Genomic DNA, 60,948 nt, shown 5'->3' on the forward strand with positions numbered 1-60,948 from the left:
TCTTATGGGAAAGTACACAGTAGATCAAATCATGTCCAGAAACAGCTGGGACTGGGATTTGACCTGAGGGCGAGGGAATGAGTCAATGAGTGTGTCTGATTCATTAGTATGATGAGTTGGATCGAGAGGTAAAATAGTCATGTTTAGGCATTGGAAAATTGTAGTCAGTTGAAAGTAGTCAAAGTTACGATTTGTCATGTTCATATCCCCCATAACTAGTATATGGTTATAACAAGGCATAAGAGAAAGCAAGGCATTTTCGAAATCTGTAAAATGACCTAATTTATCAGTACTAGATAATAAGGATAATTCAAGTTGCATAAACTCTGGTCTGGAACAATACTCTTGTTTAGATGTGATTAAAACTTTTGTTTTGATACCATCTTTCACATAAACTGCTACACCCCCACAAGCTTTATTTGATCTATCATTTCGGAAGAGATTATATCCAGGTAATGCAACAAGATTTGATGGAATACTAGGCTTCAAAAATGATTCGGAAATTCCAATTATATTGAAGTCCTTAAAACGGAAGATTGCTCTGATTTCATCAATGTGACAGCTGAGGGACTGGACGTTAAGGTGAGCAGCCTTGAAAAGTTTTTTGAAAAAGTGGAGCTTATTTGATAGAAACAAACCTGTGTCATTATTACTATTATTGAAATAATCATAGAGGGCGAGCGAGCTGACGTGTCAGTGAGAGGCATCATGGAAGCAGCAGACCAACCTTGTACTGACCTCAGAACGACACATGACGGGGAAAATGGGGATGAAACTGATAAAACTTGACCTAAATGAAAAAGTCTCTTGATTCGAGTGCATTCTGTATGCCTTGACAGTTCGGCTCCCTTCACTATTTGAAAACACTAGTTCAAAAATGCACTAAACACAATAAGATGTAGATTTGATCTGTGTGGAGTTCCAGTGGTGAATGATTCGAATGGTGAATAATATGAAGATTGTGGAAGAACTGATCTAGGTAGTGGAAGATCTAGTCCAGGTGGAGGTAAAGCGAGAATGAATCCAGTAGTGGAAGAATCGAGTCCAAGTGGAGGTAGAGCGAGAAGGAATCCAGTAGGCGAAGATCGAGTCCAAGTGGAGACAGAGAGAGATGGAATCCAGTGGTGGAAAATCGAGTCCAAGTGGAGATAGAGAGAGATGGAATCCAGTAGTGGAAGATCGTGCACAAGGTGGACATAGAGTGAAATGGAATCCAGTAAAAACTGCAAAAGAGAAGAAAAAGCCAGCAGAAAAACGAAAAATCTTTGAAGAGAGTTATCACTTGAGAAATGATAAGAGATTGTGAGAGGCCATTGTGAGAGATATCAGATTGATTTTATCACCAAAGTGTTTAGAATTAACCAAACTATCATATTTGTGAGGATCGTCCCATTTTGACTAGGGGAGAGTGGGGTACAGTGGGACAGTTTTTGGTCTTGAATTTTTTATTGTATTAAAATATCAGTTTAATAGAACCAAAAATATGGTACCAGCATATGTGGAGTGGAAGTCCTACTTTCATAATTATATATTTATTTTATTAGTATAGGTACAGGTAACTATGCAAATATAAAAAAATGTAAATCCTTACAATGTGGTCAGCCTTTGGGGTACACTGGGACACTAAAATAAAAATTCAGTTTATAATGAAAAACGAATTTATTTGACACTCTTTATATCAGTTACCTTGGGAGAGTTGAGAATCTGGACAATTCAACATTAATGACATTCGTTGCATTGTTCTTCCTGTGCTACCATGTCTTGTAGGAGGAGGGAGTTTCAGTTCAACATCCCTTCCAATGCGAAGTAAGTTTTTTCTTCTTCTTCTCCTTTGACAAATTTGAACCCTGGTAATATTCTTTTCGAGTATTTAACGCAGTAATCACTGTCATCAGTTTTTACAACTATTTCTGCAGCATAATAATTGAGCGATTTCTTCCCACAAACTTTGACCAATACAAAATCACCTAGGTACCTACATCAATATAGTCCCACTGTGCCCCAGAAAAATTGTCCCACTGTGCCCCATAGGGCTGTTTCAGATTAAAAACATTATATGAAAACTATTTCTGGAAAAATGAGCAATAATAATACCTTATTCGGTTGAATACATTATAAACTTGATTTCAGCACCAAAAGTTCAGACATTAATATTTTTTTAATGTTTTATAGCAAAAATCTTAGCTTACTTTCTTTTTACTGTAGGCGTCAGAAAATTAGGTTATATTGCTCTCTCCAAAAGTACTTGCAGTAAAATGACGGGTTTCTCATCACATGATCAGAATCAGGTTTGCCAACTTATAATAAACTAGTAATTTCTCTAATATTGTTGAAAATGAAGAAAAATTCTCCATCGTCCCACTGTACTCCCCCCTACACTCTTTCTCACTATACTCACCCCACTCCCCCCTACTCTTTTCATGATTTATTCAACTTAAAAAACTTTGAACATACATTTTTCGGGGACAATATTTCACTTTTTACCCTGTAAATGTATTCGCATTAGACATACACTAGTATTATGTGTACACTAGTATAATGTATATAGGTTACAACAGACTGTTGTATTGTTTTGTGTAAGATAATAAAACTATACTCATTTCAAAGAACTTCTTTTGATGTGAGTGCAAAAAAAACATCAGCTTATAAACAATCAGCTACCACGTGCTGAGCTACCCCACTCACGTCCTTCAGTTATTTTATTTACTTACAATAATAAACAGTGTTTTAAACGTTTCAATACACATTTTTTTATCAGTAGGCCTGTAAGTATGCAGATACTCGGTTTAAACAGAGAAATGTTAGCAGTTCATTTAAACCCCGTATGAAACACATTATAATAAATGCAACCATATCTACAAGTAAACGTGGTTTACAGTTAAATGTAGTGTTATAGCATATGGCCATAGAGTGATTGATTGGCGCCTATAAAAAAACACATAAGTAGAGTAGGCTAAGTGAATTATAACCCCACTACTCTGTTATCCCTATAAATATTATTGTTAATGAAACTCTTTACAGTAAAATATAAAGATTTGGAAAGAGTTCATATTTTTTTGAATAGAAGTATGAATGGCAATAATTATTTTAATTTGAAAAAATAGAATATTAGGATCTCGGATGAGACATGAATAATTGCTCCTGATTCCAACTTCTGTATGATTCCGCTGATGCTTCTACTTTCCTGTGTGGAATTTTCATTGAGAGTCCAATCGTATAATAAATGACAAGATGAAAGTAATTGAGAAATTAATGTGTGAAGGAATAATAATAGAATACTAAGAATTTTATTTACCAAAGAGTATCTTCGAAAAATGGTCCAATTTCAAAGCAGAGGAGATTAGCACATTTTTCATAAACTGCATATTATTAGGAAAACACAGTCATTCCAAGCACTTCTATTTGATACCATATATGTCAAGAAATTTCCACGCCAAACCCCCGCCATGTGACTTCAGAAACTCGTTCAATTTCAATGTCATGGAGATGAGCATATTTTTTATAAAGTTCATGATCAGAAAATACATTTCGAGCACATTTATTTGATGCCTTGTTCTTAAGATTTGCTTCACTAGAAGCCGTGATATAGGGCTTAGACTGTTCACTACCACTCCCCTCACCAAGTAACTTCTGAAACTTGTCCAATTTTAAAGTCATGCAAATGAGCAAATTTTTCATAAACCTCATAATCAGAAAAGACATTCCGAACACATTTATTTGATACCTTGTTCTTAAGATTTGCTTTACTAGAAGTCATGATAAGGCTTACTGTTCACCACCACTCCCCCACAAATTTCCTCTTCATAAACTCGTCCAATTTCAATGTCATGGAGATGAGCACATTTTCTATCAACTGCATATTCTGAATATACATCTCAAGTACATTTATTTGATACCTTGTTCTTGAGATTTGCTCCACTAGAAGCCATGATATTAGAATATGGCTTCACTAAGCCATGAGGCTTAGACTGTTCACCATCACTCCCCCGCCCTGTAACTTCAGAAACTCGTTCAATTTCAATGTCATGGAGATGAGCATATTTTTTATAAAGTTCATGATCAGAAAATACATTTCGAGCACATTTATTTGATACCTTGTTCTTAAGATTTGCTTCACTAGAAGCCATGATCTAAAAGCTCAGACTTCACCACCACCCCCTCATCAATCAATCTCTTAAATTCTCCCGGTTTCACAGTCAAGGTGATGAGCACATTTTTAGCAATTTTTTTGGTACCACACTCAAATCATTTGTTTGAGTGGGTGGGGCTGGCATGTAGCTGGCCCCACCCACTAAATTAATGTGCTTTCTTAGGGCAAGGGAATGAGCACATTTTTTTTAAGTGCATATTATGATAGCACATTCCTTTTGTTATCATTGTGTAAGCAATCGGTTGAGTGGGTGGGGCCAGATGATGATCCAAAGTGGGCTTCACTATGTGAAGGGCTCAGTGGGCTCAACAGTTCTCGGCAACGATTAGTCCTATCTTTCCACCCACTAAATGTGCTTTTTTTAGAACAATGGAATGAGCACATTTCTTTAAATTGCATATCCTGAGAGCACATTTTTTCTGTGACATTCTTAAATGAATGCTTGAGTGGGTGGGGCTGAGCGTGAAGCTCAGGGACAAGGGAATGAGAACTTTTTTTTAAGTGCATATTCTAAGAGCACATTTTTTTGTTCTATTAACAAAAAATGTGCTCAACTGGGTGGGGCCAGCTTCACGGAGATAGACAAGCCTGCTTATATCCGATGAGCTGTTTTCAAAAGTTTTTGACACTGTGGATAATCCTGCTTTGGGATTGGTCGATATTCCGTTGTGTAATATAAAAACCGTGGAATAATTTAAATAGTATTGTTTTTGAAATCTATTGCGAGAAGAAAGCTCTTATGGGATTTATTGTAATGCTTACATTATTACATGGTCGTAGATAAAATATTGATTATCATTAACAAAAGTGAACAATAACTAATATTATATAGGATAAACTGGGAATGCTATGCTGTAGAGGTCAGTATTCGATCCTACAAGTGTGGGTGATGGATGAAGAAGAAGGTAATGCAATACATAGATAATGCTATACATTAGTAGTAAGGTAATGCAAAGAATCGGCAACGATTAGTCCTATCTTTTCACTAACATAAGTGGACCTTACTATACATTTGGTGATACAGTATCAAAAAATAATAGTCTGGGTGGAAGGGCCACCTGCGCTGAATTGCCACCTGGCTGGCCACACGTTTCAGCCAGGAAGATTTATTTTTTGTGGTTGAAATAGTATATTTTGCACCTAGGGCCGAAAATGAGACTTTTCCGGCTCGAAATCGATTTTCAAGTCCGAGGCCATAGGCCGAGGACTAGAAAAGATTGAGAGCCGGAAAAACATTTTTGCCTGTGGTGCGAATGCTATTTTTCACCACACAGAAAAATATATATGAAAATAATTGTTCATTAAGCACTTCCAAAAGCAAAAGTGGAAGGTCATAGCTCTAGCAAATCTGAGGTAATCTGAATATCAGGAAATTGTCCAAGTATTTTTATTTTTATTCTGATTTGTCGAAATAACCTAAAAGATTATGTTCAATTATGTGAGAGGTTGAGTTTATACTTTTTTATTCTTTTATATGACAATAAGATGATATTATTATAAATGTTTTAATTATTGAATAATAAACACAAATAATGAAAAGTTTTTTGATAAGCTGTTTTAGCACACTTGAAATTTGGCCAATCTGAATGTCAATGTTAACATCAACAATGCTTGTTGTCATCGACTTGGGAAGTTTAGGTTAGAAGTTCTATCCTACTCTGAAAATCAAATTTTGGATAGTTTATAATATATATCTTATATGTATTTCATTCATCCAAATAAAATGATAGTATATTATTGCAGAATACTTTATTCAATTCTAGAAGCAAAAATTATTTGTAAAAACGTTCAGCACCATGGATATTGCCCAAGTAGTTCCACCATGTTTTGTGATAAACGAAGTACTATGAGGTTTGAGGTTGGATTCTATTACACTCTGAAAATTGAATTTGAATAGTTTATAATATCTTATTTGTATTTCATTCATTCAAATAAAATGATAGTATCTTATTGCAAAATACTTTATTTAATTCTAGAAGCATAAAACTGATTCCGTTTCATAACCTATTTTGTAAACACGTTCACATCAAATCAGAATCAGCTGACTTCAAGGTTATTTTACAGCCCCAAGGGCCATAAAAATTTTACCGGCCTGGTCAGAAATAGTATATTTCGCACCTAGAGCAGAAAATGAGACTTTATATTTTTTATTCTGATTTGTCTAAATAACCTAAAATATTATTGATGGAATTAAATAGAGAATGCATTTATTCAAATGCTAATTAATATATAATTATTAGCTATTCACAGCATTTATTTGGGATTTTTGTTAATTAATAATTACTAAAAGATTATGTTCAATTATCTGGGAGGTTGAGTTTATACTTTTTTATTGTTTCAAATGACAATAAGATGATATTATTATAAATGTTTTAATTATTGAATAATGAACACAAATAATGAAAAGTTTTTTGATCACCTTTCTTAGTTCCATGTTAGCGGCTGGAAAGTACTCTTTCCGGCCTAAGCCGGAAAGAGACCTGTTCTGACGTCAGACGAGAGTCGTCTGCAAACAATGCCTTTCAGATCTATGTAGGGACCTTAGACCAGTTATAGATTAGACACGGCCCATTGTCTATTCATACTGAAAGTCGATGAAGCCAACATCTAACTGCCAAATCCGCCCACCTTGACGTCACAAAAGTTTGTTGTGTACACAGAGAAGAGATTGAATTCCAAGAGCTTGTCATTATTGTAGACCAGGCAGGTGAACGAGTGGACTTTCCCATTCTTGCTTTTGTCACACATTCACAATTCTTTGAACTGACTATGATGATGATGATGATGACTGTGACGAACCTAAGGAGAAGAATCCGTCAGATCAAGAAGTTCTAGAGGCTTTCAAAATTATCAGGCAAGGATTAAAACTGAAAAATAGTGTACCAGACATGTCCGACTGTTTGAATAGATGTGAGTCGTTTATCGAACATGATGTTTTATTCAAATGCAAAATTCAACCGATATTACTCACTTTTTCAAATATAAAACAAAAAAAAAATAGGAAATTTGAGTTATTATAGTATTTATAGTGTAGTTATTGACAAAATAACCATATTTTGCGTTACATCTAATAGTAGTGTAAAAAGTTGAAAAATATTGCTACAGAGTATGTACTTTGATTAAGATCTACTAATAGTACAAATCAAGCTTTCTGGAAATAAATTGGTGAGTTTACTTATTAGATTCTACAAATATTAAAAAACATGTTTTTTCAACAGCATAAATTTTTAATTTTTTATATTAATATTGGCCTAATAGGTACCCTACCTACGTTCGCGATGATATGTTTTATGTACTATATTCATTTATTTACTGCCGTGATACAATATTATAAGATCCATAGGATCGTGGCAGTTTTCTTGACAGAACCTCTCAATAACGAATACCTTTCAGCAGCGAATTTTTTCTCGGGATAATCGACTTCGTTATACAGAGGTTCGACTGTATTTCCATTTTCATAGTATTGCTTTTCGTAACATTAAAGGACTGATGAATTTCGAAGTATTTTCTATTCTGGTTGTGAATATAGATGTTATTATGGAATGTTGAATATTATTGTTTAACTTTGGGCTCATATATTCTATTGGTATTCATGATAAATTAAGCTTAGTAAATATATTTTGTTCATTTATAGTGGTTTTGTATAGAATGATTATTGAACTAGCATGAGTTTTTACTTTTGACTTACTGAAGGACAAAGTCGTTGTCCGTCTGTTTGTATATTCTACAATAACTTTAGAAAGAATAGATCAATCTTCTCAAATTATGAACACGTATTCTCCGAACCCTTTTACAGGTCAAGTTTGTTGGACAACAAATTGACTCACTCTTTCGTCCTTTTTCAGGATATAAAAATAACATTGAAAGTGCATTAAAAAAAAATTGTTATGATCTATCATTTGGTCAGCTGAAGAATTCTTTGCATGCAATTACTACAGTTTTTCCATTCATTCATTCGTAACATCATTTGAGGTTATTTGGGAGCAAAGTTAGTAGACTGTCTACTAACGTTGATTTGGGAGCAATCACACACACTGACATAATATGATTTTAGCTGGTTCATTATACTTTACAACTTTTGTATCAACAAAATGATACGGGTTGATATCATTATCAATTTGCGGTTTTGGCTATTTATTTTCTCTTGGAACTATGTATCGAAATCATGTATCAAACATTTAAAAAAATGATTTTGGATCCATATGAGTGTCAAAGATGTTGAAGCGACAGAGTAATATTTTTAGAGTAATTTTTCATTTCAAATAACATTCCCAATGGAAACTGCTGTCAGATTATTATTGTAAGAGAAATATTTAGCAGCTTTAGTAATTTTCATAAACTCTGTATAATCAAAAGTTGAGGGTTTCAAAGATTACAATGCAAAACAGTTCTTGAGCGAGTTCTCTGAACCACGGGGGTCACAAGTTCATACAGATAGAAAAAAGATAAATTCTTTTAACCGTATATTATCAAAATATGCTAGAATTAGAATAGTATCAGTAGTTATTAGTAATTTTTCATATAGTGATAGCTAATAGTGGGTTATAATAAATGCAAAAATAATAGACTATTTATTATTTGATATAGCCTATTACTAAATAAGTTTCATAGAATGTGTAAATTATTTATTATGCAGATTTTTATATAATTTGCATTCATCAATTCCATTGAATTGTCATTCTGGGATATATTATGTCACACACTGTCAACAAATTTATTACTTTATATTTCTTTTCTATAAAACATTATTGAAAGGAAATAAATTATGGAGGTTTCTGTTTTCTTCGTGATCTATTCATTATTTGAGTTTATGAATTTTGTACTCAGAAATAAATATGGCTGTCTAGCAAGTAGTCAAATAGAAAAAAGCATGAAATATTTTTTTCTGTATACCCAGTTTCCAGTAAGTTACAATCAATCCAGAAGATATAAAGAATAATTTTATTTGACTTCAATTTTTATTAATAGACTAATCATATGAATAGATGGTATGGTGATTTAATGATAAATTATTTGATTTGAAGTTTCACTTTGAATTGAAAAAAAGTATAACAATAATTGATGGAGCCTCAATTTAATCATTGATAAAAATTAATCTTGAAGGATCTCATTATCAGATTATTTGCCAATGTGTAATAGAATTGACTCGTTTATTTATTTATTTATGCATAATCATAGAAATAAAATAATTCCAAACTTATTATGAATTATATTGGAAAAGGAACAACAGCTTTTATGTTGATATCAGCAGCATGAGATGATACTGAGAGGGAAATTATGGAGTACTGTAGTATCACACAGAAAATATATTTTCCTTTCTCCTCTCTGAGAAGTTACTGTACTAGTGTGTGATTCACTGTATGGTGTGTGCATGTGTGCGTGTATGCGCTTCATAAAATTGAAAAGACAGCAGAGCAGAGCAGAGCAAGCCGATCATCTACTAGTAATATTGGATAATTGCCAATCGTGACTTGTTTTTATTTTGTTGAATGTGGATGTGGAATGACAATAGCGGAGCAAGGAGAGTAGGTGACAGAGTACTACAACTGTTGGAGGGGGATTTCTGAATTAGCGGGGAAGGCCTGTCGATGGTACTGATCTCTCGTAGCGAGTTGAAGAACTAACTGTTAGTCACCCATTTTACCCCCCTCCACACCCACTCAACACTGCTGGTCACCCATTAAGCGCAACATTAGATGAGTTCTCTGTCCTCTTCTCTGTGTTGTGTAGGTGTTTGTGGTGCATTGATATAGAGAATAAGATTAAGAAGAGCGAAGTCCGCTATGATGCCACTGCGCTAGTGTAGAAATTTCGGGCAAGAAGTCGGGTATTTGTATTCGCTGTGTAGAAAAAGAGCCTGTTTCAAATGATAATATTTTTTTATTGAAGCAAAAAAAAATATTCAAAGTATGGTAGTTTCATGCAGTGCTTATGGATGAACGAATCTGCATGCGCCAGATAAAAATATTTCTTTTCATACATAAGTATTTTTATATTTTCATCGGTCATGTTTCAAGCAGGCTAAGCCTAGTGCCAAATGATCGTTTCAAGGAATATTGTGCTTAGGTTGATTCATTATCATTATTTGCCAAGTAATAAAATATAAGTTTCGGTAATATTATAATAAATATTTTATTTCCATAGATCCAATATTCCATATCCATATTCCATTCCATTAATTTGTCTTATATTGTAATATTTTGTGAACTATGAAAATATTGTATGCTAAATTTGTATTATAAAAAATATTATTTGCTAAAATTGTCTATAAATTCTTCATTATTGCTATTGTTTTATTTTTCCCGTTCTTATAATATGTAGTTATTTATTATCTTGTATTAAATATAGTAGTATAGAGTATAGTGTTAGGTACCTATACTTAAGTTGCAAAACGAATGAGAAACAGTTTCATGAAATATTGTGATAATGGTTAATTTATTATTATTTGCCATCTAATAAAATATACGGTAATATTAGCGATCTATAATTTTTGTTTTATTTTTCCCGTTCTTATAATATGTAGTTATTTATTATCTTATATTAAATATAGGAGAATAGAGTATAGTTAGGTACCTATACTTAAGTTGCAAAATGAATGGAAATAGTTTCACGAAATATTGTCATAACAGTTAATTTATTATTTGCCATCTAATAAAATATACGGTAATATTAGCAATCTATAATAAATTAATGTTTTATTTTCCATATCCTAAATACATGGTAATAGGGAAATATTGTAAAAATGAGATTCATTTGCTAATAGAATGGATCAAAATCTATAGTGAGGTGGGTTCACTAAATTAGATGTTTGGTTGAGTTAAAAATAATGTTCAATGAACAAATCATTGTATCATATGGTAATGGAAATGACGAAAAGTTGAAAAAAAAATTATATTGAAATCCATCAAGTACCTATGTCGAAAGATATAACGCAATGAAAGTCGATGTTTTCCCATATAAGTCTGTCTGGGTGCCTGACTTCTTGCCCGATATTCGATGGCGACGAGAAATGAAGGAGGCAGCATCATGCTTCCAAACGCTTGAAGGTATAGCTTAGTCATCTAACTATATATATCAATGTTGTGGTGTTTAACTTACATTGTTGTTAGCTTGGTTGTGACGTCAAGATGGGCGGATTTGGCAGTTAGATGTTGGCTTCAGAGGCTAGGCTTCCCAGCGTGTCTATTCTATAAATGGTCTAAGGTAGGGACTGGAAAACAGCTGCTTCCTGTGCAGTTTGGCGAAAACAATCATTTTCGGCCTCCATATGACACACGTAAACCAGCTCATTACATCCAAGTGGGGCGAAATAGTATATTTCGCACCTAGGGCCGAAAATGAGATATTTCCGGCTCGAAATCGGTTTTTAAGTCCGAGGCCGTAGGCCGAGGACTAGAAAAGATTGAGAGCCGGAAATACATTTTTGCCCATGGTTCGAACACTATTTTTCGCCACACCAAAAAAAAACTTCCCAATATATAAGAAATTAAAAAATAAATAAAATTCAAACAGCCTATTTTGATAGTTTGAATCTTGGTTATGACAACTTTCACTGTCAATTAATTTCAATATTACTAATTAATAATTTACAATAGTGACAATATTTTTATACTATTAATATTTCGAATAATTGTTTGAATTTTTATAGCTCGCGCTTTGCGCCTGGTGCAATATCTCATGGATAGATGGATGAATAGAATTTTCATTACTATTTTGAAATAATGTGATTAAAAAATTAATATAATTGCATATTTCACAGTTTTGTCTCAAAATATATCTAAAAAATTGATTGAAATTTAAATTACGGTAACTAATATAAAAAATAGCTAATAAAAGTCGAAATTCATCGACAAAAAAAATGTCACTGACCGAGGTTCGAACCTAGATCATGTTTGTAATTCACTGAGCTTTGAGTTCTGATGTATTACGCCTTTACGCTCTCGGCCATTGCATATTCTTGATGAGAATAGAGAGGCCTGTAAGTCAGGTAACGTATGTAGGCTACTATAATATAGTGTATAGCGGCAAACTTAAAGCTGGTTTGCTGGCATTTTCACAACAAAATATTGCTCTGAAAATAGTTAAATCATAGAGAAAACATTCGAAGATTCAATCTTGAGTGGGCCTAATGTTTTCTCTATATGGTTTGATATTGAAGAAAAATTATCTAAAAGTTTTAATAATGAATTACGGAAAAATTACTAGGAATTTTTCAGTCAAGGCTGAGTTTCACCAGTAGGCTTACCTTAAACTTTAGATCTCTGCTGTATTTTCCTATTATTATTGTTGATTGTATTGCATTAAGAAGTGGAATTCGATAATAAAAAAGAAACAATTATTACTCTACCTCACTTTTAAATATTGATACAATTATTGTACTTTGATTTCAAATTCGATTCTTCACTTTTAAATACTTGCGATACGTACCTTTCTGACAATGGACAATGCAGCCAACATTATATTGTTGAGGCTATGGAGATATCATCGTATTCTATTGTTTGATATCAAAAACACAATAATAAATATTAAATTATGAAACAGTAATTCATAAAATATATTATAGACATGATACCGCGATTCACGATACATAATTATATAGATTATTACAGTCGTTATGAGATTATCTCTATGATTTTTGTGAGATCGGACACGATCAGCTGTTATTCAAGGTCATTTTACAGCCCTAGGGCCGTAAAGTTTTACCGGCCTGGTCGGAAAACAATCACTTTCGGCCTCCATATGACGCACGTAAACCAGCTCATTAAATCCAAGTGTGGCGAAAAAATAATTCATTTCAATCTTATCATGCGCTACATATAGGCAGAGACAAATCTAGGTATCTTTACTCTATAATAATAAGCTTATGCTTTATGGGCCAGCATGTGGAAGCGTAAGAAATGACTTGTCATAATTTAAAAGAAAATAACACAAAAATCTTTACTCTATGATAAAGGCCTAAATATGCGAAAGCTGAACTACTATGTTTTGTTGTAGTTCAGCCAACGGGTCTGGTAAGAATTGAAAATTTCTTATGTGTATTATTTATTACCGTGATTACCTGGCAGTAATCATATCAGTTATTCTGTAACGAATGAAATAATCTATAACTAACATATCTTTTGAATTGAAATTCTTACAAACATAAAATACCGGTAATGTAATACAAATAAGGCCAACAATTATTTTTATCACGTAGCCTACTCATACAGAAAGGCCACTTTAGAGTTGCATAAAGATAAACCCTATTATACAGTAATTATGACAGGTTAAACAGAATAATCATGACAGGGTATTAACAAATTATCAAATTCAATGGATAAGCTTTTGGGTACTTTAAATATTAAATCAACGAGACATAAAACAAATAGCTTGGTCTTTATTAATCAATAATATTTTCTGTACACGATTCACCTAGAAATATAAATTTATGTAAGTGCAAATTGCAGAGGATAAAATTAGCTGTATTAGCATTTATTGATAAGGGTGAAAACATGTCGAATGTTTATGAATCAAGTACAATCAAAAAACTTTCAGATTCAATTCATTTCTGCCCTTGTTGAATATAAGTATAATAAGGATGGGCAGTACCATATCAATCCAAATTTTAGAAATTCTGTTATTTTTTTCAATCAATTAAACTGAATCACAGCCTGAATGTTCACGTAAAGTTGATACCGTAATCAAATCTAAAAAAAAAACTAGGTATTCAAATGAGCCTCTAGTAGGCTATCTGTATCATTGTTGAGTAGGCATTGTTGGTACAGTATAAAAACTCAAATAATGGAGGTTGATTTTTGAAAACCATAAAAATTTTAAATTAATTTATATTCAATTATAGTATATTGATAAATATTTTAGTATGAATGTAATTATATCTAATTTCTTTTCATCTAGATATCTTTATACACAAATTTTGATAGACATCTAACTGTACAGTTTCATGATATCAATACAACGGTTCATTTTATACAAAAATTGGAGATTTACATTATAATAGAATAATTGAAATAATATATGCATCTAAATGAAAAGCTGATAATAAGCAAGTTTAACAAGACTAATGGGGGCGATTTCCCATCCTCACACTAAATAATCAATCCTGATGTGCATCTATCATGGGATAATATTTTTTACAAAATCATAAAAATTATCTAATTATGGGTTTAAAGAATATTATAAATTGGAAGAAATATAAAATTAGGTTACTATATGGAATACTATTGACGAAATTTTATTTTTTCTTGAATATAAAAACGACGATATATTTATTTCAATGAAATGGTAATATGAACTGATGACTGCACAAATTTGCTGGGCTTTTACAATCTCAGTTGAAATCATAAACATAATTGATCAATGCACAGATTTCTGTTTTCATACCGGTACCCTGAATTAATGAAATGTTGAAATCTAAACTCATTAATCAGATATCAGTTTAGGTTTAGAGGTACCTCTAAATGAGACAAATTATACATTTTTTCAAATGTACGGTACCTACGCCTACCGAATAGGAGGAATGATTTTCTATCTAATGGCAATGTAAATTCTTTCTAAGAAAATCAAAAATATTATTCTAAATTGCTTGAGTGGAACTACTGTTCAGTAATGATCTATGAAAACCACCTTCTGATTATATCAGAAAGGTATACAATATGTATATTGAAGTTCATTATATTTCTTTTTTGTCCACAAATAATTTGGCAACGGTGTGTTGTTGAAAAAGGATAAAGCTTTATCTGTTTTAGTTCCACTATAGAGATATTGGAATACATAAACTACAATTATAGTCATACTGTGATTTTGATTTAATAAAAAATTGTTTTGGTTCCACTATAGAGATATTGATAATATAGAGACTACAATCGTAGTTATACTGTGATTTTGATTTAATAAAAGGAAATGACTTCCAGTACCAGTCCTACATGTCGTACGCTGATGGTATCAATGTAATACGCTTGAGTTTAGGATTAGGTTTATGACAATATTTTAGAATGTTGCATTCATTTTAGAATTACGGATCAGAAATTTGATCATTGTATATTATATTGTAATCATAGAATTTTGTCAGCAAAAACGATTTAATATCAACATTAATTTTGGAATGTAATTGTTCAACATGCATTTTATTCGAAAAGATTCAAAATAAAAACACTTTTGACCAATGAACTTAATTGAAGGAGAAAGAGCTCACTCAAAAAAAAATACGGGTAACAGTATGCTTCAGATACCTTGAAATCTATTTGAACATTATTTAGCCTTCCAATAGCAAAGAACTTCCTATGCAGCAAATAACTAAATCGCTAATTTAAATAAAAAAGTATAATAAATTAAATCTAACATTTTGTTCAGATGAACAAAAACAAGTTGTTATGCTAAATTCTCTGTTCATCTAACTACGCTGGTCAAACTAGAGATATTTTAAACAACATCAATAAAAATAGTGGTCTTTCTGGAAAAATGGGATCAAATCTCAAAATGAAATTAATAACATCAGCAAGATACTCCTTCCACATTCAGTAGGCCTACTGTACGGCGGAGAAAGATTGATATTTGAAAATTACAATGTTGATATTCTAGCTGAGTATTTAAAGCCTAGCGATAATCATAGGAATCCTCATTATTTCATATCAGATCATTCAATTAATGCCAAACTACAAATATTTTTATATAAATGAAGCCTTGGGAACCGGATTACAAATGTCAATCTGGTATCAAAATGATCAATATTGAAACTTCAAATTTTCAACTACAGATTGTAAAATTTGAAGTGAATACTTGTAAAAAAGTAACTTATACATTAGTTAACCAGCATAAGAGCCCAAATAATAACCCTTCACAAAGATTCAATAGCTTTTGTCTCACTTTAACACCAAGTAGAAAGGAAATATCATCACTAGACTGAAAAACTCTTATAGAATATACTTTATTGAGAAGAAAAAGAACATTACTTTAAACAATTTAGTTTATAAAATTAGTGTTTTTTGTAGGATTATTTACACCCGGGACAAGGAACAGAAGTTTCAGCATAAAAGATAATAAATTTCATATTGAAAAATATAAAATAAAAACAAACGTAAATAAATTCTAACATCTATACCATTCGAATGTTTGTAGTAATATAAAGTATATAATATATTATACTAAATATAAATATTTTCATTGTATTATAATACACTATAACATTATAATTCTTCAACATTATAATTATTTATATAAATTTATCAAGGTGAAAATAAAAATAAAATGCATTCAATAGGAAGGTAGTAGGGCTCAAACACTCTAAAACTTTTTCAAGAAATCTGTGCATTTCATATTAAATTTGTAACGAATGAACAGTTTAATTCATGATGCAATGAACAGTTTTATTGCAAGCCTCCGAAATAAATTTAAAATCACAAAAACTTGCGAAACGCATCTATTATAGAAACATTTTCTCACACATACAAATTTACTCGGGAATTCAGAAAACAATTAATATTGAATATAAATTATATTCTATGAAGTTGGAAAGTATAACAAATATCATAGAAAGTAGGAAACCGATTTACAGTGTATGATGATGAAGATGATGATGATGATGATGATGATTATAGATGATAACGATAAAGATGATAATTAGAATAATCACAATTAAGATGATGAAGATCACACATCTGAAAAGTGAGCGCTCAATCGTCTTTCCTTTTTTACACAAATGAGGAACGCTGCTGCATTTATTCATACATTTTTTTGTTGTTTGCATATGATGTATTTTATGTTATCATATATTTATGTAGTCCAAGACTAAAAACATCTACACACAATTGTTCAGTGAGAACGAGTGATTGCACAGTCCTGCTTGCAACATCATTTGGCAGCCTTGCTCCGGTTCAGTCACTAAAAGGAGACAGCAACAGCAGCAGCAGATCCTTAGCAGCCATCTTGAACCCTCCTTCACCAACGCTCTTTCTCTTGCTGAGTATGTGTGTATCCCCCCCTAGCTACGCACGGTACATACCTGCTGGGTACACACAACAGAGAACAAAACAATAATAAAAAACCGATAACATACGAAATAAAAAATAACTAACTAATTTACTAACATGCGCACATACAAGAGTTATTTTTTCAAATCGATCAAAACTAAATTTTTAGATTATTCTTTTATTGGATTAAAAAATTGGAATTTCGTTATCCGTAATCAAAACTATTTTATTCATATTCGAAGAGCTTAGAATTACAGGAATTATAATAATAAAACTTGATGTTACCAATCCAACGTTATGTCAAATCATAGGAATATGGTAGAGAAATCGATGTAGTAATTGAGTAATACAATAGAAACTGCTCACAGTAAAACACTACTTCTTTACGAAATAAAAACTCATCGTAAAATAGCTGATATTTGGGTAGGTAACCAATAATCTATTTTACGCTTCCTGCGCATATGCATTACGTTTAAGCTCGCTACGCATGCTTGGTACGTTTTTTGCTTTAGAGCTCGGTGAAATAAAAAAATTATAAGTTTTTGTTCAAAACCAGTTGATTGAATCAATCATGATATTATTGACCGAGCGAAGTAAGATCTAAAGCTGCGTTTTCGTTTGTGTGTGAATGCCGTCGTCGACCACGACAGGGTGAGGATCAGATTGGGTAGATTCAAATTGTCTAAATAACCTAAAAGATTAAGCTAAATTATGTTTTAATGAGGGAGGTTGAGTTTATACTTTTAAATGGCAATATGTTGATACTACTAAAAATGTTTTCATTCTTGAATAATAAACACAAATAATAAAAAGTTATTTGATCAGCTGTTCTAGCACACTTGAAATTTGGACAATATGAATGTCAACAATGCTTGTCGTCGTCGACTGCGAAAATTTACGCACAAACGAAAATGCACCTTTAGATACAAGTCAACGGTTTTACATTTCTCTTCAAGTTTATTATGTTCCGCATTTACGGCGAAACGCGGCAATAGATTTTCATGAAATTTGACAGGTATGTTCTTTTTTATCTCATATCGATTTCCAGGTACACCTGACAACAATGCTCCTTGTATTGTAAAAAAAAACAAATTTTTAGCTTCAAATTGTCCTCACAGTGATATTTCACACAATGATATAATAATTATGAGATTATGTTCAAGGAGAATCAACTGTTAGATGCACTTTCAGTATTCACTAGTGGTGAGGCGCGCATAAGGACACCTCAAGGATCAAAATTTCAAACACTTATAACTTTTCACACAATGCTCGGATCTCATCGTAACTTACTACACTTCATTCTTTTTGCATCGTCAAGGAGATTCAAAATCATGCATCATAAGTCAAATTCAAAAAATCTAAAATTAATTTTTCGGGGCACCGAGCTTCGCTCCGGAGTACAAAAGCATAGAAGCAAACAAGCATCTATATAAGAGAGAGTAGGGTCCGGAAAAACGGAAATGATTTAGATCTCCAAATTTTGCACATAGATTCAAAAATATCAATCTCGTGTACCTCGAAGTCCAAATTTCAATTTTCCTTCTAGATTTTTCATAATTAATGTTCAAATTTGTTCAAATTATGGGACATACGATTTCATACGGCGATGTCACATTCAAATCATATGATAAAAAAAACAGCTGTTCTATTATTGCTTTCTACCTGATTCAACTTAACCTCAATAATATTGTTTTAATAATAATTGTATTGATAAATATTTTTAATAATAATATTGTTATTATTATTAAGATTATAATAGTATTGTTTTGATAATTATATTTTTATTTTCACAAACTCTGTATAATAATATGGTGAATGTGAAACTGCTGCATCAAAGAAATAATCTCAAAAACATCTGTTTAGAAAAAACATAGTTTTGAAACTTCGTTTTTCTGATGCAATGCATAGGCCTACATGTGGCATGGATTATTAATTTTTCAGCTAGAACAGTTTTTTGAGACAAAGTGCTCAATAAACGTATACAGTTTTATCAATGCTGTATCGGCAATATGAATACGCATGCAGTTAATATGGCTTTGAATAAAGGTGCTGATATTCTTACATAAATAAATTATTCTCATCCATTTTTATCTAATTTACAGTCCCAAAATTATTCGAGCCCTGATAGAATGATTGACTCACTGTACAGTCAGTCGAAAATTTTAATATTGAAATGAGGGGTATTTTGGCAAGCTGAACAAAAAAATAAGGTCCTATGCACCTTTCGATATTTCTTCACGTGAAAAATGAGTTTTGTGGGTTGTCAAAACTCCCCCTGAAAGAGAAACTATTCAACTTATCCTATCTTTTAGAATAACAATGATTTCTGCGTTGAATAACATGTTTCTTGCCAACAACAATCGAACTCTTTGTGAATTTAGATATGACCTACACTGTAGATTTATATAATTCTATCAATTAAATACATGGAAATTGAAGTATTTATTTAAGTCAGTTTATGGTTAGTTGATGAAATTGTTGATTAATTGTAGAGCGAACTGCACGGCGAATTGTAATGGAGGACTCTGATTGGCTGAAAAGTTCAGCGTTCCGAGTACGGTACGGAGAACAGTTAAAACAGAGGCAAGCGGCACGGTGAACGGTTCGGCGAATGTTTAACAGCTGATTTTTAACTTTATGAAACATATGCTCATGTTCGCTGAAAGGCGCGATGTTCGGCGGAATGCACGGTTTGCTGCGCGGTTCGAGGTTCGGTTCAGCTTGTGTAGTCGCACAATTAGATGATACAAGACATCTATACAGATCACAGATCAAAGCAACATAATAGTCTATACTATAATAAAGGAAAGAACTGGCTTATACATGTACGGAATAGGAAAATTATGTTTGACACATAATCACGTCTTAACTACCGGACTGATTTACTTGAAATGTTGCATATCAATTCTTAATCAACCGAGGATTCTTACAGGCCTATTTTCAATTCTTCCAGATTTCATTAAGTCAAGTTTTCAGTTTGTTGAGTTTTAAAATAGACCCTTGCGAAGCACGGGTTACCTGCTAGTAATTTATCCCCCACCTGATTATATAAGCAAGTCAGAACATTGAAAAGTCCGACGCCAATATATATTCTGTAACCAGCTTCCCATTGATTTTCGCATGCTGCCATCGCAATTTACGCGGAAGGTAGTAAAATGTTGTAATGACATTATTTTTACTTTCCTTGCCCTATTACCATAGGTAAGGAAAGTATGGCTTTCCAAAAAAATTAAGGTACCCTAATTTCAAATTTGCTATACGTTTCAAGGTCCCCTGAGTCCAAAAACATGATTTTTGGGTGTTGGTGTGTGTGTGTGTGTGTGTGTGTGTGTGTGTGTGTGTGTGTGTGTGTGTGTGTGTGTGTGTGTGTGTGTGTGTGTATGTCTGTGAACACGATAACTCCAGTCCTAATCAACCGATTGACTTGAAATTTTAAACTTAAGGTCCTTATACCATGAGAATTCGACAATAACAAATTCAATAAAATTGAAATCAAAATGGCGGAAAAAATGTCGGATAATGACTAAAAAACCATGTTTTTCACGGTTCTCGAAAACGGATCTAACGATTTTCTTCAAATTTATACCATTGATAGCTACCTATTTATAAGTCCTATCAACTGACATGAGTCTCATTTCTGGGAAAATTGCAGGAGCTTCATAATATTTTTGAGAAAAATGCCGGATAATCACTAAAAAAACATGTTTTTCATGGTTTTCTCGAAAACAGCTCTATCAATATTTTGTTCAAATTTATACCATGGATAGCTATTAATAAGTCCTATCAACTGACATGAGTCTCATTTCTGGGAAAATTGCAGGAGCTCCGTAATATTCTTGAGAAAAATGGCGGATAATTACTAAAAAAACATGTTTTTCACGATTTTCTCAAAAATGACTTGACCGATTTTTTTTTCAAATTCATACCCTGTATAGTTATCAGCTCTATCAACTGGCATGAGTCTCCTTTCTGGGAAACTAATGGGGGGTCCACCCCATCCTTGAGAAATGGACTTTGTAACCTCCTTCTCGTGCATGAGCTAGGTAGGTAGAGCAGTTCATAAAAAGAACACAGACGAGATATTTCATCTGTAGAACAGCTGTTTTGACGACTTTTAAAAAAATCATCGAATTTCACAATTTACACAAAGGAAAAAGTACTCTGAAAACAATAATAAATTATATATACACATATACAGAAGTCTGATCGTAGTTTCAAATATGTTGTCACCAATCGTCATTATGTTATTCCCCTGAATTATTCTCGTTTAAGAATGGGGCTTACAGTTCAATGAGCAAGGAAAGTTGTGTGAGTGTACCACACCAGATTTTTCAAGATTTTTGAGCGCTTTCATTTAAGACCAGACGAAGTTTCTACGATATAAATTCACGAAGATACCATATGCGGGTATTTGATCATTTTACTAATTTTGGGACTTTTTTATTTCAAACGGGCTAATGACAAAACTATCCAACAGATTTCTATGAAACTTGGTATATAGGTTCTTTTCATCGAGTAGATGCCCGGAATTGAATAAAATTTCGAAATTGCCCTTTCACCCCCCCCCCATTTAGGGCCCGAAAATTTTGAAATTTTGATTTTTTTTCCAGAAATGAAATCGATTGACTTGATAGTATTACGGTATAGGTATACAAAAATTGGAAAATATCGGATAATTAGGGGAGACTGGGGAAATTTTCAAATTATCGTGAATTTTCAAATGTTGATCAACTTTGAGTACTTGATGTGAAAAATCTGTAATGAGTTGAGATTTCGGACTACCAAAAGGGCTTGGAGACATGTTTAAGGTATAGGTACATGTTTAAGGCTATTCACATTTGAAATTTCAAATCTTTTAATGTCCGATTAATCTCTGTAGCTTTGTCTAAATAATAACAGAAAGATGAAAGTTGCCATTTTTGAATCTAGCATTTTATCGAATGTGAATGTCGCGATCCTAGCGGTTAAAAATTGAAAGTGATTCACATTTTGCACTTTACACTGTAGAGCGACACAAAAATGTGCAAAAAATGCACATTTTTAACGGCGCATGCGCTACCGTTTTAACGCGCATGCGCTTAAAAAAGATTTCTAAATATTTGTTTGTTTGTTTTTAAAGCTTCCCAGAGACTCTAATCAGAGTATAGGAATTGTCAAAAAATTATAATACATACAGTATTACAAAAAAAGAAAAAAAATTACACAAAGGAACCCTCCTACACACAAACTCTTCCGTGGTATAGAATACTCCAAGCATCAAAAAAATTTTAATTCCTTCTCAAAAACATCGACATCTTCACAATTTTTCAAGTGAGTAGGAAGCTTTCTAATAAATTTAAGGCCCATATATGTAGGTTTTTTCTCAAAAAGAGCTGTTCTGTGATACAGTGAAGCATAGTCTCCTCTATTTCTAGTATTGTATCCATGCGAATCAGCATTTCTAGTCATTGTCTTTCTTCTAACATGCATAATCACCTCATAGATATAAATAGAGGGAACGGTTAGTATGCATAATTCTTTAAAGTTGTTCCTACAGGACTCTAAAGGCATAATACCTTTGATCGCTCTAACAGCTTTTTTTTGGAGCTTGAACAACTTCTCCAAATTCTGGCACGACCCACCCCACACAATAATGGCATAGCGGATGTGTGACATTATGAGTGAGTGGTAGACTGCCATTGTGAGTTTGGTATCATTCAATCTTCTTATTTGTCGGAGTGCAAAGACTCCAGATGCAATCCTCCCACAGAGCTGATCAGTATAGAAATCCCAAGAGAGATGCTGATCCAGAGCAAACCCTAGGAATTTCACGAAATGAGGCTGGTTAACATTTTTTTCATTTATCTGTACATTAATAAGTTGATCTATCCTGGAATTAATTCTATGTTTAAATTGTAAAAAATGGGATTTTGATTTATTAATTCCTAATTTGAGTTGAGAGAGGTACTGGGCTATGACATTAATGTTCAAGAAAGATTCTATTTTCAACACACTTGCATCCTGGGAGCTGCAAATGTATGATGTGTCATCGGCATACATTTAAACTCTACCCTGGGATATAACTTTTGGCACATCATTTACATATAGCAAAAACAACAAAGGGCCAAGTATAGAGCCCTGTGGTACACCAGCCTTCACTGATACTCTATCCGATAAGTAATGAATTATCTTCCCTTTCTCTTCCCTTGTTATTTCCACACACTGAGACCTATCCAGGAGATAGGACCTGAACCATTCCAGTTCAACATCTCTCACACCCACCAACTCCAGCTTCCTTAACAAAATTGAATGGTCAACGCAATCGAAAGCTTTGCTTAGATCCAGAAAAATTCCAACAGCTTTCTCACCCTTATCCATCATATCAATTATATCCTCAAAAATGGATACAATTGCCGTCTTTGTGGATCTTTCTTTCTGAAACCCATGCTGCTCCTTGGCCAGAATTTGATTTTCAGCAAGATGTTCAACAAAGCGAAACATCATACACTTCTCAAAAACCTTACCTATAGAATTCCCAAGAGTAAGTAATAGGACTGAAATTATTTGCAACGTTTCCCTCACTGCCTTTGTGAATGGGTACTACTTTTGATTCTTTTAATTTATCAGGGAATACACCGTACTTCAAAGATTCATTTACCAAATGGGTGAATGGATCTAATAAGTTTTCTTTACAAGACTGCAACACCATAGTAGATATTCCCATCCAGACCAGTTGACTTTTTCCCTTTCAGACTATTTAATATCTTATCCATCTTCTCTCTAGTAAAAGGAGCAGCTATGAATTTATTCACAATACTTGTTCTGTCATCATAGGAGTCAGAGAAATAATGTTGTCATTTAATTGTACAGAGACATTATTCTTTATGCCAGCCTTCTGAAAAAAATTATTAAAATAGTTGGAAACTTCAAAGCCTCCTCTCAAAACCGTTCCCTCTTCTGTTACAACTTCGTCTATATAACAGTTCTCATTCCTCCGTTTCAACACACCCCTCTCTTCATTTATCACCCTCCAGACAGAAAGATTCAAATTGTTGGACTCCTGTAAAGAATCTGCTGTAAATTTACGCTTAGCCTATCCAATTTTATTCGCATAAAACTTCTTCAATCTAATATACTCTTGTTGGTGTGCATGGTCTCTACTTTGTGTGAAGCGTCTAGAGGCAGCTCATCATTAATCCATTTATTCTTGATATTTCCTCCACTTATTATAACTTTTTTAATTGGACAACAGACATTATAAAGGTAATTCAGAGTTTGTACAAAATTTGAATACTTTTTGTTGAGATCATTTCCATTATAAACTTCCTGCCACTTTTGTTTTGATAAATGCATATTTAGACAAACCAATCAATATTCAATCGTAGTACCATGAAAACAGCCACTGACAGCGAAATGAAATTTCATGTTCCTACTTTTTCGCCTCTAATGTCATCAGCCCATTGTGGCCGAGTCGATTAGCAATTTATCGCAATTTTTGAAATCTTGTAAAAAATTATCAAATTAAGTAACTTATATAGGGGTATCTAATTTCTTTATTCTTTTCAGCCCCAAATTAATAATATGATTGACTTCAAGTTTTAACCTGCTATACTGATTGATTATTCAAATTCAATGATATTGGAATACATTTCAATTACCGTATCTAAATAATTCAAATTAAACTCAAATTTAAAATAAAAGATTGGGTTATGTTTACATTTATCTGGGCCCAGGCCGTGTGTCCATCATATTGGACCCAATATTTTATGTCATCACAATGTTAGTAAGATTCCAAATAATTCGTTGAAATTTCATAGAAACATCAATTAGATGTTAAAACATTAATCAATAAGAAATTTGATGAAACATATTAAAATAAGTAAATAGTTTATTGATTTCTTGAAGAATGTCAGTCACTATAGTGTAGTCCACGATATAATGGCAGTAAAGAAAGATAGGAGAACAACGTTGCCAAGTGTCATAAATTGACTTCATTGCACTGCTAATGTAATGGCATGGCGCCCTTTTCAGAGAATCTTCGTCCATGGTTTCCAGCATTTATTTGCATTCTTGTATGAGTAAAGGAACTCATGAAACAATTTTTAAGAATGTTACTATGATCTAGAAATTGAAAGTAAACAAACACCTTTGAACCTATGATGCGCATTTCCAAAGTCTCATGGAGAATGTGAAGTCAATGGAGGGATCAGGGAGGCGGGTTTCTTATTTATATCAGAACATTTTCTTACTGAAAGCTCAACTTATAACATTTTGTTGGATTTTTTGGTACACAAATGTTAGTTTCCACACCAGAGTTCCCAATAGGGTCGGGGTGGAGGACGGGTGACGAATTCTTTTTTGGAGAGGATATTTATTTATTGATACACAGAACACAATTATTTCAATTGATTGGGGAAGGACCAACAGGCACAGCCCAAAACTGTTTCTTTCCCGAATTTTGATGTATACACTATAATACGGTAGTCCAAAAAGTAGGTTATGTTCCATACACTTTTGTACTCCAATTTTTAGACCAAACATTTGAAAACAGAAAAGTTCGAATTTAGATTAGAGGTTCGGAAGATCTTATGAGATCAACAAGAGTGCTCCTCACTGAAGTTCAGAGCTCATAATCCTAAGGCTTGTATAGAGAGGCTCATATTGCCAAGAAAGAAAGGCGGGCGCGGGCTCATTGACATAAAATGGTGTTGTGAGAGACAAATCTGAAGCATGAAGACATACTTCATGGAGAAAGAAGGTGGCGTGTATGCAGCAGTGAGAAAAACTGATAGAGGGTACACCCTACTTAATCTCTCTGAGCGAACTTGAAAACCAACAAACAGCATGAGAGTGAGATCCTGGAGCAATGGAAGTCAAAGCAGCTTCATGGAAGACATGCATTTGCCTTATCTCAGCCTGGAGTTTTAGTGATTTTTTGTGATTCATGCAGGCGTTGTGGCTTGGCACCTGAGATTATTCATATTCAGCACATCATGTCAGCATGTCAATCACTGGCAGCTACTGACTATTTAAAGCGCCACAATGCAGTAGCTGGGATCTTGCATCAGGACCTCACTTTGAAGAATAGAATCATTGATCAGAAGCTGCCCTACTACTCATACAAGTCATCCCCAGTCTTAGAGAATGAGACACATAAGTTGTACTGGGATCGATCAGTGCTGACAGACAGAACAATTGCTCATAATAGGCCAGATATCATCCTCATGAATAAGGTAGCCAAGGAAAGGGGCCGCGGAATTGGAAATATCTGGAACTCAAAATATCAATGTTAAATGTCCTATGCTTGAAAACTGTTGCTGGGTGGAACTCCGAATATTTGTCAGACAGCGGAATTGGAAATAGCCGGATCTCGAAATATGTTGCTAGGCGGAATTGGGAGTATCTGGAACTCAAATTATTTGTTTGTCAGATGGCGGAATTGGAAATATCTGGAACTCAAAATATCAGTGCCAAAGTGGGAGTACTGGTAATGTGTCTGTGATTGAGAAATGGTTCAAGTCTGACTTATTTTCTGGAATGATATGGACTAATTACCCACTTAGGGTAATTCATAGCTCATTATATATTAAAATTATATTGGTTTATAAAATAATAGTCATGTACATATTATGCAAGTTTTCAAAACTCTGTTATCTGTTTCAAACAAGCCTGACGACTGTTGATGTGTTGATGAATTTATTTTAGGTTAACTATAGAACCCTTCATTTATTTTGCGATAAATTTGTTCCATCCCACATCTACACAGTCTCGCTAATAACGATCAATATTGTGAGTTCGATATATTTCCAATTCCACATACTTCCAATTCCACCAGCTGACAAGATATTTTGAGTTCCGTCGGCCTGCACGATATTCGGAGTTGCCTGTCAACATATTCGGAGTTCCATATATTTCCAATTCCGGCTAGCTGCAAGATATTTTGAGTTCCAGATATTCCCAATTCATGCGACCCCAAGGAAACAACACTGATAGATGTTGGCATACCATGCAGCCACAACATGGACCCGTATTATAATGAAAAGGTCTCCAAGTACCTTCCTTTAGTTGCTGAGATCAAGGATGTCTGGATGCAAGTAAAGGTCACAATTGTTCCTGTCATTATCTCCACGGTTGAATTGTAACTAGAAAAGTGTCAGCAAATCTTTCTCAGATGGGAATATCAAAAAGTGAAAAATATGGAAAAAGCAGTAATTGTTCTCAGCACGGCATTTATTCTTAGATCGTTTTTGAACATTTCAGTTTAGTAATACACCACAGTCTTGCCAAAGACCGACTTCGATTGCAATAAACACTCACTTATCATGTGATGAATAAAATAATAATAATAATAATAATAATATAATAATAATAATAATAATAATAATAATAATCCTATACTATTGAACGAGCAACGTCTGATTACATGTTTATATGTTTGTATGTCATCGGATCTTGAAAACGGCTTTAACGATTCTCACGAAATTTGGAACATAGTAGGTTTATGAAATAAAAGTTTGATTGCACTAGGTCTCATCCCTAGGATAGCTGAAGGACATTAGAAGGATAATTCTTCCTTGCAAAAATAGCTGAAAATTTCGTCGCCTGTCGATAATGGAAGTGAATAGCGAGTGCGTGTGTGGGAAAATTATGCATCAGCTGTTGAACTATTGCATTCAATCAGCTGATCTCACGAGAAATATTTTCAGGCAAGAAATTAATCGACATCTATATAATAAGAGAGAATAGGGTTATTCTTCTTATTCTGTGTTTGTTCGTTTGTTCGCATCAAAACATGTCAACTCTTGTGAATTGCATACTGGAAAAACGGGAAAGATTTAAATCGCCAAATTTTGCACATAGTTTCAAAGAATTAATGTTCAAATTTCATTCATGCTACATGAAGTTCCAAACTGCATACATTGTTGTAGGCCTAAAAAGTGTTTTCCTCCACCTACTGTCTAAAGTACTAACTTTACTCCCTGGAACATAATACTAAAGTGTCACTTTTTCGCTCTCGGTAGTAAAAAACAGAAAAACTCCCTAGGGAGGAAAAGTGACTCCATTTAAATAACATGGGAGGCATCTCTATTTTAAAAACTTGCATGGTAATAGGTTAGAAGGTCTAAGCTCAGATGAGAACGCCTAATAGAGGTGTCTGTCATTGAGTCAACTGAATTCAATACCACAACCAGAAATTTGATCAACACTCATGAAATACCGGTATATGTTTGTATGATATTATATTCTTAATATTAGTAGACAATAAAAATTTATACAATTTTTAAAATATTTTATTCTATTCAAAATACCAGCTAACAAATATTCTTGATCTGCAATTCAAATCTGAACCGCGTGATCTGGAGTCAGCCATTTTTGGTAGCTGCCCAGCTGATATAATTGTTACAACTTTTGCCGATAGATAGCGCAATCGGCAGTGCCAATCAGACGACCGGTTTTTAGGTTTTAGATTTTAGGTTATGTTGTTAGGAAACATTGTCACCAATACGTAAGTTATTAGAATGATTTTATTTGCAGTTTCTATAAAAAATGAAGATGGAGGAAAAATGTTGTGTACATCACGAGCGAAAAATACTTTTTCTCCCTCAGGAAAATTGTTGCCCTCGGCTTCGCCTCGGGCTTCAAACTTTTCCCACAGGGAGAAAAAGTCGTACTTTTCACTCTAGATATACAAATAACTATTTTTATAAGGAGGTTATAAAGTTGTTGTTATAAGACATTCATTTTCTAGTGGTAGAGCACTCGGTTTCGGAGCGACAGTTTCTCGGATCGAATCCCGATTCTTTTATGCTTTTTTTATGTTCTTAATTTTTTCCCTCAAAACGTATTATTATAAATTATTTTTTGAAGGAATTTGCTTTCATTACAATTGAACTTGGATTTCATCAAATAATTATTTAATGTAAAATTTTGCCACCAGTAAAAATGAAATGGACATAGTTTTCATACTGTATCATTGAAATTCATAAGAAAATAGAACACAATAAAATTAGTAATAATTTATATACTTCAGTTATAATGTACTATCAGACACAAATTCGGAGTGAAACGAATACTGTAGGTATTTTATTTGGAATTGGGCAAACAAAAAGATGCCTGATTCAATTGAGGAGGATCTAAACTATACTAAAATTGATGTATTGAAAAAAATCAATATGATACTGGGAGATTTTCAAGTATTATGTCTTCTTCAGTTATCTATACTATAATACAGGAAAGAACTGGCTCAAGTTTATACACATAAGGAATAGGAAAATTATGTTTGACGCATCATCACAACTGAACTACTCAACTGATTAATTTGAAATTTTGCAAATAGATTCTTAATCAACCGAGGATGGTTATAGGCCTATTTTAAATTCTTCAAGATTTCATTATGTCAAGTTTTCAATTTGTCATGCTTCCAGTTGTTGTATAGAAACAGCTGAACATTTCTTTCAAAAGGGAGATTAGATGATAGGTATATGATTGGGGATCCTATTCGAATAAAAATAAGTGATTTTCTGTCGCATCAAAATTTTGGTCCGCCATCTTGGAACCGTCATTTTGAATTCAACTTCATGTTTTTAAATTGGAAGGTAGTCATATGATACATGATTTCGATACAGAATTTCAAGAGAAAATGAATAGTGAAAACCGCACCGATATCTTAAACCGTTCAAAAGTTATTCTCATTCAAAGATACTGACAAATCATCCATCTATCCATCATCTATACTATAATAATGGAAAGAGCTCGTTTATACATGTACGGGATAGGAAAATTGTAGTTGACGCATCATTACGTCTAAACTACTGGATTGATTGACTTGAAATTTTGCATAAAGATTCTTTATTCTTTAATGGACTAAATTCAGGAAGATAAGTTTTCTCCTGTTTTTCTTTCCAATACTGTAACGTTTCTGATCTGTTGAAAAAATGAATATGAATATAGTAGGAGCACAAGGAGATGGTCCGTGGTTGCCATTTTGAGAATCTATACGCAGCCACCGGCCAGGGACCTTCTGGTTGTGCGCCTATTATAGCATAGGTATAGGTAGTACGTACATAGTTGGTTTGGCGTTGGGATCACTTGCAGCAGCTGGCTGGCGCTTTTGTCTGGCCTTCCGAGTCTCCCCCCACCAATCTGCGACCCCCCGCCCCACCGGCGCCGCCCCCCGCCCCGCCTGCCCCACCCTGCTCGCTCTTCGGCAATTTCTTCGCTGCAAACCAAACAACAAATATTAGCATCCCAAATACTCACACAGCTACGATTTAATCTATATTTTTTTATTATTAAATTTATTTAATTAATTTTCATTACACAATATCAATGTCCGGGAATATTCCTATTTAATAGGTAAATTGTTAAATTAGTCTTATATAAAATATATAATAACATTATAATAGATTAAAAGTTGAAAGAACACAACGTAAATCTAAGAATATTGTTCTACACAATATTTAATATTCATGATCAAACCTAGGGAACATATCATAAGCAGCATCCTCAGCCAAAAAAGGATAGTTATCATAAAAACATGCATACATCTAATGTTTTGAAAAATTGAAATTAATAGTTCAGCATACAGTATAATTCATAATACATCACTGCAAGAGTACCTAACGTTTCTAAAATTGAATTGATGTTTGAATCGAGTAACATTCATTCAATCTCTCATTTCAGTTGTTCTCGAATGAGCTGTTTGAGAGGGTGACAGTTTCTCAAAATCTCAAAACGTCAAGTTCCCGATGCTTTCAGAAAGTCAAATGGATAAGTAGTGGAGTTAGTCAAACTCGATGGATGGCCGAATTCAGCTACGCTTCGTTTGTCCAAATTCCATCCCATTTAGCTATGATCGCTTTTGATTACAATTTGCACAAATAGCTATTTCTTAATATTGAACATCAACTAACCGGAATAAAATGAAACCATACTATTGAATGAAAAAGACTAAGAAATTGTCAAAAAACCACTGATTTATTGATAATAAAAAGACCGGTTTCGATTATTACACCATTGTCAATCTCTGATAAACTCAATAAATCAGTGGTTTTTTGACAATTTCGACTTTTTCATTCAATATGAATAATTACCACAATATCAACTTCTCAACTACACAAAAAGGGAAACCATACTATTTAGGCACCACCAGCAAAGTAATATCTATTTAATATTGTTTTGGGGAGATGGAATATCCAGAACATTGACGTATCAATACTAAGTTGGATGAAATATAATAAGGCTTTCCACTAACGATGGAACATGCATGATACACATTAAGTCATGCATTGTTGTGTCATCACAGCGAAAGGTTTCGAGTAAATTTTTTTGAGGTTAGGATTCTTATCTCCGATTTTATCGCGCCGACGACAAAACATGCATGATGAACAAAACATTTTTTCCAAGCACTTTGCTCGAAGCGTTTCGCTGTGATCACAGCTGTGATGACTCAACAATGTATGACGACTGTGTATCATGGATGTTTATCATGCATTTTCTACCGCATGCAGTTTGTGTGTTTTAGTGGTCAGCCTTGAATAGTTAGAACATTAGATATTATATGGTTACTAAGGGCTGTTTAAGGGCACAGTATAAGTTCAAGTCAAAGTTTAAACCAAATCTGGATTTTTTTTCATTTAAAATAAAATTCCGTTTGCACATTATCAGTTTAAACTCTGTATTGAGTACAATCATCTCTAATACAAGGCCCCGGCCTACGATATTGCAACGTCGCAGTGTAGGCCTAGAATCTAAAACATGATTGGTGAAATTTTTTTTAAATACCAGCTGATCTTTTTCACCAAACATGTATTAGATTATAGGCCTACGCTGCGACGTTGCAATATCGTAGGCCGGGGCCTTGTATTAGAGGTGGTTATGGTACAATACAAAGCAGGAGGTTAAAACCAAATAATTTGGATCAATTTGACATGCGTGAAGATTTGATGGGGGAACAGCTGATAGTAAATTATTTTTCGACGATTGTTTTCAAGGTTTCAAGGCTGGTTGCAGACGAACCACTATCGCATGTGGGATGTGGGAACGACCACTATTTCCGTAAACAAAGCCGTAGTGCATTCGTGTGACGTCAGCGCAGGTAGGGCTCCTACACCACAAATGCTTGTGAGCTGACGTCACACTAATGCACTACGGCTTTGTTTACGGAGATAGTGGACCGACACACCACGGAACAATACGACTAAAGCAGAGTCTTTCACACTACATTCGAGAAAACGCACATTAGTAATGTTATGTGATGTTCAGTTTGTAGATTATGTTGAGGCTATTTCATAATAGTGTTTTAGGGTTTTCATAGTCTTTTTTCTTTTAGGGCTACTTTTAATGTAAATAAAAATATAAATCTCAGTACCCTTTTAAATAATGAGATTTATATTTTTCAATCAATCAATTTTATTAGAAAAGCATTTTTACATTGTTTTATAAAAATAAAAAATAACATTTTTCATAAATCAATTAATTATTTATTACAATATTATGTAATATAATATATTAATTAATTATATATTACAATATTATGTAATATAATATATTAATTAATTATATATTACAATTATTAATGAAAATACAATTGTAATTACAATTACCGAGCTATCTAATATAACCTACAAATTTGAGGGAACACTATCACAGCGACTGCGATTGTCGTACAGAAGCTAGGGGAAGTGTTACACTCAAACCAGTGGTACCACAATCACAAGGAAAATAATCGCTTTCCACAGCGCGCAACGCCATGTGGAAGTATCAGTGCCACTGCCATACATGCCAATGTATTCCATATATCGCTGCCCCAGTTGAACAGTGCTACAACTCAAAAAAAAATCTGGTGTGGCGCACTCACACAACTTTCCTTGCCGTTATGAAAATTTATCACCTGACGCTAGTGTTCCCGCGCATCTCAAGTATACTATTCAAAGATCTAAGCCAGCTGGTGACAGGACTATAACGCTGGAGACACACGAGGTCTGCTATCTCTTCATAGTGAATCATTTAATAGAATCTACAGTTGCAAACAGTTTGCAATTGAAATAATAACATTTTCTCGAATTTCGAGCTTATTTAAAATTTTAGGTGAAAATGTTACTGAACATTAATTTTAGAGATTTTCACGCTCAATCTTTTCCATTTGGAATTTTTGTTTAAATTGAGTCTGAAGCCTGATAATTGGGAATCTAAAATCAAACTTTACCTAGATGGGGCGGAGCTCCTGAAATTTTTACAGATATGAAACTTGTGGCAGTTGATAGAGCTTAACAATGACTATTTTAGGTATGAATTTGATCAAAATCGTTGGAGCCATTTTCGATAAAATCGCGAAAAACCCTGTTTTTGACAACATTTTCGCCATTTTAGCCACCATCTTGAATTGCATTTGATCGAAATTGTTCGTGTCGGATCCTTATAGGGGAAGGACCTTAAGTTTAAAATTTCAAGTCATTCCGTTAATTGGAAGATGAGATATCGTGTACACAGACGCACATACACTCATACATATATACACACACACACACACACACACACACACACACACAGACCAAACCCCAAACGTATAGAAATTTACAAATTGGGGTACCTTCATTTTTTTCGGAAAGCAATACTTTCCTTACCTATGGTAATAAGGCAAGGAAAGTTATATCATTTTTGAGATTTCTACATCATTTTACTCAGCTTTCCTTCCTCTTTCCAGAGCTACACTCAACTAAGTCTAAGAATATTATACTTGTACATGGGAGAAATCAACATTCCTTATGCAATGCACAATTCATAGTAATAATTTGAAACATAAAATTGTCTTTTTCTCAAAACGTGGATTTTTGAGTTGTAGTAGTGTTGAACTAGGCAGGCCAGCGATATGCTGCGTTTGTGGCTGCCACATGCCACATGCGATGCGATAGTGGTTGGTCTGCACTGCAACCGGGGGGCCTAATTCCGATGTAGACGATAATATTAAGGTTATGGTGAATCATTATTTGAACGTAGAAATAACAGCTATTATGGGTGAATTTAAACAAGTTTCCAATGCGTTTGTTTGATAAAGATGACTACAACGAAATTTTTAAAGTGAGAAAAATTGGACAGAAAGAACAATTTCAATTTCTGGGATGAGGAAGAATTTTTTAGATGGTTTTGCTTGAGTAAAGCAACTGCCAGTTCAGTATTTGATTAAATAAAGGGCTTTATGGGAAATGAGACAATTTTGAACAGTGGTCTTTCATCAGAAAACATGTTTTCAATTTTTAATAACATTCACTGATATATTATGCTTTCGAGAAACGTGGAAGACCATAGTAGATTTAAACGTAACAGAATAACTTCTCTTATCTTACATTCTACAATATATTTTTTGGTGCTAACTAAATATAAATTGTATTTCATTATAATTTGAGGAATTTCTTGCTCGCTTTTCTCTGTCATTACCGTACAGCATACAGCTCCGTGGATCTTGAACGACGATAGAGCTAAATAACCTCAATATACTAATTTGTTGTAATTGTGAACAAATAATAAATTCCCTGTAGAAATCAGCCTTCTTGATATTATAAACGATGACTTTCCATTACCAACTCAACACTAAACTAGTTCCACTTAAACTGAATTAGTAAATCCACTGAGAAATCCGATTCAAGTTCAAGCTTTCAGATAACTTAAACTCGATTAGTTTAATCGAGTTTAGCAATCTATACTGTGCAAACGGTCCTTAGTTGGATGAAAGTGTTGGAATACCTATGGCGAGGAAGATGTCGTTGACGTTCATGGCAGTCTTGGCGGAGGTCTCCATGAAGAGGAGGCCGTTCTCCTCGGCGTAGGCCTGAGCCTCCTCCAGCTCGACACTGCGCTTGTTGGCCAGGTCTGCCTTGTTGCCGGCCAGCGCGATCACTATCGTTGGCGACGCCTGCCGCTGCAGCTCCTTCACCCATGTCTTTGCGCGTCCGAATGTGTCCTGCAACATTCATTATCGTCTATACAGAGTGTCTCATGAAAAATGTAACAGCCGAAGACCATAGATTCTACAAAGCATGAAATTTGCAACAAAGCATGTCCAGTGAAATTTTCTTATATCGACCTTAGTTTTCAAGGTATATAAATGTTTCTATATTTTTGAAAATAGCTATAAAACTATTAATCAAAATCTAATTCTACGGATATGGTTGGAAAGAGGAAGAAATTTTCAATAAGATGCATAATTTGTTTCTTTGTTTGACGTTTATGGACTTTTATGAGCACTCAAAGTTGGAAAAGTAAATTCGTGAGTTCAAAACCAAATTTCAAACAGTTTGAACGCTCGTAAAAATGTATGAATGTCGAACAAAGGAACAAATTATAAGGATATTATTAGAAATATAACAGCCGAAGACCATTTGTTTTCTTTCCAACCACATCCTTAGAATTAGATTTTGATTAATAGTTTTCTAGTTATTGACGTTTTTAAAAAAATATCGAAAAATCTATATATATCTCGGAAACTAAGGTTGATGTAAGAAAATTTTACTAGACATTTTTGTTGCAATTTAATTTAGAGTCTATGGTCTTCGGCTGTTACACCTTTTGTGGGACATTCTGTAAAGTTAGATTAATTCACGTTAAGTCAGTAAAAATGATAGGACGATAGTTGCCACGGCCTTCTCTAGTACATGGACAGCTGTGATTCAAATTATTCAGGTAGATCTGGTACAATATTAATTGTTGATTCTTAATCGACAAATATGTCTCAATCTTAATCGATTTTTAAAAAGTTATAAGAGCAAAAATAGAAAAAAATTGGTGGCAAATGTGTTTTTTTTTTCAAAAATGTCACACCTTCAAGAGCGTATATCTCGAAAACTATAGGAGATATGAAAAAAGTTGTAGAATGAATATTGTAGGAAATTATGTAAACTTCAATTTGTTATGTGACAGTAAAGTCCTTAGGATATATAGTTTTTGAGTTTTATGCGAGAAACCAAGAAATGGTACCTTTAAACCACTCCTACCCCCTTAGCACAGTGGGTAGGGGTGGGGACTTTTGATATGTTTATGATCTCCTTACTACCCTTAACAGAACTGCTGGTTCAAAAATTGTCTTCCCAACTTTTCCCTCTATAACCATTCCTTGACTTGACTATACTGGAAAGCCAATAGAAATAGTTCTTTTATACCGTAGTGTTTTTGTTTCAACTCAATGCAGTATTATTATTGACGATTGTTAGTATTTTTTATTGATGACTGTTATTAATATTAATCATACCAGTTAATGAAGTAGGCCTAATGTAAAGTTAGTAGACAGAAGGTTGGTCACTCATCTATAGTATTTTAGTTGAAATGCAATTGGAGTGGGGGAACTGCAGCCGTGACGTAGGCTGTAGTACAGAGTAGGCAGAATATCGCATTCTTGAAAATCATACGATGACGTATAGTCAAATTATATAACACAAACACTTTCTGACATGCAAGCTTTCTGTTTCTGCTTTACAATAATTATCAAAACATTTAAATAATACAATAATCTATCTACTAACGTTGGGCCTAGTGTACATTCTGATTATCAAGTGAGTTCTGCGTTTATTCTGAGTAATGTGCGTGATTGAAATTGTTTGATGGTAGGTTTCGAGCTTCATTTTCAGTATTTTTTCAATATAATAATCGTTTATAATGCCAGGAGAAAAGTGTGTAGTTGTTAAACTTATTAATAAGTTTATTTAATTAACCTTCTAGTAGTGACCCTAAATTTCTCAGGTGTTCGTCGTGAGCCTGGGTCCTGAAGACCCACTTTTTTCATCAATTATTTAAAGAAGAATGTTATTTTTGATTTCAACTTGTCCATAGATACTTAATATTCATGGCAAAAACATTGCAAAGAACTATTATACTATTTTACTTGTGTAAAGCAAGAATAGAGCTTAATTATAATTCAAATGTTTTTCAACTAACTATAAATTTAAATACCATTGTTAGTTTCTCGTAATATGTTTCAACTACCTTACAGTACGGTAGTGAAATGCACTCTATTTATTGATGAAATAACAACATTGAAAGTTGATTTTTTGTTCATAATTAGGATAAATAAAAATCTATATAATGTTTAAATGATGTTAATACATTCTTAGGGCAGATTTAGATTGGTTATTTTTGTGATAATGTTAGGAAACCGTTGATGGATTTGCATTGTTGTTGTTGATAAAATTACGTTAATATCATCAGAAAAATATCCTGAAATTCCCGAAGAAGTTGTTAGATCTTTCCACAAACAAAGGACCTTCATGAGGAAGAAATTTCTTAATGAGAATCTAAATAAGACACGAAAAAAAGTAAGAGAAAGTACAAAAAACTCGTTTGAAAAAGTATTTATTGAATCGGATCATGTACTCAAACAATTTGTTTTAGACTCTCAGCTGTAAATAACTAATATTGAATAGGTTTTTGATTTTGAATTCAAATTTTTCAAATAAGTGCAATATTTCTTAAGTTTTTAATTTATCGTGATACATCCTGTGATTCATTTAGAGTGTAACATCAACCTTCAAAATTTCATTATTCCTGGACCGAAAATCAAGTGACAAAGCAGTGTGTAAACCTTTTGGACAACATTAACATTTTATCAATATGACATTGGAGGAGAAATAGTACAGGCTCAGCCTAATTTCTCCTCCAATGTCATAATTGTATTATGATTATAGTGTTTTTTATACTCGCCAGTAACATTTATAGGATTTTTATTGAAAATTTGTTTTGATATTGTTTCAAAGAGGATAAAATGCTGAACATTTTGATGACATTCAATTCTATGTAGTGTGCAGAAATGTTTTCAGTTAAAAGAAAAAATATTCAACCCCTTTCACCAGTGATAGTTGAAAACGTCAAATCTTTTCAATCAATGTATGAGGAGATAACAAAATTTGCCAGTAAGGAATCTTTCAATTTCAAAGTGTTGACTGGTAATTCATTGAAAATTAATTTTTAGACAGAAAAAGATTTCAGAGAAGCAACAAAATGGTTGAATGAAGCAAAATATTCATGGTACTCGTATTAGAACAAACAAACGAGACCAATAAGAGTGATGGCCAAGAAACTGCATAGCACTTGCCAACCAGAAAGCATAGTTTCTGACCTCAAAAATAGAGGATTCAAGATACTGAATGCCGTAAATAAATTGAAATGGAAGACCAAGGAGCCACTTGACATGTTTATTATATCTTTTAGCACTGAAGAAGATGTGAAAAAAGTATATGAAATTAAACATATAATGGGATGCAAAGTGGAGATTGAGTCTTTGGTTTCTTCTAAATTAGTGCCTCAATGTAAAAAATGTCAAGGTTTTGGACACACACAAGAATATTACAACTGAGAGCCAAGATGTGTGAAGTGTGCTGGGAAGTAGGCCTACAGCACAATCAGCTGCACAAAACCCAAGGTTGGTAGGAAGTTTAGAAACACCACCTGTGTTTAGTTCCGCAGACGTTCCAATAGGTACTCAATATGAATGTTCATACTGGAGCATACTGCCAATTTATGATGACAAAAAAGTGAGTGTGATATTCGAAAAATGTCACTTGTTGCAAATCTTGAGATTTGACACTCAAAAGTAAAACTGCTGCAACAGTCGTATGGGAATGCAAGAAATAGTCGAATTATACATGAAATGAAAGATAATTCAATGCTCTACAATCTCGTAGCTATCACATATTGTTTCATCAATTGTTGGAAAGTTATAAGACTTGAAAAAGCGAAAAAATGGAAGAGTAACTGGGTTTTCGAAAATGCATCACTTTAGAACATAAATATCTGGAAGAGTATCAGATTTATCGAAAACCTCTACGAAACAAAACTTGTAGGAAACTTATTAAGCTTCATTTTCATGCAGTTGATTATGTCAATAGAACACATTGTTTCCAAGATATACGCATGTAAGTGATAAGTGGAAAATGCAACTTTCAAACCACCCTCATCCCTTCAGCACATGATGTAGGGATTGGGATTTTTTATATGCTCACCTCCAAACTAGTGTCAACAAAGCTGTGTTCCAAACATTCCCTCCAAATTTCATTGTCAACTGATCTATTGTTGCTGAACAGAAAATTTCACTCTCAACACTAAAACTGCTGCACAACTGTCGTAGGGAAATGCGTAAAATAGTAATATGCATCAAATTGAAGATAATTTGATGCTCTATCAGCTCATGATCAGCAAGAATTTTTTTCATCAATCGTTCAAAAATTATAAGGCCGAAAAGATGAAAAATTTGGAGGCGGAAATGTTTTTTTTTTTTCAAAAATTGTCTCACATTCAAGTAAAGGAAAAAACTGGTTGGTAATTTTGTAAGCTTCAATTTTGCACAGAATACAAATGTTCATAGAATGCATATTCTCCGAGATATATGCGAAAAATGAAAAAAAATGGTACTTTCAAACCACCCCCAACCCTTTAGCACAAGGGCTAGGGGTGAGGACTTTTGATATGTTAATCCTCTTACTATCCTTGAAAGAGCTGCGGAATTGAAAATTGTGTTCAAAACTTTTCCCTCTATAATCTTTCGTTGACTGGACTATATGTTTAATCTCTGAGACTCGCTTCACAACAGTCATACCTGAGATTCATAGGCTACAAATTGTATCATACTTCTCATCCCCAAAATACAGCTAGAGGTTGAAGTGCAATAATAATAATCAGAGAAGGTCTAAAGCATTATGAAAACTCACCTATTCAAACAGAAGACATACAAGTGACAACAGTAACAGTGGAAAGTAGAAAATTTCAATTTACTGTAGCAGCTATTTACAGCCCTCCCAAACACAATATAACCAATGAAGTTTATGATGGGGATGAGCTATTACAAGCTATAAATGATAGGCAATGTTCAGTAATGTCATCAAATAGACCCACATATTGGCTAACTTATTATAGGAATAAATTACCAGATTTAATAGATTTCTTCGTAATCAAGAATTTATCATTAAACTACATGGAAATAGAAGAGTGTGGAGAACTGAACTCTGATAATACTGCATTAATTCTCAATGTGGGTGAAACCATGGTGATGAAAGAATGCAATTTGAGGCTAGTTAATAGGCAAACAGACTGGACAGCATTCCACGAATTTCAGCAATTAAAAATAGATTTTGAGCAGAAATTACTAGCTGTGATCAGTTGGATTCTGAGGTCGAAAAGTTCACAAAAGACATCCAAGAAGCAGCCTGGGACAGCACTCCACATTCAACACAGAGAACAAGGTCTTCTGGTTCGCATTATCCACATCACATATTGGAAATTATTTATGAGAAGAGGGAAGCGAGGAAAAAGTGGCAGCAAACAAAAGCACCAGTGGATAAACTCATCTGAATTTTCTTGCTAAGAAACTGAAGGAATATATTCTTGTGGCTACAAGAATGATATGATCAGTGAATATCTCAGAAACCTTGCTACAGATGATTATTCACTCTGGAAAGCTACAAAGAACTTGGAAAAGCCCTCAGTTCAAGAAACATTAAAACAATTAATGGTGAGTGGGCAAGGAATAACGAACAGAAAGCTAAACGTTTTGCAGAATACCTGGAGAGTGTATTTCAACCTCATCAATTTCAAGGTGGTGTAGAAGAGGATGAGATGGGAATATCACAGGATATGAGAGAGATTCCAGCCTTAACAACAAATTAACTGATAAGTATCATCAAGAAAACCAGTTGTAAGAAAGCTCTAGGTTATGATCTCATTACTGGTGAAGTTCTGAAAAAACTACCAGATAGAGCTTTGAAGAAACTCACAGCCCTCATAAGTGCAGCTTTGAGGTTGAAATATGTGCCACTGTCATGGAAGGTAGCTGAAGTCATCATGGTCCCAAGGCAAGTAAACCACCACATGATGCATCATCTTATAGACCCATATCTCTATTACCCATAATGGCCAAGATCTTTGAAAACGTTTTGCTCTCCAGATTAAAACATATTATAGAGAGTGAACAACTCATTTCTGATCATCAGTTTGGATTTAGAGGGAAACATTCTACAGTCCATAGAATTACTCATGTCATTGAGAAGACTCTAGAAGAGAAAAAAATTGTGCTGCTTTCTTTTTAGACGTCGCTCAAGCATTTGATGAAGTGTGGCATGAAGATCTAAATAAGAAACTACAAAAAATTCTACCTCAGCAATATGACTCATTGCTAAAATCGTACCTGTCAGACAGATTCTTCAGAGTGAAACAAGGGGATAGCTACTCAGGACTAACACGAATCAAAGCTGGAGTACTACTTGGGCCCTACTTTGTACCTGCTCTACACCAGGGATCTTCCTGTGCCACAAAATTACACTATTGCAACCTTTGCAGATGACACAGCTGTCTTAGCAGTTGGAGAAACTAATGAGGAAGCTACAAGTAAAGCACTAGAAGTCATCAAGAAAATAGAGAAATGGACTAGAACCTGGTGGATTAAGTTGAATGAAAGCAAGTCCACAAATGTTGTCTTCACAAATAGACATTATGTATACATCCCAATAAGAATGAACAACTCAGAAGTTCCGTTTGCAAATGAAGCCAAGTATCTTGGAATGACACTAGATGCAAAGCTACGATGGTAGTACGATTTATCACAAGTCAAGAAAAAGAAAGAAGAATTGGTTATTAAATACTCAAAAATATACTGGTTATTGGGGAGAAATTCAAGCCTTTCAACCTACAATAAATTATTATTGTATAGAGAGATTCTTCGGCCTGTATGGTGGTATGGCATCCAGCTGTGGGGCTGTGCAAGGAAAAGTAACATAAACACCATCCAGAAATTCCAGAACAAGATATTGAGGAATGCTGTCAATGCTCCATACTTTGTCAGAAACTCGGACGTCCACAGGGACCTGCTGATGGAAGCAGTCGATGTCATGATCACAAAGGCTGCCAGGAACCATAAAGAGACTACATAATCATCAGAACATCCAAGCTCTACACCTCATTGACAACTCTACTAGAGTCAGGAGACTGAAAAGCAAGAAGCCTACATATCTCGTGTAAATGTAACATAGTGTTAGTGAGTGATACTGAAAGTAACAGTGCATGGGGATTGCTCGATTAGACTGTGAAGGAGTGATATACGCCTTTAGTGTCAAACTTTATCTTATTAATTTAAGCTAGAATTGAACTGTTCATTAGATTGCAGTCAAATTACAAGAAAAAAAATTGTTGAATAAATAAATGAATAAATTATCCAGTTTAAATTGGAAAATTGAGTTTTTGGCATATTTTCCTATAATCTCAATCATTGCAGTTAGTTACATACTTCTAATTGGTTTCATTCGATTTCTCAGCTAATTTTTTCAAAATAATCATTCAAATACCCTCCTCCTGTAAAGTTTAAAATTTGTAGAAAAATGTGCAATCTTTCGCTATCATCATCTCTGTAACAAAGCTTTTTATTAACCATGTTTACTGCAACTTTTATGTTCATTTCAATGTCAGGGAACCACTCCCGAAGTTTGTTCGCCAATTTTAAAAACACCATGTATACTGAGGAATTAGCATGATTCGCCCACCTGATTTGTGATGTCATAAACAACAATGGCGGCCTGAGCACCGCGGTAGTACATGGGCGCCAAGCTGTGGTACCGCTCCTGGCCGGCTGTGTCCCAAATCTCAAATTTAACTGTCGTCTCATCCAAACATACTGTCTGTGTCAGGAAAGCAGCTAAACATACAACACAACCACTTTCATTTTTACAGAACCAATTTCATTTAATTAGTATTGAAAAACATTTGCACATGTCCAGTAAACTACGAAAAAGATTATATGACATTTTTGAAATCTGTGAAAATAATATGTATAGGAATTACACTGCGAAGAATCAGTATAAAAATACAACAGAAGAAGAGAAGTCATAATAAAAAAGAATAAATACTTCTATTTATTAATAGTCCAGGCAATGAATGCTTAAAAGAGGGTATAGAGGTAAATGTTTGGAAGACAATTTTTGACGAGAATTTCAAAGAGAATTCAACGCTCTACAAACGTAATATAATAATTAGTTTTTATGATGCATTTTTAAAGAGTTATAAGCACTTAAAGAACAAAACATTGGATAAAAACCTGTTATTTTTACAATTGCACACCTTCAAGTGCGAATATCTCGGATACTGTTGGGAATATCACAAAATTCCATTAAAAAAGTGTAGTGAATTTATCAAGCTTCATTTTTGAGTGGTTAGTTATGTCGGTTGAACGCATTGTTCTTAAGATATGAGCGTGGAAGTAAAACGCTGAAAAATGCAACTTTTAAACCACTCTCATCCCCTTAGCACATGAGTTAGGAAAGGGGACTTTTGATATGTTCTCCTCCTAACTAGTCTCAGCAAAGCTGCAATGTCAATTTTTTTTTTTAAATTCCCTCCAAATTCCTTTGTCAATTGGTCTTGCAAGAATGAAGATTTCACACTCAACACTAAAGCTGCTGCAAAAGGTGTAGGGAAATTCGTATAAGTGTAAAATTATACATCAAATTGAAGAGAATTTAATGCTCTATAAGCTCATAATTAACATTAAAGAGCAAAAATAGAAAAAAAATGGTGGCAAACGTGTCTTTTTCAAAAATGTCACACTTTCAAGAGCGGATATCTCGAAAACTAGAGGAGATTTAAAGAAAGTCGTACAACAAATATTGTAGGAAATTATGTAAGCTCTAATTTGTTATATGACATTCAAGTCCTTAGGATACATAGTTTTTGAGTTTTATGCGTGAAACCAGAAAATGGCACCTTTAAACCACCCCCACCCCCTTAGCATAGGGGGTAGGGGTGGGGACTTTTGATATGTTTACCTCCTTACTACCCTTAACAGAACTGTGGGGTCAAAAATTGTCTTCCCAAGTTTCCCCTCTAAAACTTTTCCTTGACTGGACTAGGTATAAGATTAGTTGAGTTGTAAAATAAAACTGTTGCAATACAGTAGAACAGAGAATAAACTTGTATTGAATTGTGAGTTTAGAGCACTGGCTGTCAGAAAACTATTGGAATAACTTACTATAGTGAGGTCCACGTTATAATGGCAAAGGAGAAAGATATGAAAACAACGTTGCCGATCCTCTGTCTTGTCAATGCCTTCTATGAAGGGTAACTGATACCGGTTTATTGATGTAATATTAACTGTTCATTCTCGTTTAAAGTAATCAATAAATCATATTTTATTATGGACGAAATTATATTTTTCAATGACTTCATAATATATTTTTATAATCAAGATTAAATATTTTGTTAATTAATTATATTTCTACATAAAACCCGATCTGGCAACAGAGCAAAGCGAGAAAGAGATTGCGCTATCCGCTTTGTTGAATGATAGATAAGGATAGCAATACAATTGCTAATCAAACACTGCCATTATAAAGTGGACCTCACTATAGAAGAAGTAGATAATATTTGATGACTTTCAAATTTTGTAAACTGATAATCGAACTGACATTGTAAAATATGTAGTTTCTTGTTTTATTTAATGAAAAACAGATCCAAATAAAAATGACCAATTTCCATAAAATTTAGCAATATGCGGTCAAAAACATACTACAGTGAGCTATACAAATAAATTGAAGCTACTGGATATTGCTGATTGGTTTCATGGATATAAAATATTTCAACAGCTCTGAACAAGTTACAGAATATTCAACTATTACATATACTATCTATCCAGTCATGTGATCGAAGAAAAAGGATTTCATTAAAAGAAAATGAGTTAAAGACTTCCTGTTCTTTCGATGTTGATAGTACATAGAAAATATAGTAGATAGAAAATGAGTTAAAGACTTCCTGTTCTTTCGATGTTGATAGTATATTCATACAGGTAGGTTGGTTGATAGGGTATTTATTTGTATTTTCGTTTGATAATTATTATTATAATGGATCTATTAGAATTTCTACAATATTGCAATATATAAAGTTTATTTCCATATTTTTGTATTATCGAAATGTTCTACTTTTTGCAACAACTAACCTCCTATCGTACTTTCTTGGTACTCATGGAACTGTCCCTTGACAAACCTGAGCACAAGACTCGATTTGCCAACAGCTGACTCGCCCAGCAAGACTAATTTGAATTGACAGATCTTGCCCTGCGATGTGCCGTTCGGTCTTTGAGCCCCGCCACGATTCGCCATACCCTGATCCTCTGAAAACAATAAAAACACCATTTTTCAACATGCCGAGCAGTCTCAATGATAATATAGAAGTTAATCAAGTACAAAAAACAGCATTCATAATAAGCCAAATATTGATATTAATATTGATCAAATATTAGTTTATTACAAATATTATTAGTATAAAATACTAGTTTTCAAAATCAAATAAGTGATTTTCAGGCTAAAAACATCAATTGAGAAATTTACGTATATTTAAATTCCATTACTGAACTAAAATCTGACTTGTCATGAACAATTCTTAGATAGAAAATGTTACATCATGATATTATTATTCATCTGAATATTGGAAAGAAGGAATTTAAAAGTTTAAATATTAATTAGTGGTCTAATAATTGAAAATATCAATATAAAAGACATTTTTATTGGAAAAATAGCTTTAACATTCTTGATGAAAGGTTTTTTTTAAAGAATGTGCATTTAAAACTACTGTACCTTCCAAAATAGATTGATTACTGTAGTGAAGAGAAGAGATTAAATTATATTTTTGTAACAAAGATTTTAGTTTGGAAAATTTAATATTAAACTTTTATAGAATCAACTATTGAAAATGATACTTTTCAGGAGAATGACCCACCCATATGCATGATGATTGAATTTAATTTAATCTCAGTTTCATATATTATAGGAAGACTGAAATTGAGACGAATGAACTATCTTCAGAATATCAAGATTGAGAATGAGAGCTGCCTTTGTATTAATCGGAAATTTCACGATTCTTAGATCAAAGCTTTCAAACTAGAGTTGTAAAAATCGTTGGTATCATCATTCTATCTGATTTTCTAATCACCGTACAAATTACTTATTTCATGACTTTCTGAAGTTAATAATGTACACAGGATACTATCAAGCCATGACGATGCAGGTGTGAGGTTATACCTAATGGTTCTGGAGTTTGATTGGTTTAATATTGACTGAAAAGCTTTTCAGGGAATTTATGAATTGAAACCAAGAAATTATGCTATCCTTCGATAAGGGCTGTTGAAAAAGAAGATATAACTTACAAATCCTTTCAATAAGGAAAATAAATTGTTTAAGAAATTAATTTGAAAAATAAAAATATACTGTAATTTAAATGGTTCAACGGAAAATAAAACGTATGCAATAAAAAAATGGTCTTTGAGAAGATTAACATTGCATAACAGGTGTATTTGTTACAATAAATAGCAAGCCTTGGCTAACAGAGCTTAACAATGCTTTGCACAATGAATAGCCTTGCGACAATCTTACGCTTCTAGCTTGGTAATGAGATTTGAGGTAAGTAATAATATTATGAATTGAAGTGACCAAAAATTATTTATTCAATGATTACAAAACACAAATCATTAAAATAATTAGGGAAGGACTAACAGGCACAGCACAAAACTGTTTCTTCCCCGAATTTTGATTCATACACCAAGTCCAAAAATTAGGTTATGTTTCATTCACTTTTGAATTTCAGTCCAATTTTCAGTGCAAACACTTAAAAACAAGAAATTTTGGTTTATAGTAATTTTTATCAATATTAATGATTCACATGGTTGAAGCATTCAACAAGATTAAACTCATTTAGTAATTAGGAAATTAATTCCTACAAGTTGAATGAAACTTGAAAGTTGATTCTACATTCAATCGAAAATACTTTAGGAAGAGTTGATCGCAGAAGAATTCAAGTATGAAATTACACATGCATGTAAAATTACTTATGATCTTTATTGATGATAATCAACTTGCAATAGAAACCAATAGGTCGTCTATGTCAAGAGAAAAACTACCAGGAATCATGAATTATTTTCCAAATTTTATAATTTAATCAATATTTTTTATTAGAGTAGAGTATCATCACATATTAAGAAGAAAAATATCTCTTATTATTAATATATTGGAGAAGTTCATTGTGAAGGAAACATGGGATATTGGAAAATGAATGAGTCGAAAATTATTGTAAGAAGTGCTTGTACTTAAATTTGGAATTTTAGCCAGTATACGATAGATCATACAACATATCTCAATATTCTCAATCAAGAGGAATGCAAACAGTTTCTAGAAATGCTGTTACGAAAATCGACAGACATATCGATGGCTCTAATCTTTAGCACTCATTGAAACTTGGCCAAAGGCCAATAAATATTATAAATGATTCATTCACTTTTAGACTGTTATCATCGAAAATTTAAACAATAATGCTTCTAGCTTCAACTTCGCCAGATTCTTTTCAGACATAAACAATTCTGATGAAACGATGATGATGATCGAATCAAGGGCTATTCCAATAATTTATAAATTGAAGATAATGAGTCAAGCGAAATAGTCTGGACCAGCATTTGACGCATCAGACTTTGTTTCATTAGAATTTTTAGTTTTTTCAATTTTAATATAATTTGATAGATTCAATTCCTCATCTACAGGAATATGATATATTAAAGGTAAAAAATTATTGGTCAAATATATCGTGTTCAAGAATCATTGAAAAACTTTCAAATATATCACTTCAATTGTATTACTGTATGTGATTCAGTTCATCTTTATGGAAAATTTGGAAACTAATAATTAACATTGATTTTTGTTCAGATGGCTCGTATAAAACAATTGATAATATTTCCTTAAGAAATTAGATCTGATCAACTTGATTATAAAATCACAATTTGGTAATGTCCAATTTCATTTAATAACTGTAAATTGAACTGTTGATTTGAGATAGTTTTGAATGTGTGCTCAAGATGATGAGTTGATACATTTTGGAAATTGAGTACAAATATAGTTTTTATCGTTGAATAATGTACGATACGATCGGCTACGACTGAATACAATGTTTCAATTTTATAGCTCCATCACATGTGCACCGCATAAATTCAATATTCTATCCCAAGCGACTCCAGAAGGGGGCGTTCCATTCCATCACAAAACAACGCTTCAAATGTTACGCCTCACACTCTGTGTTTTATCACAAGCACTGTCTATCTCTTTCTAATCCATAGTCTCCAATTCACAATAATTGAAAACTATACAAACTTCAACCATAAAATATGATTTACTCGAAATTATTAAATTTCGAATAAAATATTAATTTGATACATAATGTTTCATTGAAGTTAACAGAAAAATAATTTTGAAGAAGCTTATTTACTGTAACTATCTTCAATAATTGGTTATTATATTTTCAGAAGAATTATAAAAAATCTGTATCAAGGGATTGCAATATAAATGGAGAGTAGCCTACATATTTTTGTAATAGTACAGCTATTCTACTGTCTGTCAACTTTGGAACTCTGTCAACAAGTCGGCGAATTTTCATATTTCTATTTGAACAAAGCAATTTATCTTGAAATGTTAATTAAACTCAACAATGATAAATAGAGAGTGCTTGTTACAAAACTGATACTAGTGGTAGAATAATTTTATAGCACTACTAGTGTTGAAAGCATTACAAAAGCGAGGAAAAATAGTAATTAAAAAAATTAAAGATAAGTGTACTGTATTGTGTATTAAATGAACAAGCAGTGACTCATTCATTCAAGAACTGGTATATATCGAGAATCTATAAATTCAATCTTAAAAGAGATTAATATATCAGCGTGATAAAACTGTTACGAATGAATTGCATCAGCAAACTTTATATAAAATATGCCAATCAACAAACTACTGAGAGAATATGAACACTGAAAAATAACAATATACAGATTTGAAACTTTTTCAAGACTATTTCAAAATAGAATAGTTATTCTCAATTTTTCTTTGTACTGCCTCATTGAATGAAAAGAATCGGAAACTTGGCAATTAATCTATCTGAGAGTTTGAGGAAAATGCAAAAAATTATTTGTAGCAAATGTCCCTGAACTCATCGAGAGATTTTTGAAGAGATTCAAATATTTCTTTCTGAACTGTATGAAAATGCTTGGTTAGAACACGTACTATGTACGTGGAAAAATTATAGGCTTTTTTATATAATGAATTCCATGAGTGATTGACAGTACGGTATTAAAAATAATGACGATATTTTTATTGTAAGCAATGAGTATACTACTCTGGTATAATTCCTGCACTTTATGGACAGCTTCCTAGATTCAAGATCTCTGAGAGAAATGTTGTCAAGAGTAGCTATAAAATCGAGGTATGTATTCTTCGTAAAATTAATTAGAATAGTTCATAATGTGTTATTATTTTTCTGCATCAATAACTACAGACGACAAACTGTCAAAATTTAAATTTACTAAACTGAATATTAGTTGGGTACCTTACTAAGTTTCAGATTATTTGTCATGTTGTTTTCTCTCAAAGAACAAAACTACAAATCATGAAATATTGAATTTGCTTTCTGCGATCAAATTTCATCAAAAATCAAGAAATTCAAAATAGAAGGACAACTTTTTTGAAACGCACAAGTTTTACGACTAAGCGGTGAATTGAGAGCAAAAACGACGAGATAGGAACTGGTTGGTATTCCATAGTAAACTATACAGCCCAGCGGCCTTCAAATATTCGTCACAGAAAAGGAAGCTCCGTTCATTATTATAGAAATCACATTGACTCTGCTCATAGTATCGTAACAATGAAACTACTTACATAAATGCACACACATGTAATAGTTCTTCTACTTTCAACAGTATAGTCACACACAACAATTTTAGAATGAGATTAGGAATTACGCGAACTGTAACCGTGGATTACTAAAGTTTGGCTACTGGTTAGCTGCAAATTCTTTTGTCTTATAAATGGAAATTACATAAAATCCTTTTCCATAGCTTTGCTCACAGTAAATATTTCTTTCAATTCCAGCTTGGCAAGTATTTTCATTAAATACAATAATAATTTAGATACAGTCCTCTCACTCTACAAAACATTTTTGGTCCAAAAATGATCTGAAATAGATCATTTGGTCTGAAATAGAGTAACATCGAAAATCTGAAATATTGGCAGAAATACGTGTATTGTTTACGCAGTATTGTTTCAGCTTATCATGATTAACTTTAATCAATATAATAGTTACTTATTTGGATCAACATAACCCGCCGATGGTCGTCTAAGCACAATGCTCATCCTTGGTACCTTTTTTGTTATAGTTATTTTAAGCTTAGCACTGTCGCCCTGAGACTTTATATAGTTGGCAGGAAGAATGTTCTGAAGGGGTGTGGGTGTACATTATTGCTATGAATGTTATGAAGAGTGCAGATTTTAAGTGAATTGCATCAGTGACATCGAATAATTTCAAACTAAAGCATGTGCTGACCCATCTACCATTTATTTTACACTTATTTTGCAATATACATTTCAGTTTGTTGAGCCTTTTCTAATGTTAGATTGTTATTCTAAATAATTTTTTCTTACATTTCAAGAGTAAAGGGGATGATATTGAATTTCAGTTTTACTGTTTCTGTCTTCTTAAGCTGCTTACATACTTATGCGCCACGAACACACGCATCACGCCTTTACAGCTGATAATTTGTTCATTATAACTGTATCTGAACAGATACAGGAAGATATAAATAATCATTGCATCAGCTAACAAAACGCATATAAGTCAGCTTCGCGCCGCATAAGTTTGTACACAGGTTAACATCCCAACTATTTTTAAAAATTATAAAGATAACTTGTCTGACAGTAAAATACAACCGATATTCTAAGAATGGAGCCATATATCTCTGCAAAAAACTTATTACTTGTGAAAATATAGTAAAAGTAAAATATAGGTGAGCACACCAGTCGATCAACGGTGTGACTTTTTTATGTCTATGTCTACCAATAAAAAATGTAAATTTACTTGAATAATTAAAATCTGTTAAACCGGTAATCAAGTGCACTTCAAATATCAACTCCCTGTTGCACGTACGTCTATTAAAATTACTACGACTGAATGATGTCATCTAACAGAAACAATGACATGATTATAATCAATGAGAGAAGTGGAAGACTCTGTATTTAATCAACGGTTACTCAAAGTTGACTTTATAGACTCAAGTACGGTACTTAAAACTACATGTTTATACGGTCTTTGAGTTGAAATGGATTACAGTATTACATAATTACAATTAAATTTGTCAATTCAGAAAGGCAGTTTCAATAGTGTTTGTAGCTAAATTGAGGTTTAATGTGAAATTGGCACAAAGAACACTTATTTTGCCCCATGTGTTCTGTCAATTGATGTGTTCCCAAATACGTCAACTAAACAAAGAAAGTTGACTATTTTAATTTGTTCAGCAACTGACAAACATTTACGTGTCTGATAATATCTCACAAACAACGAATGTTTGGTGGACACTTATACAAACATTATTGATAAGTTTTGATGATATTGATACTATAGAAGAATTTAACACCACGCTTTAGACTAGCACGAAAGATTTCACAATAATAATACTAATGTAATATAATATATTGGTTTCTGTAATGTAATGGTTTCTTTGAATATGTTTATTTATCCCTCTAATGAACTACTTGATTGATAAGGCAAGCACAAACTATTAAACAATTAGATAGCATAATTTACATTGAGAACGCTCAATAGTGCTATTATATTTGTCGAACAGTCATTCACATAACGTATCTAGTCTACAAATGTCACATAAAAACCTGACAGACGAATGAATGTTGAGTATAGTCTATTGACCACCGTGATTTTCAAAAAATTCTAGTTGCATTTTGTTTATTGTTCTAACAATAAACATATTTCAACTTCAAGGAGTTATTATTATTGATCCAAATATCTAATTTCAAAACTAATTTGTTTCTACAACTCAACTATTTACGATCAATATTATGTCAAAAACTGAATCTAATCTTCGCTGTCGGACTTTTCTAAAATAATCAATATATTCTATATTATTATTATTATTCATATTATTATATTCATATTAATATTATAATATTATGCCAAAAACTGAATCTTTTCTTCGCTGTCGGACTTTTCTAAATACTCATCTGACTTGATCAGCCAGAAAAGTGCAAAGACCGGTTGCTTGCTTTGCTCGTAATGAGTAGAATAATTACTATATTTCTAACCACAGTAATAGAAGCTGCTTTACTATATCCCTAGCCTGTTGATTTGACAACTAAAAAGGTGTTGGAATAAAATACCTACTGTATGTTTTATTGAAAACCCAGAGATAGTACTCAATGTACTTCAAGCTCATTCTCATTTTTAACCCGATTTTTTCTAATAAAAATAAAATATTCACACACAGAACCATTGTTTCATTACAGATCACTTCCCCCAAGTAATTTATAACAATGTAATTGGTAAATGTAACATTTTTCTTGTCAAGTATAATCAAAAACAAACCATACTTAATAGATTTCTCATGGTGATATATTGGGGCCACAGGGGCACATGGCAAGCCTTGCTGGTTCTGACTGTTACTTCTAGCTCTGAGACGCTATTCTCGTGGTTTAATCAATATATTGCACAGAGTTATAGCAGGAAGCACTGCTTTCGGTTCAAAATTCCTTCATCACTCTTTGACATGACGACAAACTTTCTATTCATGTGTGTTCATCCTATGGTATAATGTCAGAGACGAGAGAAGAAGGTATGATGAGTGATGAATTGATAAATGATTTGAGGTGGGCTCCAAACGGGAGAACTAAAACCAAAGCGTTTATACGGAGCTATTACAAATTATGGACCCATTTTTAAAAATGCATAATAACCGCACTAATCCGAATAGAACAATTTTTATATCAATGAAAAAGAAAAAAATCATACGTCCTCACAATAATTACCTTTGGGCCATAACAGACTAGGCTGCCAGGACGCGCAGTCAACTGGGAGAACAGGTCACACAGTCAGCCAGGCGGGCTGTTGTTTACTCCATCACTTGGTACCGTTGTTAATGACTAGGGCAGCCACATTTTGGCTGCTGGTGGGATGCCAAGCCGGCAACCACACTGATAGCCAAAATGTGACTAAGCAAGTCTTTAAACAGTCTCCGGAGTGACGATGTAATGAGCGACATCTCGACCGGCTGACTGTGTGACCTGCGTGCGGCTTCCTAGATTTAAAGGAACTATGGTATTTATTGTAAAAATACTTTGAAATTTTCTTTTTCCATTTGTATACTTTTGATTGAATCAAGTTTGACTATTTCAAAGACGACTTTCACACTTTCACACGACCGACTGTCGGCAGACTTTCAGAATTGTCTTCCAAATGGTCGTTTCCACACTTACCGATTTCTGGAGGGCCCGACAGGACAGAAAGCTCTTTGATAGGCCGATACGTTAATTAGAGAGCTTTCTGTCGTGTCGTGCAGTTGACAAATCGGTAAATGTGAAAATGGTCATTGACTAAGAATGACCGTTCTCACCGATTGTCGGCCGACATTTATCAGAATTGACATCTGGGGCCTGTTGCATGAGAAAATACAAGCTAATATATATATTAGTAATTTCTTATTCTAATGACCAGCTGATTACTAATATTGTTAGTTTGTATTTTAACAAGCAATTTCGAGGACAATTTTGAGTGTCGTCTGATGAATGTCGGCCGACAATCGGTAAGTTTGGAAACGGTTCAGATTAACAATCGGTAGAGTGAATACAACAAATGCCGCTCAAGCTTTGGTTTCCTAAGAAAGCGGTGCCGTAATATAGCAGTGAGCAGACAAGTCAACTTGGAAGACGGTATTGATTACGTTGCAAAATGGACGATATAGACAAAGCACAGTTTCAAATTTATTTGGAAGATTAAAAGTCATCTGAAGAAGAACACAATATTTTGAAAGATATTGAAGTATTTAAAAATCTTAATTTAATATAATAATAATCAAGAAATGAATTATTTTAAATGGTCCGTTCCCCATTGGATGCTGCTAGCCCTACTCCTTCAGTTGAAAGATAAATTTTCACATATTCCTCCGATAGTACCGTATTCTATAGATTTTGTTTTAGCTGGACTTGTCTGTAATCTTTGTTCTTCACATAATTTTTACAGAATCAATAAAAATTTCTTGCACCGCTAACACAGAAAAACGTTCCAATAATGTTTGCCACCGCTATGACGGATGACGCAAAAATGCCGGCACCACTATTTTACATTACGGTCAACACTCGCGTTCTCTAGGAAACCAACATCATGTGAATTATATAGCCAACGTTTTAGTGACATCACCCCCGCCACATTACAGCTTTCTTAGAGCCATATGCTAATACTACGTTTAACGCTAAACCACGCTTACTTGTAGAAATGTTTGCTCCTATCATAATATGTTTCAAGGAGATTATGGAGTAAGGAGATTATATAGCCGACATTTCTCCGTTTAAACCGAGTATCTGCATAGTATGGACCTTAGGAAACCATGACTTTAATGGTTGAATGACAGCAGATATAACATACAAATTACCCACGATACGATGCAATATTTACATAAAATAATTCGAGCATAAAAGGATCTGTACGGTAATTGAAATGCTCAACATAACTTAATATTATTGCAAAAGAATATTATTGTAAAAACTGTGAAGACGAATAAATAAATCATAATAAAGTAAAAAGATGACTAGAACAACTAGCGTTGATAACCCAGCTTTAATGTATGAGACAATTGAACTTGACATTGGATTGTAAGAAATTAGATGAGTTACCATGTCACTCTTATCACTCTAATTGAAATAAACTTACAATGATATTCTTTCAATACAAGCAAAACTGTTCACAACCTTTGATTAACAAGTAGATTAGTAAGTTTGAACTTAATGTACCGTACCTACACAATAAGTCGAAGTTAAAAACAACCAAAGTTACGCAATAAATGCAGATATAAAATTACAAAAACTACAAAGAATTAGATTCATTTTCATATCAGTAAATTTGACTGTTCAAATTTCGACATACTAATTTACAAAACCAACAAGATATGCGAACACACGGCAATGTCTACAAACCTGTCACAACACAACTTGCTTGATTGATACTTGATAACCGATCATCAACCACTACTGATAGATTTCACAACGAATAAAGTACATAAAAGTTTCAAGTGAACTGATAACTAGAAATACAAAATAAATTCTAATTAGATTTACGACATTAATGCTTTGTTAAATGCTAAACGTATGATCAGCTGACTATTCCAATGCCGTTCAATGGCTGAACATTGGTCTGAATGACAGCTGAGATTAGACGCAGTTTTCAAACATACAATTCCCACACATGAAAAGGATATCTAAATTAGTATACAGATTGAAACAGTCACAAAGAACCGCCTGTAACGTTGAAAATATGAATGTGAGTTGAATTCTCATAAAGCATTACTCATCGAAGTTATGTGAGGAAGTTCGACTTCCTTCAAAAGATAGCTTCGTGTTTCACTTGAACTAAACTCTAATCTAGGATGCATGCATTAGGATAAGCTCACATTCAATATAAATTTGTATATTTATAATTAAAACAGTAGTACTCACTCGAAATTCTATAAAACTATCTAAAACTTGTAAACAGCAGCCTTTTCTGGTAACTGGGGCTCAACCTCAACTACGCGATCACAGCGCACCTCCCTCAACTGTGGAGAACAGCCACATCATTCTGTCATTCTTTGACAACTGAAAAATTAATTGTTCATAATTTTTCTTCAGTCAAAAACAAATGAATCAGCTTTTTAAAAAAATTTTACACTTCCTTTTTATATTAATACATCATGTGATTTGAAAATACCTTATTAATATATAAATATATATTATATTATCACTAGAGCCCGAATACGGACTCTGAAGATTATGATGGCTTTGGCGGTAATTTTAAAAAAATTGTATCGTTTGTCGCATAATAGGTCTCAATAATCGCAAATACTAAATACTAAAAAGGTTGTAATGTGGTATACCACAGATTAGATTATGTATTTTGTGGTATTTGTTGTAGGCCTATACCTATTTGAACTAATAAGTTCTTAATTTAACTAGGTCAATAATTATTTCATTAAATTGTTCAAAACTATTGGGTAGTGTTGGTACTATACCGGTACGGTAGGTAACTAATCTATGTAGTCCAGGCAATGAATGCTCAAAAGAGGGTATAGAAGGAAAAGTTTGGAAGAAAATTTTTGACCCCACAGTTCTGTTTGCGGTAGTAAGGAGGTAAACATATCAAAGGCCCCACCACTACCACTTGTTATAAAGAGGTGGGGTGGTTCATAGGTACCATTGTTTGGTTTCTCGTATATAACTCGAAAAATATGTATCTTACGGACATAACTGTTATGAACATAATTGTAGCTCATTTAATTTCCTACAATATTTATCTGTAAACTTTTTCCATATCTGTTCTAGTTTTCAAGATATCCGCTCTTGAATGTGTTCCATTTTTGAAAAAACACATTTGCCACAATTTTTGTCTATTTTTGCTCTTATAAATTTTTCAAAAATCGATGGGAAAAATTCATGCTGATTATGAGCTCAAAGAGCATTACCGTATAAATTCTCTTCAATTTTGATGACTTTATAATTTCCCTACAACTGTTGCAGCAGCTTTAGTGTTGAGTGTAAAAACTCCAGTTTTGCAACAAAATAGAACAATATATCAAGCTTCATTTTTTTGAATAGTTAGTTATGTTGACTCAACGTATTGTTCTCAAGATATTCGCACTGATTACAAGGGCACGTCCAAATTTAAAATGTACTGGATCGCCTGAGGGCTTGCCACAGTAAAGTCATTACTGTCACCCAGGTAGGCACGTCTTTCACATTCATAGACAATGTGTTTCATTCTCTGCAATGGAGCTCCACAACCGCATCCTGGAGAGTCTATAAAGCCCCATTTGAAAAGAGATGCTTTGCATCTAACGTGCAATGTTCGGATTCGGTTTAATGCGACCCATGCGTGTCGAGGAAGGTCAAATCCTGGTGGCCTGGTGCACTGTCTGAGAGCATCTGGAATTATAGGGGGTGCCTCCTCTCACCATCTCTCCATCAAACAAAAGTTCTCACTCTTGAGGCGCTCTGCCAGCTTTATTGTTGGCCTTCTGTGTTTCATAAAATGCTGTGAATGCAACTTTCAAACCACCCTCATCCCCTTAGCACATGAGTTAGGAATGGGGACTTTTGATAATATTATGTTCTCCTCCTAAAGTCTCAACAAAGCTGCAAAGTCAAAAACTGTGTTCAAAACATTCCCTCCAAATTCCTTTGTCGATTGATCCATTTTGTTGCAAAACTGGAGTTTTTACACTCAACACTAAAGCTGCTGCAACAGTTGTAGGGAAATGCGTAAAAGTGTGAAATTATAAAGTCATCAAAATTGAAGAGAATTTATAATGCTCTTTGAGCTCATAATCAGCATGAATTTTTCCCATCGATTTTTGAAAAGTTATAAGAGCAAAAATAGATAAAAATTGTGGGCAAATGTGTTTTTTTTTTCAAAAATGTCACACTTTCAAGAGCGGATATCTCGAAAAGTAAAAAATACAGAAAAAGTTTTGAGATGAATATTGTAGGAAATTATAAAAGCTTTAATTTTGGATATAATAGTTATGTCCGTAAGATACATAGTTTTCGAGTTATATGCGAAAAACCTAAAAAAAAACCCTTAGCACAAGGGGTAGGGGTGGGGACTTTTGATATGTTTACCTCCTTACCACCGTAAACAGAACTGTGGGGTCAAAAATTGTCTTCCAAACTATTCCCTCAATAACCTTTCCTTGACTGGACTAATGACTGCTATTCATTTGAATGCTTTGATATTTGCAGTTTCCAGGTATCCAGGCAATGTCAATCACCGATTTTATGATCATAACATAAAGCCGGGTCCACACTGAACAAATGTTCGGCAAACACATGTTTGATGAGGGGCTCAGGGACAAACATTTTAAAAAGTTTGGACAATCATTGTTTGTCAAACAAAAAATTACTCTTTTTCCAAACATTTTCAGTGTTTGCTGTAGAACATAAAACATCAGCGCAACCCAAAAACTGTTCTCCTCACTTAAAAATATTTTGTTTGATGACGCGTCCACACTGGCCACGGGCAAACATTGTTTGTCAAACATGATAAAATTTGCCCAAACTGTTTCAAAAATCATGTTGGTCGAACATTTGTCCAGTGTGGACACGGCTTTATAATGTAATAATATTTTTACCATTCATTAAGTTGACTAATTTTAATAGGGACTAACATATCTGTTATTAGAATATCAAATCACCCCTGAAAAGTGGTTTGAATCTGGCAAAATCAATCTTTCATTTCAAATGAGCTTACATTACAATGACTTAGTACAATATAAGCTGACTTCATTTTTCATTATGCCCATCAAACCCATAATCGTCATACGTCTATCTATATAGCATAGGCCCTATATTGAATTGATGAAGGCGTAATGAGTAAGTTTGTACATTGATAGCGATTGTGATTGGTCCTCTTATTAGAAAATCTGGTGTGGTACACTCACACAACTATCCTTGCTCATTGAACTGTAAGCCTCATTCTTGAATGAATGATTGAAAAAGTTTTTATTCTCAAAAAGCAAAATGTTACAAACATTTGAAATGTTAACTTTACAATAATTTTCAAAGAATGGTACTCCTCACCTAGAACGAGTCTGTGTGAGGAGAGAGAATAATAAACAAGATTAATTTAGGGGAATAACATAATGACGATTGGCGGCTACATATTATATAGAACTACGATAATATCAGGAATACATTCTAGGTACATTGGATCATACTATTGTAATAGAAATGAGACTCATGTCAGTTGATAGGGCTTACAAATAGCTATCCAGGGTATAAATTTGAAGAAAATCGTTAGAGTCGTTTTCGAGAAAACCGTGAAATACATGGTTTTTTAATCATTATTCGCCATTTTTTCCGCCATCTTAGATTGAATTTTATTGAATTTCTTATTGTCAAATCCTCATGGTATAAGGACCTTCAAGTTCAAAATTTCAAGTCAATTGGCTAATTAGGAATGGAGTTATCGTGTTCACTGACATATACACACACACACATACACACACACACACACATACACACACAGACCAACACCCAAAAATCATGTTTTTGGACTCAGGGGACCTTGAAACGTATAGAAAACTTGAAACTAGGGTACCTTAATTATTTTTTGGAAAGCAATACTTTCCTTACCTATGGTAATAGAGCAAGGAAAGTAGAAACGTCAAAAATGATTGGGGAAAAAATTGAAAAACACAAAGAATACATTATTAAATAAATTTATTTTCAACTTCAAAATAAATAATGGAATGAAAATGTCAGGAACACAAAACATGAATACAAAAGACTGAAGCAAATCATGGAATTGACTTATCAAAAAAGATGTATAGCAAAAATAAAGGTACTATTATTAAAAGATAGAGTTACGAGCAAGATATACAGTATTAGCGAGATGAGATATAGAATAGAAATACATTTAGGAAAAAAATGCTACCATTCAAGGGTCTCAAATATTTTTGTTTTTGTAAATATTCAATGCAGTACCGTACGTTACTTGTTATAGTCAGGTATTTGGTCTGTTTACCAAATCATTGAGCAATTCAAAAATAGCGGCACATTTTTCTAATATCATCGGCGGCGTATTGTGCATTGATAATGAGGTGTCTAGTGCTGTGTTGTATAGAATCAATTTATCCAACTATTTTTCGATTCCTTTTGTCACCTCGTCATATGGGATATATATATATATATATATATATATATATATACACAGGGTGACACACGGGAGACGGACGGATTTTAATGTAATAATACTCAGCCAGTTTTAAAATTAATACATGTTTATTTACACAAAATCAAAGCTTATTATTTGCCATTTTAGTTAACAAAGCTCATTACCTGTCATTTCAGTTATTTGTGAAAAATAATGTCCTCAAGGTGATGTCCATCATTTCGAATGCAGGACTCAAGTCTCTTCTCAAAATCCTCCATCACACGGACTAACATCTCTACAGGGATGGCAGCAATTTCTTGAATGATTGCATTCTTCAACTCATCCAAAGTTCGTGGTTTGTGGTTATAGACACAGCTCTTAAGGTACCCCCACAGAAAAAAGTCACACACTGATAAGTCAGGAGACCTGGGAGGCCAAGGAACATTGCCAAAACGTGAGATAATCTTTCCACGAAACATGCGTGCAAGAACTGTCATTGAATTGTTTGCGGTGTGTGATGTTGCCCCATCCTGCTGGAACCAAACACGTTTTAAGGGGATTCTCGTCTTCGTAGTTCTGGTTTAAAGAAAGTTTCAAGCATACGAATGTATCGAGCCGAATTAACAGTAACTGTGGCCCCGTTCTCTTCGAAAATAAGGTCCAATAATGCCAACAGAGCCAAGAGCACACCATACTGTTACTTTTTCTGAGTGTAGAGGACGCTGATGGATAAGGTGTGGATGCTCTGGAGCCAGTAACGCAGGTTTTGCTTATTCACAGTCCCGTTTAAATGGAAATGAGCCTCATCGCTCATCAATAAAATTGCATTTTCATTCAATCCCAAAATCACTTGCATTCTGTATGCAAAGTCTTCGCGTACAGCAAAATCAGTTGCCTTAAGTTGTTGGACAATGAGCATTTTGTAGGGATGGAATTTTAATTCTTTATGCAAAATTCGTCTAACCGATTCACGATTAATTCGTAGCTCATTAGCATGACGTCTAGCTGACCGTCCTGGGCTTCTGACTACTGCTTCCCTTACCCTTTCAACATTTTCTGGTGTTGTTACACTGCGTATCGGGCCAGGATGCTTCTTATCCAGTATGTTTCCAGTCCATCTGAAGTTTTTCACCC

The 60,948-nt window shown here is 33.5% G+C and overlaps 1 protein-coding gene across 5 annotated transcripts; it reads right to left on the reverse strand.

Annotated features, from left to right (window-relative positions):
* Positions 1-13,506: 13,506 nt before the first annotated feature.
* Positions 13,507-55,766, reverse strand: LOC111050374 (ras-related protein Rab-5B). Of its 5 annotated transcripts, none has more exons than XM_039423767.1 (6): positions 55,626-55,766; positions 45,050-45,223; positions 42,606-42,757; positions 34,837-35,053; positions 30,159-30,313; positions 13,507-17,150 (listed from the first exon to the last, which is right to left on the reverse strand). In XM_039423767.1, exons 2-5 carry the CDS (start codon positions 45,210-45,212, stop codon positions 30,180-30,182), a joined length of 666 nt encoding a protein of 221 aa, XP_039279701.1. In that variant the 5' UTR covers positions 45,213-45,223; positions 55,626-55,766; the 3' UTR covers positions 13,507-17,150; positions 30,159-30,179. The 5 variants fall into 5 exon arrangements, with proteins under 5 accessions (XP_039279701.1, XP_039279702.1, XP_039279703.1 ...); XM_039423768.1 differs by having other exon boundaries at positions 13,507-17,147; positions 55,626-55,765; XM_039423769.1 differs by lacking the exon at positions 55,626-55,766 and adding an exon at positions 55,107-55,330.
* Between the last annotated feature and the right edge of the window lie 5,182 nt (positions 55,767-60,948).

This window comes from Nilaparvata lugens, chromosome 3 (genome assembly GCF_014356525.2).
Source record: "Nilaparvata lugens isolate BPH chromosome 3, ASM1435652v1, whole genome shotgun sequence".
Taxonomy (NCBI): domain Eukaryota; kingdom Metazoa; phylum Arthropoda; class Insecta; order Hemiptera; family Delphacidae; genus Nilaparvata; species Nilaparvata lugens.

What these genes read in the sequence shown, in the direction of transcription:
- LOC111050374 (XM_039423767.1), bottom strand. Translation starts at nt 45,212, where the DNA reads ATGGCGAATCGTGGCGGGGCTCAAAGACCGAACGGCACATCGCAGGGC. An exon ending in CCAAGAAAGTACGATAGGAG is followed by an intron (nt 42,758 to 45,049) that starts GTTAGTTGTTGC and finishes TTGTATGTTTAG; the next exon opens with CTGCTTTCCTGACACAGACA. An exon ending in CGACATCTTCCTCGCCATAG is followed by an intron (nt 30,314 to 34,836) that starts GTATTCCAACAC and finishes TTTGGTTTGCAG; the next exon opens with CGAAGAAATTGCCGAAGAGC.